The sequence below is a fragment of the Saccostrea echinata genome, unplaced genomic scaffold, assembly GCF_033153115.1.
Source record: "Saccostrea echinata isolate AGI-Se365-2 ecotype Australia unplaced genomic scaffold, CSIRO_AGI_Sech_v1 ptg000011l, whole genome shotgun sequence".
Lineage (NCBI taxonomy): Eukaryota > Metazoa > Mollusca > Bivalvia > Ostreida > Ostreidae > Saccostrea > Saccostrea echinata.
The window spans coordinates 2379289-2444787 of record NW_026889760.1 but is presented as its reverse complement, the minus strand read 5'-3'; the positions used below and the strand labels follow the sequence as shown (position 1 = coordinate 2444787).

The window sequence follows — 65499 nt, the reverse complement described above, 5'->3', positions numbered from 1 at the left end:
CTGATATATTGCTCAGACTTAATTTTCAATCTTTTTTTTAGCTCACCTGAGCCGAAGGCTCAAGTGAGCTTTTCTGATCACTTTTTGTCCGGCGTCCGTCTGTCTGTCTGTCCGTCTGTCTGTCTGTCTGTCTGTAAACTTTTAACATTTTCGACTTCTTCTCAAGAACCACTGGGCCAATTTCAACCAAACTTGCCACAAAGTATCCTTGGGTGAAGGGGATTCAATTTTGTTAAAATGAAGGGCCACGCCCTTTTTCAAGGGGAGATAATAAAGAATTAGTGAAAAATTAATAGCATCTTTTAAAAATCTTCTCAAGAACCACAGGGCCAGGAAAGATGAAACTCAAGGGGAAGCATCCTCAGGTAGTGTAGATTCAAGTTTGTTCAAATCATGACCCCCGGGGGTAGGGCGGGGCCACAATGGAGGATCAAAGTTTTACATAGAAATATATAGGAAAAACCTTTAAAAATCTTCTTCTCAAGAACAGCAAAGACATGTTGAGTCATATTTGTATGGAAGCATCCTCAGGTAGTGTAGATTCAAGTTTGTTCAAATCATGACCCCCGGGGGTAGGGCGGGGCCACAATGGAGGATCAAAGTTTTACATAGAAATGTATAGGAAAAACCTTTAAAAATCTTCTTCTCAAGAACAGCAAAGCCATGATCAGTCATATTTATATGGAAGCATCCTCAGGTAGTGTAGATTCAAGTTTGTTCAAATCATGACCCCCGGGGGTAGGGCGGGGCCACAATGGAGGATCAAAGTTTTACATAGAAATATATAGGAAAAACCTTTAAAAATCTTCTTCTCAAGAACAGCAAAGCCATAATGAGTCATATTAATATAGAAGCATCCTCAGGTAGTGTAGATTCAAGTTTGTTCAAATCATGACCCCCGGGGGTAGGGCGGGGCCACAATGGAGGATCAAAGTCTTACATAGAAATATATAGGAAAAACCTTTAAAAAGCTTCTTCTCAAGAACAGCAAAGCCATGATGAGTCATATTTTTTTGGAAGCATCCTCAGATAGTGTAGATTCAAGTTTGTTCAAATCATGACCCCCCGGGGGTAGGGCGGGGCCATGATTGACTATCAAAGTTTTACATAGAAACATTTAGGAAAAATTTTTAAAATCTTCTCAGGAACAGCAAAGCCCTGATTGATCATATTTATGTGGAAGCATCCTCAGGTAGTGTAGATTTTATTTTGTTCAAATCATGACCCCCGGGGGTAGGGTGGGGCCACAATGGAGGATCAAAGTCTTAAATAGAAATATATAGGATAATATCTTGGAAGTATCCTCAGGTAGTGTAGATTCAAATTTGTTCAAATGATGACCCCTGGGATAGGGAGGAGCCACAATGGGGGATAAAATTTTTACAAAGGAATATATGGGAAAGTTTTTTTGAACATCTCAAGTACAAGAAAGCCATTTGTTATATTGACATGAAAGTATCATCAGGTACTTTAAAATTCAAGCCCCCCCCCCCCCCCCCCTGCGGTGGTAATCTTTTCAATACTGAACTCGTGCTTTTGCCTAGCCAATGTGCTCAGGTGAGCGATGTGGCCCATGGGCCTCTTGTTTATTTTTATGTCTGTGATACTAAAGTAATTTCACTTTGCTGTAAACAGTATTTAAAATCTGTTAGTTATGACAAATCATAAAGTCCTAGATAACCGTCCAACATTAACCACAATGATATATATAATAGGAACTTCATGTGTATATATACTCTATTTATAATTGTTCATGCAAGAAACGAGTGATTTGTGTCACTGATTCTATTAATTTGTTAATATCAGCATTATTCTATTTATTAATTTCATTACACTGAATCAATTATCATATCCTTGTGAAAATGTGTTATGTACTACCCTTAATCATGAACCACTCCCTGCTGTATGATTGTGTTGTTTGTAACTATAAATATATTTCAAAATAAAATCTGCCGTCCATGCATTTCCATTTGTTCTTGAAAAAAGTAACAAATTTAAGTACATTTTAATTTTTTTTTTTAATTTCTATATGCTATATAATAATGAATTATATGAAACAGACATCGCAAGGAGATACACTTAATCAATTAAAGGTCTGTATTCTGTAAAGGTATATTTCTGCCCCATAAAAGTCAAACTTTTAAAATGTCTACAATTGTATGTGTATATATAATAGATTAAAAGTAGAATATTGTCGCTGTGACGTAACAAACTATTCGGATTTTCTGAAGAAAGATCAAATGGACAAATTTTCTGCCATCCGACAAAAAATTCAAAACAAACGAGCTTAATGGTCTGTACTCTGTAGAGACGATTATAAAGGGTAAGGAGGTGGATAAAGTATCCAGGTTATCTAGAATTCAGGAGTGAAAGGTAGTTAATTGACCAATGTTGGAAAGCGGAGACATTCTCCCCAACCGTGCGCAGAAAAAAGGGAGTGAAAGGTAGTTGATTGACCAGTGTTGTAAAGTAGAGAAATTCTCCCCAACCGTGCGCAGAAAAAACCTTGCGGCGTAGATTGCATTACGGGATCTGAAGCGTTATGGTCAAACTCTAGAATATAAAACCATAACCATGATAACGCTCCAGTTCCGCAGCTACGCTCATTTCTGACAAAGTAGAAACATTTCTAATTCGTTATGACGATTTTATTAACTTCGATAATTATCTCACTGTAATATTAATGAGATAGTTACTTCTTTATAACGAGATACTAACTCGTTATAACGAGATGCTAACTCGGTGTAAGTGGGTCCTTTTTCGGTACATGTAAAAAAAAATCCACGCATATTTTGATTCTATATGGATCGACACACAAACGGAAATATTGGATTACGATATCTTCTCGCTCTGACCCAGAGATATACAATGAAATCCTAGGAAGGGATCGAGTAAGTAAGAGCTGAACGAAAGAAGAGGGGAGAGGTGGGAGGAAGACACGGGAGAGGAGAGAATGATGGAGAACGAGGCAAAAAGATGAAGGGAGGAAAGAGAAGCGTACCCATGCACTGCCCCCCCCCCAACAATAGTGGTAAACACAGCGATCATGCTTTCAACAATAATACACAGGTACATGTACTTTTGGACAGGACCTTGCTTTTACGATGCAAAACCCCCCTTATTATTATTTTTTGTTATTTTTAATCTCTTATCACTTCATTTTCATGTTACTGTACGTCAAAAATCACATTAAAATTATGACCCAGATGCAAATCCTTAAAACATTTGTTACCCCTAAATATATACATGTAAATTAAAAAATATATAAATAAATGTATATACAATTTCCCAAAATTGAATTTAATTACACCAATCAAACAAGCATTCAATATAAACGTTATTTTGTATCGTAGTGGTTCTAAAGAGGGAGAGCTCTGATCGACCTCTCTAAATGTATAATATTTTAGCATGTCTTTCTTTTTTATGGAATCGCAGCCCTATAATGTTTGATATCTTTGCAAAAGTATGTTTGTGTCAAACTTGGTTGAAAATGATCCATGCAGTGCCGTGTGGGAGAAGTACGAGACGCCGTTTTGGTATTTACTGCCATTAAGTGATATCACCTATTCAAAAAGGTGATATAACCTATTCAGTTGGTGATATCACCTATTCGAATTAGTGATATCACCTTTTCAGCTTTTGAAATGGTGATATCACTTATTCGAATAAGTGATATCACCTATTCGAATAGATGGTATCACCTATGTGATATGAAAAGGTGATATCACCTATTCAAATAGGTGATATCACTTATTCATATCAGATAGGTGATATTATGCACTTATTCGATTAGGTCAATAAATAATTAAATATAGCAAAACGGACAAAGTAAAATTTACATATCTTCACAGGAATAGATAACATACGGTTTTGTAAAATGTCTCGGACTAAAACATAGGGGAAAAGGTCTACCCGAATTTGCTTACGGACTTGAGGGATTAAAATCTTTTTTATATATGCAAATCGGGTTTTTCTATAGGTTTTTTTGTTTACATATATATTGTAACTTACAAAAAGTGACCCTCCAATTCTTTGCGATATAGACCTAAATGATCTTACAGCGAAACTGCAGTTTATTTGATCAATGTAATTCGGAATAATAAAGGTTATGGATCAAATTAAGAATAAAAAGTCCATAAAAACGATATAATCTTTCTTGAAAAGTTTGTTCAAGAGTAATAAAATTAATTTCATCAAATCTGAATCAATGCTAAGAAAATAAAATTGCTCTTTGAAAGCCTTTTAAAATTTCATCTTTTACTTTGTATTGAAGGTAGATAGTCTTGAGGAAGGGAGCATTCGTTATTCAATGTTGTAAGAAATACAAATAAGTGTTATCACCTATTTGAATGGGCGATATTACCAATTCAAAATGAATAGGTGATATCACCTATTCGCATAGGTGACATCACCAATTCGAATAGGTAATATCACCTATTCAGTTCGGATATAGGTTATATCACCTATTCGAATAGGTGATGTCACTAAATGGTAATAAATACTAAAAACGGCGCCTCATAGAGAAGTCAAACTGCTAATGTGAAAAGTGTACAGTAAGTATAGACCGCGGAACTTTGAAAAATAAGAAGCCTCAGTGAAGCGTTTTCTTCAGGTAAACTTCTAAGTGTTCACTCTAATAAATGTATTTATTTAAAAACTACATGATGGAATGGTATGACATTTTCAAATTATTATAACCAATGAGTCTTCTCAACAACTGTCGAAAGAAAATCACTTATCGCCGATGAAAACCAATGTCCCGTGACGAAGCTTAAAAACAATAAATCTGTACTTTGCGACACGTGGTTTGTGTAATCAGCTTCTTTTTGTGATCATTATCAATTTTTAACAATTGGTTTAACTAAAAAACACAAAACGTGGGTAAAATGACCATTGAAGAAAGGAGGGAGAGCCGTTGGAATTTTGATATCTGGATCATCCTTATGACACGTTTCACTAACTTTTATTTTACTGTTTATTTGTCCTTGATATTACTTTTAAAAATTAACAACCAGTATAAAAATCCATTTAAACACATTTTTCTATAGGTTATGTCTCATTTTTATCGCCAACTTATCCCAATTTGAAAGCTTTGGACAAAATTTAACCAAACCGGAAGTGATCTGGATCTTCGTCTGAGGCCAAAGTTTCGCGTCACAATCAGGTTAAAAGATTGTTACATGGTCCTGAACCACTTTAGAAACATTTAAATCAGCAACTTCAATGGTAAGAAAATGGCAAAAAATTGGTGCTCAATGCAGTCCAATATCATCTCAAACAGTCTGAATCATCCTTAAAGAGGTACTCTTACGTGCGTAACGCCAAGGAGGGCCTAAGTGTTGACAAAAAGGCATCTGTGTGATGCACTGGCCTGACAAATACCAGGATCTGAATCCCACTGAACACATTTGGGACTTTCAAAAGGAATGTCCAAGCCACCCCCCCCCCTCCACACAATTTCAATGGTTTAGAGAGATCCATGCAGTAGGTGTGGCAGCAGATGGGTCAATATTCTATTCAGGGGTACACGGTATCCATGAGAAAAGGATGTCTTGCAATAAATTGAACGAGTGGTGGTCTTACTCCATAGAGATTATTTTATGTGAATTTTCATTTTGAGGGTACATCATGTCCTTGACACTTTTCTTTAAAGTCTGAGGAGATACTTACATGAAATTTACGCAACATCGAACTGAAATATGCATCATCAACCATGAATTAAAGAAATTATTTATTATATGCATCTGTTCTTTAAAACTTAAAAAATGTTATGTGAACACTTAGAAGTTTGGTTCAGTGTACATGTAAGTTCAGGGGTAGTGGTATAATAGAAAAAAAATTGTTGTACAAAAAAATCTATTTATTTTTTATACTCTATAACGAAAAACAGTTTTAAAAATATAAGAAAAAATCAATTTCTATAAAAAAAATAAAATATCACAGATGAAAATAATTTAAATAATACTATTAAGTAAGAAAACGTTTAGACGTTATAAAATTAACTATCTGCATATTCATCAGATATTTCTTCCAAGTCATCGCGGAGTTGCCGCCTTTGTTCCAGCAGGCCACGCAACTCTGTAGCAACATAGTTCAGTCGTCTGCCAAGTTCACGCACCTCTTCCAGCTGTTCCTGGCGCCGCCGTTCACGTGTTTCCTGGAATTCAGTGAGACCGCGTCGGCCTCGTTCGAGTTCGTTGGAGAATGCCGACATCAGGTTGTCAAGTCGCTCTCTACTCTCCCTCAGTCTGTCCCGGACGTTACTGAAGCCTGGGTTGCTAGGATTTGTTCGGACTCCTCTTGATGTTGTTCTAGGTTGTTGCGGAGGTTGAGGGCGATGCTCATTTGTTGTTGTTGTTGACCTTTGCTGTTGCGATCGCGTTTCGTTAGCTTGTGTGGCTCTTGCATTTTGCATACTACTATTGGTACCGTTGATAATACTAGGTAAAGTTGGCACCCGACGGACTGTTTGGCCGGCTGGTCGGGGTGTAGTGGGCGGATGAGGGGTCCTCGGTGTGTTGATGGCTGACACACTTTGTTGCGGGGAGGCACTCATGGCTGTGTTTCCGCCCTCTCTAGCGGTTTGAGTGCCAGACAATCTGCTCCTTGTAAGACGATTAGAAGTAGAGGGTGGACGCAATGACAACCTTGTTCCAGACTCGTGGCTGCCATTGTTTAACCTTGGTAAATCGTCTTCGGGCTCTGCTGTTTCACTATACATACTTCGATAGTGGTCATCGAACCTACTCCTGAACGGAAGGCCAGTACGTGTATAGGTAGTGTGAGTGTGTCTTGCTAACAATTTTAGAGGTCCTTTCCATTTGCAAGATTCTAAATGACATTTCACTTTTAGATTTCCAACTTTTTCCTCTAAGTCTCGGTCCCTGATGTAGTAACCTTCTGTCCGACAAACTGGACATTTTCTGTGATTCAGATGGGGTCCCGAAGTCGACCACACAAAGATACAGGAGTAACAGTATTTGTGACTGTTGCTGCATCGTCTCGGTTCCTTTAAAATTTGATAACTGAAAAGAAATTTACACAATGTATTCTGAAATTAAGAGTCTCAAACACAGTATGATTAATCATATTATAATATTAATTGCATGTAAAGGGTATATTTGGGGGAAAAATTAACATGGGAGGGGGGCGGGTGTCCTGATTCGCGCTCTTTGGTCATTTCCTCAATCTGATTAAAAAATACAGATCTCTAATATAGCGCTGTGCGCAGTACATTTCCTTTTATATATTAACTAACACATGCATGTAAAGTCGACATGAAATATGACTTTGAGACATTCCTTCCACTTAATGTTCATTCGCGGATCTAGATGGAGGGGTCCCCCCCCCCCCCTGAAATTTGCAGGGTTACTTAAAGTATATACTGAAGAAAATCAAAAATGACTGGACCTCCCCTGGAAAACGTGGAGCACCACCACCATCACGAAATAATTTTTTTTACGTTAGGGAAAGGGATTCCCCCCCCCTTTTTTTTTTTTTTTTTTTGCTTGTCAGGATATTTTCTGGGTTGGAAATTTTTTTGACTGGGTGAACCCCCCCCCCCTCCCCCTGGAAAAAAAATCTTCGATCCGCGCCTGATGTTGTCAACTCATAAGAGTAATAAGAGTGGAAGCATAAATCAAACACACAGTTTACACGAATTCAATACGAAAGATTTAAAAACTGAGTAGATACACGTACATATACCTTGTTGATTATTTATTTAGACCATTAAAATTTTATGTCTGTCTAAATTTAATATTGCGCCATTTTCAGAAAAGGTATACAGTAAAGATTGCTTGCACAATAATTAAATTTCATTTTACAACAGAAAGAAAGAAAAAGAGGGGGTTTTGATAACTTTGTTTCTCCAATTTATTTCTTGGAAAGAAATAAGAAGGGGGGATTTATAACTTTGTTCTCTGCCTGATTTCTAACTATTTAAGGATTAGTTTTTTATTTAAGGTTTCAGTCTATTTGGTACATTAAAAATTAAATGTTAAGTTTAGATAAGATTTAAACTTTTTAATGTAACATATATGTCTAAGTGATTTAATTCACTAGCTTGGACCGCTGCAAGTAAAATCGATTCAAATTCGATTCTCACGTATTCAAAATCATTTATCAATGTTCTGTGTTAGAATTGAAATAAACTTTTTTTTCTCATGCGTTCGTACAGGGCAAATAAAGGTTGAGAACTACGTGTAGTAAACCCATAGTAGATACATGTTAAGCAATATACAGACAGTACAAATCTATTGTTTTTTTGCAGACAGGATTGTCATTTTAAATGTTTATCTTGTTCCATTTTGAAAAGGATTTGAACAATGTTGACATACGGTGACTGCACTTTATATCCTTGTGTAGATGTAAGAGATTAATTAAACAAAGATTATACGTGAAGGAAAGTAGGAACCATTGTGTCTATTTATAACATAATTACAGGATATTTGATCATAACAAATAATCACCCCCCCCCTTTTTTTTCTTGGGGATAATCTACGGATAGTGCGTTGAAGAATTGAATACCCTGTTACTTAAGTCTATCAGAACAGTCGGGATACTCATAAAATAATGTATATATCTATATATACATATAGCTTCAAGTTATTAAGTCCCCCTCCATAACGTTAACATTTTAATAGATCTTGCTAATAAATCAATACTTATAAACGTTGATTTGTATGCACAGTCTCGCATCCAAAATCCAATAGCATGTCAAATTTTGTCGTTTACTTATCTTTAAGCACTCTATTTTTACCAATACATTAACCAATATTATTCTAACCATTACCATATTGAGCATTCGAATTCCTCCTTTTGTTCAGGGGTTAAGTTTATAAATATATCCTCACTATATCCCCCCGGCTTGACGTTTACTTTGGGGGTGGCTAGGTCTATCATTGCCTCCAGCAATGACAATAACGGACGAACATTGACCTCCGACATTTTGATTTACTTATTCCAAGACTCTTTGAGAAATCACCGTTTATTTATAAACACAATAAACTTCATGCAATTATTTCAGGTCGATTCACAATCGATTTTTAAACCGTTCCATTTGCATTGATTGCTTCATTTTTAATAATCCAAATAGGACCCTGTAGCACACACAATTAACGTGTGTCACATCCTTCTACGAGTATATATGTGAAGATTTGTTCTTCAGCGAATGTCAGCCAGATCGCCGACATTTTTACCCTGGATCCATGCCAGTGGTCCGTTAGCGTCATTCGTTACCAGAGTGCTGGTGACATAGATTGGGACATTTAAACTACGGAAACCTGGCAAAGAAAGAAATGATCACTTGTTAATTAACACACGTACAGGTGCTTGCGAACCCCCCTCCCCCGTCTTTCTTCCTCCGTTCCGTACTCCGCTCCGTACAGGTGCTTGGAGACGGGAACCCCAGGGTTCCGTACCCCAAGGGTTCTTTGACTTTTTAAAAATGAAATATTTTTCTATGACACATTCACAAAGTACATCCAAAATATAACCTAAAACTAACCTTTTATAAATATTCACCCTCTCTGATACTTAAAGAGAACCTTTTCTTTTATTATCAGAGAGGGTCTAATTCAATCGGAGTAGCTTGTAACAAATTAAAGAAATACGCAATTATACTTACTAGTATATAAATCTATTTATATTGCATATTGCCCTTTCATTAAAACTTTCTTAGTACATTAACATTTCCTTTTCATTGGTAAATCTGTATGTATTTAATTAAGTATATATATGGAAATGTACTAAAAAGTTGGTTTAAATATTGGCATTATTTCTATATTCATATCTCACATTTTTGACAGAATTTTTTCTGCTATACAACAATAGCGAAAGAGGGTTCCAACATATTACAACAAAAGTGGGGAGGGGCACCACGTATCGAAATTTCCACTACACAAAATTAAGGACAAAAGACCTGCAAATAAATGACTCTTCATACTTATGAGAAATCCAAATTCAATTTTAGTTACTTAACTTCACAAATTTAACAATCCTGAGCTGAAGGAGATCTTCAGATCCTTCACCCGTTGGATCCGCCTATGAACTTATATTTCTACTAAACATAGATGAAAGGATTGTGATACATATTATGTGGTTGTTATGTATAGTCTAACATTACAACTTGGTATATGCACATATCCGATAAATTATGAATTTTGAAAACTATATACGTCTTGAGAATTAAATATATAAGTAAAAAAAAGGCTTTTGTCGACATTGAAATAAACACCAAAAATTTAACGAAATTCCATCAAAATACATAATTATTTGTAGTAAAATATAGTTTAATAAAAGATTTACATATTTCTATCTTTTTCCATCCTGTCCTTTGTATTAATTTCAGTGGAAATCGTTTTTGTTGTAAAAATTATTATTATCCAAGTTTGTCACTGATGACATGCAAAAAATTGGATATTTTAAGACACTTTTACAAAAATATTAATGGTTTAAATTGCAATTTTTCAGCTAAATTCCTAGAAAAATCGACTATTCTAATGCATGCCCCCCCCCCCCTTAAAATAGATCTATTTAATTACAAATTTCACATCACCTTTGATGTTTCTATACATACGTGTATAGTCCTTTGAACCAAACGTCAACTAATGTCAACATGAAAACCTTTTATATACTTATAATGTTTCTGGACATTTTTTTAAAAACATTTTGCATGGTTTTACCGTAGACACGCTCAAGATTCTTTTTTAGGGTAACCGGAACTATTATTTCCACGTCTTGGAAGATTTTGACTTTTTAGTTTTGATCAGAGCGACACCTGCTGCCAGTGATGCGGATGCTGGAATGTGAGATGAGCACCTGTCTGTGGCTGTCATACAGGTAATGCAGGAGAAAGCATTGTTAAATTTATCTGATAGTGTTTCAAAAAATGTTTTAAATAAACTTCTGTCGCCATGATTTCGCCGATGTGTATTTTGCTCCTTTGGTGTGAGATCACAAATCCCAACCCCAAGGGAGAATCTATGTACATATGTGGGTTACCTCAAACTAAAAAAAACAACAACAACAACAACAACAAACAAAACAGAAGCAAAAACGCTAATATACATTTTCACATGGTGATGGTAACGCCATGGGAGGTGGAGGGTTGCATGCATGTGGCTATTTAGAACATACCAACAGTATCTTGGGACATAAGTTCGTAACACCAGTAGTTGGTTGAAGTGTTAGTTTCTCTACGTAATTGTGGATGCTGGAGATGAGATGTTAGATAGGGTTTGTAAATGGTGTTTTCATCTGATTGGTAATTTGGTTCTGACACACAGAGATAAAGTTAGGATGTAAACAATGTGGTCATCAGGGAGTTAGAAGTTATTTTTGAGGAGAGGAGAGAGATTAATTTATTTATCATATGCATTTCCAAGGCACGAAAAAGCCTTCCAAATTCTGGAAAAGCAATGAATATTTAGTATGACACACACAACTTAGAGGCTGATCTAGAAAATACATTATACTCGCTAGCATGAATCATTAATAGTGTATCCCAAAATTTAATCTTTGCTTTTCTATTGATTTTGCATGAAGAAAAATAATGCACAAGTTAGACTTGAAACTTACGTGCAAAAATATATGGTAATGAGTTTCATTCATTTAACCAAATAGTGTAATAGCTCTTTCAGAGTCGTGTTGTGTTGCATAACAGAGATGAAAAATATCTTTCCATCAATATACAAAAAATTTAATGATTTGATTGTTTCTTTTATTCAAAATATCAACATATTATAATAATTTCAGACATTAAAATAAAAAAGCAAAACATTGTTATTACAATGTATAGACATATTCAATAATGTATTACATGATTGATATAATTATATCACACAATCAATATATAGATTATACAATGTTTGACCTTAAAGGGTTTTTATCACGTCTCAAAATTTTTTGATATGACAAAGTTTACATGCTATTAAAATCATATATTTAAAAATCTTTACTAGAAAATTAATATTTTTGATGTTTCAGTGATTCAAAGTTTGAATTTCTCAATATGCATATTTTGATCGCCGATGTTACGCGCCATTGCTCTGACGTCATAGGTGTCAATACTTTTCAAGCGAAGTACTTATTGTGTATACAAAAGGGCTCATTTGTTGTGTCTATTAAACCTGTTAGAAAATAATTAAGAGTTAATTGGATAATTGACAGCTAGTAAGGTATAATTTATGGCTTTAGGATGCACAAATGTGCACAAGAAAGGTTTTAGGAAGAAATTTTTTGTCCACATTTCCTGGCATTGGTCGAGAGAAGTTCTGCATATCTCCATTCAGAACAATCGTTTATGCCCGATCGATCACGAATTTTTTTCTGTCCTATAAAATATTTTAAGGAAAGATACCTTTAAAAAAAAATAATAAATGACAAACACACATTTTTTTAAAAGTCGCACAGAATCTAGTAGGAACGTTGTGAACTTCGTAATGGCGTACGGCGCCATTGAACGAAGTGTCATTTCTAGTACATGATATTCACTGCTGGAACAGATAGAAGATATACAGAATTTATTTACATATAATTAATCAAAATAATAATGAATGAAAATTTAAAATTCCCATATTTATAAATGTTTGCGAAGTTAAACTTTAGTAATTCGTTCTATTTAGTAGAAGTCCCGAGTTGTCAACGACTTCGTCTTCGGTGTCCTCTCCAATTGTCGGCATATTTTCTGATTATTTCTCTCTGCTAGACGTTAAAAGATTGACCGTCCATAACCAAAGGAATATAGACGATGTCAAAATTTCAACCGGCCGTATTATGTATTCTATTTATTTAGCTAAAAAATCTGTTCAATTTTTTTTTATGATAAGCTTTACAAGTTCTATTGACCATTCACACCTATGACGTTTCAGTACCACGTGACCCCTATCTTTTACTTCGAGGACCCTATTTTACGGGCGTTTTATCGTCTAATTACGGCCGTTTTCAACATTATTTCAGAATTAAATGATAATTATATGTTTCAAGAATATAATAGTGTTTCATTTGTAAGAAATTTAGATACGTGATAAAAACCCTTTTAATTAATGCCTGTCCATTTGTCCATCAACCCAAGACTGACAAATATTCTTGAGGATAGATAGATTTAACATTTAGTCTGTCCATATAATGTGCCAGTGAAATGGAATTAACTTCTTTTTATAAAAACCAAGAACTTTCCCAATAATAGCCCAGGTAAAATTAAGAGAAATAAATAGGATGATTTCCCATTTTAGAAGAAATTGTTTGGAAGTGCCTACTATCTATATGACTGTGGTGCCATATTTTCAGTATTCAGCTGTTTTAGGAAAGAACTCCATGATTCTATGGCTAATGTCATCGCGCTTGTTGGGACATAATAAAATATGTTTAACAAATAAATTCACTTTCAGGATACACACATACTCGTCTGCATATTTTTAGCGGGAAAAAAATCCAAAGAAGGAGGGGTTGAAATTCCACATAAAATTTTTATTGAATCTCCCAGTCTCAGTGTAATCGAAATTTCTTTATACTTTCATCACCTATTGTCTCTTGCATTTTCCTACAGTAGCTTCAATTTAGTCAATTAAAAAAAGATTAAAAAAAAAATTACAATCAGACCTTCTTATCCTGAACTTGATTGGACTAAGAAAAAACTTTGAGATGCCCAAGGATACTACATGTAGATATCAAGGTTAAAATACATAAAAAAGAGAAGTTTGGATTTGCAACTCACTTCGGCATATTCATGGTATTTGAAATATCGATGTTTGAAATACTCTATTATAATTTAAAATAAAAAAGAAAATATAAGTGCAGGCAAAATAGAAAAAAAAGAAAAAAATTAAATTGTGCTTTAGAAGCCATATATTTTCAAATAGACCTCCGCGAAGTTAATCAGCATTTGCAAGCTATCCCCTCATGTATATTTAACCTAATTAAGTTACCAGCAGGACAGACAAATCTGCAGCAACAGGACCAGTAACTTTTCATGGTTACTGGCCGTGTGGACTGATGAGTTAAAATATTAAGCTGTAAATGCTGGATATACATACAAATTGTACATCACAATATATTTATGATACATCGTAATTATATTGTTAATTTAAAATATCAAGCTTTAATTGTAAGAGGAGAGTAGAAAATGTATGGTTGGACTGGGAATGGATCCAGGGATTCGTGCATCATTAGTCATGTGCTCTGTCAACTGAGCTATCCAGGCCAATATCCAAAGCCCAAACCATTCCTCCCTCCTGAAATTGTTTTAGCCCTCGAAGACGCAACCTAAGTTCCTGTTTGCCCGTGGCAGAACTTTCACCTGCAAGATCAGGGGTGGTAAAATTACACACTGGGTAACAGGAAAGGTCAGAAAATGTATGGCTGGACCGGGAATCAAACCAGGGATCCCTGCTTCATTAGTCAGGTGCTCTATTGACTGAGCTAACTAGTCCAATATTCACAACCAAAACCATTACAAATTCATATGACATACCGGGTATATCACATTTTGGTACATTTATAATGTATGTATACACCATACAACAAATTTTCTGAATTCAAACATTGCATAGCTATCTTAAACCCTCTATGGGCCTTATGTAATTCACATACTTGTTGCCTGTCAGGCACTGAGTATTTATCCCGGCCTTTGTATAATCCAACAGATGGTAGAAAGATCACAATGCTGTAACTGGAGCTAACTCTTACATAACTAGAGAGGCCTGTAGATACTTGTTGATCAGCATGCCTCATGTATCAGTGTATTGACCCAATAATTGATCTGGAGATCTTGTTGATGCCTTTAATACATTGGTTGCAGGGAAAGGCTCTGACATTTTCCAGTGGTTCATTGATTAATAGAGCTGTGTTGTAAACTGTGTGCGAGTTATTGATTCCATATATTGTTCAGGTCTGAAATAGTCTTTAGGAAAAGCAGCTTCCCCATTTTAATTCCATATACTTCTTGATGATTGAGTCATGGAGATTTTATAATTTTAGGATCAGATTTCAGTCTAATTGGTAAGTTAAAAATGATGATTTGTTTATTATATTGGAAAATTAAAAGAGGTTAGGCTTTTGTTTATAAATGCCACTACATTATTAATGAATGGAAAAGGTCAGTCTTGGCCAATTATTTGATCAATATGGCATGTCAGGTCTTGAGCTTATAAGGTCAGGATGAACTTTCATCATTCTACAAATTTAAAAAAAAAACTTTCTTCTTTAATTGAGATCAGTATAGTGAATGTTAAAAAATAAGTAATTTAAATGTCGATCATCTAAAGTTATATTATTTGCTTGGTTAAAATTATAAATCAATGTAATATAGATTTTCTGGATTATTGTAATGAGATAGGCATTTCACTTGTTATCAGTTAGAACAAAGATAACATCTGTTTTGAATCGTTTGTTGATATATGAGATGAAGATGTAAAACAGACAGTGGCAACAGATTGTTTAATGGAAATGATCATTTCCACACCTAGCAAACTAATGGTCTTCTCTCACTTTGAAAGTTTTAGAAGTCAGTGTACATAAACTCTTCTGAGTGTCAATGTGTGGGTAACTGCAGAGGTTTTATGACCTTTTCAACTCTGTACTGAATTTTCACAAGGCCCTTTGACTATAATTAAATTATCATGTTACTTAATGTTGGTATTAAAAATTCCTGAATTAGAATTGGCAAGGCTATAGTCTTAAGTCACTGATAATCAATAAATGATGATCTATAATCAATAAATGATGATCTGTAATCAATAAATGATGATCTATAATCAATAAATGATGATCTCTCCTTTAAATTGTTACAGTAGAATAAATGTGATTAACAAAGAGTGAATCCTAGCTCTAATATGTATTGTTAATACAGATTTATCAATTTGAAATTTTGGGGTTTGTTTATGTTGTAGGTAACAAAAAGTGATGGGTACCAGTTAATAAAGGAACTACTGAGGAGGGGAGTCCTTGGGGAGCAGGATGGTGCCCCGCCCACTCTTACTTTACCTCCAGATTCTTGTTCTAGCCAGTGGCCTAGCACAAGCCCTGGGAGTCCCTGACAACTATCAAAGTAATCACATAATGTCTGCTTGTCTGTCTGTTTGTCTGTCTGTGTAGCTGTTTGTATGTCTGTCTGTTTGTGTAGCTGTTTGTCTGTCTGTCTGTTTGTGTAGCTGTTTGTCTGTCTGTGTAGCTGTTTGTATGTCTGTCTGTTTGTGTAGCCATTTGTCTATATATGTTTGATGTTGTTGTTTGTGAATGTTAGAAAATGAAGATGGAATCATTTCATTTGCTGATTTGGGGGCAGTTGGCAAAGTTTAAATTCAAACATTAATTATCCTGAAATCAGTATGATTAAAAAATGGATTATTGGCCTTAATCCAAAATAATATGAATGGAGGCATATTTTGTCAAATTCATTTTGACAATGTGTTTAAGATTTTTGATTTTTAATTATGCTGACCAATAAAATAATTTGTGTGTTGAAAAATTATTTGAAAAAAAGAGAAGAAACTTTAAGAAGGAAAAAAAAAACTTACTTAGAAACAATTTCGCAAGCTTATAATGGTTCCAAATGGGAAAATATTATAACCCTGCAGGTATGAAATGATTTCATAACTGTTTGTTGTACCCACTTCTCATTATTTTTCATCTTTCTCCATGATTTCATCATGTTAATTAATTATTTTATCTTCTTTCTTAGATACATTCAGATCAAAAACTTCAACTTCAAAGTCATATGTGGCATTTTAAAGATAATTTTCCACTTCGGTATAAATTTTCAGGATTTATTTCATGAGCTTTTGTGTATTCTCCAATTATCAATAAGGCATTAGTTTAAAAGGAAAAAGTTTCTTTTGAAAAAAATTGATTTTCAGGGATTCAAAGTATATGTGATACACACCAGATTTCACAGACTAAATTGTTAAACTCTCCAGAGAGAGCTGTGATCGATGTTATTAGAGATGATGGTTTATTATGATGATGAAAACATGAAATTTCACTTCAAGATATTTCACTTTTCATAATTGAACTTGAAAAGGAAAAGCAAGTGCACAGCTCATACAAATACTTGACAGGTTATTAGGTTCACGGCACCGTGAAGAGGTTATTGCATTAATCAAAAAACATTTCTTCTTTAATTTTGGTACATTAACAGCATCTGTATTCTTCAAGAGGAAACAAATATTTTATTTGTCATTTTTCATTCTTCAAATTTGTGTTTATATGTATTGAAAAGACTGTTCCTTAGTCTCTTTATGCTTTAAAGTTTGTTTCCTTTAGTTTGAATTCTGATTGATTTTATGTTGTGGAAATCACTTTTTAATTTGCATGAAATGTTTTTATTTTGTAGTTTTCTTTGTAAACTTCAGTTTTCCAGAGGTTTCATTGGAGTAAGTAGTCAGCCTTTTTACATATTTTCACCATTTATTTAGTTTTCTGTAATATGGGTTACATCATGGCCTTTGTTGTACCCAGTTGCTGGATTTTTTTTCTTCATTAAAAGAGCCTCAGCTTGGTGAAGAAACTTCAGTCTTTTTTTTTCCGTTGCCTATGACTCATATATTTATTCAGACATAGATTAACGTTTTTAAAGACCAGTAACCGAGATCATTTTTATAGTCTTACCTAAAACTTTTTATATACATGTACTTTGTATGCATGTAGTTCATAATGTAAGCACCCTCAAAACATTATATAGTAAAACACACCCATTTCTAAGTGTCAAGAATGAAGAATTTTGGTTTGTCATAAATTTAAATCATTATATATCTGGAAAGTTTATACATGTACTTTGTAATACATGTCGAGTTAATATACAATTATTACTGTTTTTGAAGTCAATATGATGATTTAACCACCTGAGGAGAATATTTGAGAGTGGATAAATCATCCATTAACTTAAGAAAAAAATCAATAATTATTTTCAAATAAATGTCAGACACAAATCATTGAAGTTGGGGGGGGGGGGGGTAGAAAGGAAAAAAAAAAGACAACTAACTTGAAAAAAAGTCTTTGACCCCCCCCCCCCCCCCCCCCTACTATACTGGATCAAAAAAGATGAAGGGGGCCCATGCAACCTTTCAATGTTCTTTTCATACTTAATTAATGGTAAAAAATTACATTGATTTCAGAATAAAGTTGGGGGGAGGGAGGGCAGGTCAATACTATGTGCCTGAATGTTATGTTCACTTGAGTGGAAGTCAGGTGCAGATGAAATAATTTTTCATGTATTTTATAATATTCACGTATTCATATTGACATACTGACATATCCACCTCAACAAAGTGGTGAAAACAATTAACATATTCCTGGAGCTAGTGGAGTATAGAATTAAGCATTTCCAGCTTTATCCTGGAGAATTTGAAAGTTTTTGCCATCTGATGCATCAGTTTTCCCCAAAAGCAAGGAAATGAGATTGAGGATTGTCTATTTTGGTTCAGTAATTGAATATAATGAAGTCTCTTTAGTACAGAGTTTGAATTCTAATGGCAATCCACTTCCTGATTAGACCTTTGCAAATGGAATAAGAAACCAGTTCTTTTCCATTTTTGTAAAAGATGGTTATAGTCAAGATTTTCCTTTTTTTTTCCTTTTATTTTTACCAGAAAATTCATAATGCATTTAGTAATGAGTCAACACTTCACACAAACTGCAAAGAAAGGGGACATAACATTATGAAATAGGCAAACCCCCTGTTTTTGATTGATTCTGTGCAGATATGCTCATCTACAGATGTATATAATTATATATATATATACCAACATCAAATATATGTTATCATGCATGCAGTTTACTAGCATCAGTGATGAATCATTTCCCAGTGGGTTCAGAAATTGCTAACATCTTGTAATACCATGTCTATCCATTTTAACACATTTAAATTAAAACATATGTATCTTTTCTAATTTTTTCTCCTCCAATTCATTCATTAAACTGATTCTGTTATGCATTTATCTAATGGTTTCAGGATTCATGGACTCCTACGGAACTTGCCAGCACACATCATTCTTTGAAGTCGAGGACAATGAGTACTATATTCATGCCAAGGGTAGTGGGCAGGCCTACCAGGCACTGCGGTGCTCTCTACGATTTAGGACGTACCCAGATCAACAACTGTGTGTGAAATTTGATAGTTTTAGGATAGAGGATTGTGCTGTTCATTTTAAGGTGTTCCAAGAAAACCAGCCTATAGACTTTACAAGGCAGCCAAATGATAATTGTTTATATGTGAGTATCTTTGTATTGGATCATGAAAGGTGGATAGCTGGATAGCATCTAAATTAATGAGAGAGAGAATTAGGGGTGAAGATAGGAGTGGTGTTCATGTTTTTCTCAGGGCAGACCCTACTCCCCCCCCCCCCCCCCCCCCCACTTCATTATATAGTGTATTGATATGCCAAAAAAATGCATCCTATTTTAGATGGAAAAATTATATATAGGGTATACATGTCATTTTGTACTTAAAAAGTATGTACATCTTCAACTTTGGGTAGTCTGTAATTTAACAGTTGAATGATTTTCATCCAGACCAAAGTCCTAGACCAACTTAATGGAAATGATACATTGCACAATTGGCTATAATTATGGTTTAAAGAGTTTGTTTCTGTTCTTCATAAGTGACATTCTGAAAAAAAAAATTTATTTCTTTTCTGAAAGTGATCGGATGCCAGGGTTTCCTGAAAATAATTGTACATGTAAGCACGCATTTCGATTGCTCTAGATGGAAATTCTCAAAATGAAGATGAAAAAGAGTTTCAGATGCAAAGATGAACTATATCATGCTTCATCATGCTCATATGTCTCATTAGCTTTATTAAAAATCCATGGACTAGAAATCCAAGGGTGAAATTCGACTTCAGCATCCGAAAATCAGGCACTTCAAAAAGACTGAAAAATATTCCTTGAGCTCAAATCATGAGACTGATTATCTTAATGCTTCATAGAAGCCTCTGAGTAAATTTAAAATGACAGAAAATCATTTGCAAGTGTGATAGGGCAAAAACACAGGGCACCTGTACATAGTGTTGCACACTAAAAATTTGGCATCTTTGAGAGATTTTCATTCAAATTTTAAGCTTATATATTAGTGATGATCATAATTTAAACATTTTTGTTGTTGTTGTTTCAGCGTCATTATGGCTGTCGAGATTCTCCTCAGACTGTATGCAGTACAGACCGATTTCTGACCTTACAGCTTTATAAAGAGAGAATTGATGCTGTAGATTATGACTTCTCTCTAACAGTCATGCCAAAAACAATGCAAAGTAAGTCTGTATACACATGAAAAACCTATCTCTTTTATTAGTTTATCTACAGGTGTAATTTATTCTTATGTAACTGTACAGTATTAATTAAGTATACCTTTTAAGGATAAATGTGTTTACCCCAAAAACCTTTGATTTTCCTTTTATTTATTTCCAACTACACACTACATTGATTAGCATTGACACAGGTGCTATTTCAGATGAGATCATCATGTCCCTGGGGGTGATGGTGGGGGTGATAGTAGGAGTGGTGGTATTTATAGCAATACTAGCCATCTTTGTCCTGTTCTGTTGCTGCAAGAAGGACAGACATCATGGAAGGGTGTTCAAGAAGAAAAACAGCAAGCCACGGGCATCTGCTCAGGGGAGATTACTTGAGCCAGGTCCAGAGCCTTCAGGTACACATATATGTATGAGCTTAATTTTTATATACTCTAGGTTCCTAGATATAGGCAAGAAATATTTATCTCACATAAATTTGCAAAATAGAAGTAATAGTTTTTATTTTTACTTACTTATACCTACTGCATAGGCTGCTCACAAGATTTCTCCAGGCCCTTCTACTCTGTGCAATATTTTCCAGTTCTTTCCAAGTTTATCCAGTTCTTTTGGTGTTGGCTTCAAGATTTCTCTGCCAGGTGTCTCTTGGCCTACCCCTCTTACTTTCTCAGGAATTATTTATGTTTACATTTACACTAAAATAATGTAAAAACATCTGATCATGTCCACTTGCAAATTCATGTTCTTGCAATACCGGTATTTGATGTTTAGGAGACATTTCATGATACAGATTACTCCACTAAATACAGGTGACTTGAGATCTCTCGAAGTTCAAGGGACCGCAAGAAAAGTTCGAGAGATCGAAGGGTTCGAGAGATAGAAAGTGAATAAAATCCAGAATTTTCAGTTCCGATCATCATTATTCTACTATTATAATACCGGAAGTATATGTTGATAATATCATAGCACTTTTTCATTCGTATTTTACAGGTAATTCACTTGATTTCAACAGCAATGATCGTATTTTGAATAAATAAAACGATCTTTTTAAGTATCACTATTTATTTGTTCTCATTTCATGATTACATGAAACCTGAATAGCAATCGTCGGTCTGGCTACCCCACGGCCCTGGGCTTGATCGTATTAAATCGGTAATCAATTCTTGTGCAATGTTTGTCATACTGGGATTATTTAGACTCTAATAAAGCTTCATAATCTATGGAAAATTATTGACGTCTCTTAAATTATTTTCTAAAAATGATCGTCTCGCTGTCAAGTCAAAATATGTTGCGAAACAATTCGTTTATAATTTAGCAATTATAACCAATAAAGAATTAATCATATCAACACTCAGATCCTTACAGGTAAAGTGTCATCTATGTAAACACCCAATTAACACCTCCATGCCAGCCCCAGGCGTTCACTGTTATCCAGGTAGGTCCAAGCTGCATTAATTTTACGCTTGATTGGCGTGTACAGAGGTGCAATCAGAACTTCGAGAGATAGAGAGTAAAAAACAATGAAATGTGTGTAACGGTTCCCAGGTCTTGGTTCGAGAGATAGAGAACTTCGAGAGATCAGAAGTAAGTTTGCTTAGTTATATAGAGGAAAAAAACGGGACCGTAGGTTCACTTCGAGAGATCGAGAACTTCGAGAGATCAGAGTTCGAGCCATCGAGAGTCACCTGTATATAGAAATAGCTTTTTTCTAAATAAAACTAAATCCCCAGTTTCTGTTTCTTATTATCTTTGCAATAGAATATGGTTATTGATAAATTGAAATCACTTATATTGAATTATCACTTATTAGGTCACTTGAATCACTTGATTGACCTGTTGCTATCTGTTTTTGTCCGTCGTCGTTAGGGTGTGCGTCTTCTGTCGTGAGTTAACATTTGTAATGAATATTTTTAGCTTCTTCTCTGGAACCACTGAATCAGTTTGAACCAATTTTGGCATAGAACATCTATGAGTGAAGGGAAACAAAAATTGTGAATGCATGGTCCCTGCCCCCTTAGGGCATGAAGGGTGGCTAAAACCATCAAAATTAGTACAATGTACTATCTTTAAAAATATTCTTTGCTCCTGGACACCAAGCAGTTGAACTGTTTGCTATGATTGTAATAAGCACTGGGCCAGGGATTCTATTGATTACGTTATGAAAACTCATGAAGTCTTATTGAAGCCTTCGAATTTGAGACAGTGAGTTTAGCTATGTTTTCCCTAAACAAAAATAAATTAAGTCCTCGCATAGAATTATTTTTTAATGACCATGTCTTATTCCTTATTCTTTACTTAACACTTTTCATTCATATCTATTCAGCTACAGTCAAAAAATATGTATCCCAATTATGACTAGAGAGACAAAGTAGCTGTATTTAAAAGAGGTGTATTGTGGAAATTTACACTCCTGACCATATGCGATCTTACATGTACAATGTGAGGTCACACAAGCATAGCAGAATTGACTTTATTACAGATTTGTCACAATTGAAGTGTTTTTAAATTAAATAACTTTTTTCCCCTTTTCAGCCCCACCATTGGATCCAGACATGGAAATGCATCAACACATTGCAACAAATTACGGACACTATCCTAATGAACCCCCTCCTCCTTATGAACCCAAACCAGAGCCAGTTTAGCACACAGATTTGTATTGGACATGGTGGCCAGAAAGTACACAGAGAAGTTCAATTCAATGATATTCTTATCAAATCAGTAGTCATTTAGTATGAAAATAATAGGATATGTAGCAGTATATTATATTTTTGTATGGCTAGAAATGGGGCAGATAAAGGTTTTTTTCAGTGCAAATAGTTCTGAGAAATTGTTTATTGATATTTCTTAGAAGTAATATATTTATTTATGAGGCTTTGTTTAAATCTGAATCCTTGAATGAAAGACATCTGTGTTGCCATATTGTGAACACCTGAACTTCACTTGGAGATGAATTATTACTGTGAGTGAATAATATTTGATATTTTGAAGGAAAAATGTGATATTGCAATGGCTGTCCATAAGATGTGTGGAGGAGTATTTATTGGACAGTGTGTGCCATGGGGATTATTTTTTAATGGCTATTTATAATATGAAATTTATTTTATATAGTTATATTTCTGGGGGAAAAAATTGTATGTACAAGACTGATGATCTATGTATTTGATTTCATAATTGATGCTGCAATATTGTCAGAAAATTGATTTGATCTCTAAAGATTTGAATCTATATTGATATGACTGAGTCATTGATTTTAAAACTTGAAATAATGTCACTATGTGATAAAATGCATAATTTGAATACAGGCATTAGATATATATACTCCATAAATACAGATGAAATTTGAAAGGTGTATAATTTTTAAAACTAAATTTAAATTTCACCTTTGAACTCTTTAAATCAGCATTTTGGACAAACAGGCTATTTGTTACCTCATTAATTATTTAATTTTTTCTAAACTTTTTTTTAAAATTCTAAGTAAATACAATGTAGTCTTAATTATATATCCATTTAAACAAACAGAAGACTGAAATATTTAAAGGTACACATATTTGTATAGCTGCAAACAAAATTAACACAAGTACATGTAATTTTATTTTATACATAATTTTTTTTACAAAAAGTAAATGGGATTGGGCATCAGGCAAAGCCTATTGGTTTATTCCCACCTAGCCAACATTTTGGCTAAGTGGGAAGACACCCCTACAACAAGGTCAAGGTAAACAGACACTTTACAGGTATAATACTAATTGAACAAACATTGTAGACAAGAAAAAGGGGTGGAATACAATGAAGTTAATTAACACAAGTAATGCACAAGTTCATAAAATATAACCTATACACAATATGACTTTGTATGCATATGCACCTGTAAGATTTTCATTGGATTCAGTTTGAATGAAGAATTTGTGCAACTAGTATTTAGAAATTACTGAAGAAGAAAGAATTGTTGATTCCAAGATTTTTAAAAATAGTTTTTCTCTATCAGGTACATCATATTCTAGTCATTTCTAATGCAGTTATTTTGTATTATTGTGTTCTTGTTAACTCTTATTTTGAGTTTATAAATTGTTCCTGGATACCTCTATGGTCAACCAAAAGGGATAATTATTGACATAAGCATATATTTAAAACCGGTATTGTTAAAGTACATGTAGTAATGAAATGAAAATGATTATGATTTGAAATCCAGGAAAATACTGATACTAGTATTTTAGTATTATGGTTTTTTGTGCTTTCATTTTGTAATACTGTATATAATTTTTTATTGAAGGAAAAGCTAGAAAGCTTATCATTGTGTGTAGAAATTTAAATATGATGCAAGCTTTATTTACAAATTTAACTTATTTTTTTTTTAAGTATTATATTGTTGTTTTATTATAGGTTTAAAAGCATGTTATTAGTTAAAAAAATCTATTTATGTTTTTTCCTTAAAATAGTATTCAGTGTATATAGTTTAAAATTTTGTGATGTATTTCAACTATAAATCATACTGGTATGAGAGAAAGGTGTCAGAATTTCTATTATTATAAAGTTTAATAACATAACTTTATTTCTGTACAAGTTCATATCTTCCAAGCTTGCATCGTCATACATGTATTAATTTTACTCACTGCTTTTAATATCAGTCTCTGAGTATTTCAAAATTTAAGAAGTGTAAAAAATATTTATAATTGTCTATTCCAAGGAAAATAGCATTTTTTAAAAACTTTGTTTCAATATGTTCTGTTTTTTTTTTTTTAGTGTGTCTCATGCTTTTGACCTTTATTAAAGTTAGTACATCATTTAAGTTAGTACATCAAAAGTGTTTAAATCAAGACTTCTTTGGAAATTAATTTATATAACATTAGCATTATATTCTTTCTGAAATTTTGAAGTACATAATATTTTGACTTTTTTGCTGTTGGAAACTTAAGGTTCATTTCCCCTCTGTTTACTCAAATAAAATGTATCATTAACACTTACAATTTTCCAAAAGAAATCTAATTTATGAATTAAATGCACACATTTTCAGCATGCCTTGCAGGGCAAAATTTGGCCTCTTGACAATTTTTATCAGAATGATAGTGATTTACTTCTGTAAGAGTTATTCTCTTATCAGAGGGTTGATGAACCTTAAAATTCTGTCACAGAGAAAAATGATACACGTGTAAACATGCTTAAGCTGATATCTGAATTTCAAGGTTCACAAAAATTAGCATATCAATGTAGTGTTTCTTTTGGTATAAAATACATTAAATTTAACAGCATTATGTTTTCTCCTTTATTTATTATATTATATTTTATGAAATTTTTATGTAATATAATGGTGACATAAGAAGTCATGTTAAAATTTATCAAAGTCTGTGTCTATCTTCAACAAAATGTGTTGATAATGCATTTATAATAATCAATTAACTTTATATTAATCATTTATATTATGATATACATTTAACAAACAAGATTTATGAATGAATGTTCATATATTGATTTAAATTTGTTTATATGTGCTTTAAAGTGCTCTTAATGTTTATATAAACTGACAAACCATACATGTATATGTGTTGTTGTCACAAAAGAGAAATAATGGATTTTTTCAAGTTGTGAAACCAAAACATCGGTGCATTGTACATGAGGTACAATATTAATATCATATACAAGACATATATACATTTAATTAAACAAAGGTCAGAGGGATGTATGCAATACTACAGTATGACAGGAAGTGGAAAGAAACAGAACAAAAACTTCAAGGAGGACAGGCAGCTTCATAAATTTTCATAATGAACATTATACTTTTCTTTAGCAACAATAACCGTTGTACTTAAGAAGAGAACTTTGGGAGACAAAGAATGAATGAAGAAAAATCCTTATGTCATTTAGATTGTACCTCCTCTCTGCTATCATGAAGGGGGAGTTTACATGGTAATAGAGATGGGTGTTCAATATTGAGTCACAGATAATGATATGTACATGTATGTCTGTAAAAACAGAATTTCACATCATTCTATATAATATTCCTCTCTGCAGTAGCTCTACAGTAACCGGATGTTCATGCAATCATCATCAGTTAAATTTAAAATCAACCAAAAAAGATCATTTCCATTGCTGCATTGGGTCACCTACAGGAATTTTGTTTTTAGCTCACCTGAGCTGAAAGCTCAAGTGAGCTTTTTTGATCGCATTTTGTCCATCTTCTGTCTGTCCATCCATCTGTCTGTCTGTAAACTTTTCCTATTTTTGACTTCTTCTCCAGAACCAGAGGGCCATTTTCAGCCAAAGTTGCCACAAAGTATCCTTGGGTGAAGGAGATTCAAATTTGTTCCAATGAAGGACTACACCCTTTTTCAAGGGGGGATAATTAAGAATTAGTGAAAATTTAGTGGTATCTTTTAAAAATCTTCTTGTCATGAACTACTGGGCCCAAAAAGTTGAAACTCATATGAAACCTTCTTTACATAATGTAGATTCAAGTTTGTTCAAATCATGACCTCAAGGGCCACAATGGGGGGTGAAAGTTTTACATAGAAATATGTAGGAAAAAATCTTCTCAAGAACAGAAAAACCATGATTAGCCATATTAATATGGAAGCATCCTCAGATAGTGTAGATTCAAGTTTGTTCAAATCTTGAACCCCGAGGTAGGGTGGGGCTACAATGGGGAATCAAAGTTTTACATAGGAATATATAATAAAAAATTCTTTAGAAATCTTGTCCTCAAGAACAGCAAAGCCATGATTTGTCATATTAATAGGGAAGCATCCTCAGGTAGTGTAGATTAAAGTTTGTTCAAATCATGATCGACCCCATCCCCCCCCCCCCCCCTCGTAAGTTTTACATAGGAATATATGGGAAAAAATATTCAAAAATCTTCTCAAGAACGGCAAAGCCATGATTGGCATATTAATAGGGAAGCATCCTCTGGTAGTGTAGATTCAAATTTGTTGAAATTATGACCCCCGGGTTAAGGGTGGGGCCACAATGAGGGATCAAAATTTTATAGGAATATAAAGGAAAAAAATCTCGAGAGAGAACAGCAAAGCCATGTTTAGTCACATAGATATGGAAGTATCTTGAGGTAGTGTAGATTCAAGTTTGTTCAAATCATGACACTGAGGGGTAGGGTTGGGCTACATCTATAAAAATCATGACACCGGGGGGGGGGGGGGGTAGGTGGGTCACAATAGGGATAAAAGTTTTACATAGGAATATATAATCTGCTTATGAATAACAACAGGGCCATATTGATTCAGGTGAGCATTGGTGCCCATGGACCTCTTGTTTTGAATAGGGAATTGTTTGGGGGCTTCACAATGCCTATGATTACAAGGATCTGATATGTGAATCTTTACGTCTTTATCAAGACATGTCTTTATCAAGACATGTCTTTATCAAGACATCATTAGTTTGTTGATTTGTCATGCAACATGTGATTTAAAGAATATATGTTCAAAAATTATTTTGTTCCTCTTTATCAAGATGAGACCGTCGTATTTTTCACCATCCACAAGAGTTCCTCACACTTACCTGTAAATTCGACACCAAGAATTATCCTACAATTCTGTTTGAAGTAAAAAAGAGATGCATATATTGACACCTTTTTAATAAATTCTATTCAGGATGGCCTTTTTTTAATTAATGGATAATGCTAACGGTAAATACGAGTAATATACTTCCATCTAGAAATCGCACTACACTCGATGAACTGTTTAGATATATAACAGTGTACATGATGTATAGAAATTTCAACAATGCAATCAGCTAGAAATCGTACTAAATTCAACATGATATAGTTATGCTTTTATGCTAAAATGTGCATAGTCTGAATTAAAATGCTTGCGCATTTAGCGTCGTACGTTTCGTATATTTTATTACGTTAAGCTCAAAAATAAAATTCTAAGAATATTTGTAGAAAAATACCCAGAAATTCGGGCGAAACTGCGAAGAATATTCACCTGATAGTACCTTTAAAAAAAGGAAATGTAAAGTTTATAGATATTCTATGAAACCTCTTATATATAGTACAGATATAAAAATGGTTTAGTTTCACTTTTGGATTCTGGATTAATTATAGAAATTGTACATCTGATCTAATGAAGAGGCTGTATTTTCTGTGCACTTTTCGTGTTTTTCTTTGGTATGCATATGCATCAGAGCATTTACGTGAGTATATGGTTTAAATTTTATAATAAAATTTGAATTTAAAAATTGATATGATTTTTAATAGTCTTCAGTAGTTGCAGATGCAGACAAGGTGGAGGCAACGACTGCTCCTCGCCCTTCTTCTGACAATTAATGTTGATAAGTATCTCTAGTTTCTGAGGAAAGGCAACTCTCTCTCTCTCTCTCTCTCTGTGTGTGTGTGTGTGTGTTTCTAGTATTTTTCAGCTTTGAGCTGGATATCCCTCAGGAATCGGCATTTCTAATGGTTCGACTTACCATCCATTTGACTTTCTACTTAAATACAGGCACGTGGTATCATTTCTGAAAGGGGGAGGGGCCCAAAAAATTCTCAACTGAAAAAAAAATGAAAAAAAAAGAGGAAAATTGCAAAGTCGAAAATCCTAATTCATGGGGGGGGGGGGAGGGGGGGGGTGAAGTTCTAATTTTTCCCACAAACAAATTTTATTTATATAATACCACTTTTTTATAGTCTTACCTAAAACTTTTTATATTCTATTTATACTACATGTACTTGTAGTTCATAATGTTAACACCCTCAAAACATTATATAATAAAACACACCCATTGCAAAGTGTCAAGAATGAAGAAATTTGATTTAATTGTGATAAATTTAAATCATTATATCTGGTAAGTTTATACATGTTCTTTGTAATACATGTACAGTTACAATATAATTATTGCTAGCTGTTTTTGAGGTCAATATGATGATTTAGCCATCTGCGATCAGAATATTCGAGGGTGGATAAATCATCCTTTTAACTTTGAAAAAATGAGTAATTGTTTTCAAATAAATGTCAGACACAAATCATTGAAGTTGTGGGGTGGGGGTGTGTGTGCGGGGGGGGGGGGTATGAAGGAAAAAAAATGACAATCAACTAACTTGACACCACCACTCCCACCCCCAAAAAGGAGATTCTTCAAACTCCAAAATCCTATCTAGAGGTGTGGGGGTCCATGAACATAGGAGGGCTTTACTATACTGGATAAAAAAAGAAGAGGGGGGGGGGGCAGTCTTTCAATGTTCTTTTTCATACTAAATTAAATGATAAAAAATTACATTCAGAATAAAGTGGGGGGAGGGAGGACAGGCCAATACTATGTGCCAGAAATGTTCACTTGAGTGAAAGTCAGGTGCGGTGAAATATAATTATTCATGTATTCATAATATGATTTTTCCTGAACAAAGTGGTGAAGACAATTAATTGTGAGGTGTTTACCATATTCCTGGAGCTAGTGGAGTACAGAATTAAGCATTTCCATCCGTATCCTGGAGAATTTGAAAGATTTTGCTATCTGATGCATCAGTTTTCCCCAAAAGCAAGGAAATGAGATTGAGGATTGTCTATTTTGGTTCAGTAATTGAATATAATGAAGTCTCTTTAGTACAGAGTTTGAATTCTAATGGCAATCCACTTCCTGATTAGACCTTTGCAAATGGAATAAGAAACCAGTTCTATTTCCATTTTTGTAAAAGATGGTTTCCAAGATTTTTCCATTTTTTTTTTGGTACCATAAAAATCATAATGCATATAGTAAATGAATCAACACTTCACACAAACTGCAAATAAAGGGGACATAACATTATGAAGTAGACAAACCCCCTGTTTTTTTTTTTTATTCATTCTGTGCAGATATGCTCATCTACAGATGTATATAATTATATATATATATATATACCAACATCAAATATATGTTATCATGCATGTAGTTTACTAGTATCAGTGATGAATCATTTCCCAGTGGGTTCAGAAATTGCCACATCTTGTATTACCATGTCTATCCATTATAATATGTTTAAATTAAAACATATGTATCAAATTTTTTCTCCTCCAATTAATTCACACGTTTTAAACTGATTCTGATATGCATTTTTCTAATGTTTTCAGGATTCATGGACTCCTACGGAACTTGCCAGCTCACATCATTCTTTGAAATAGAGGACAATGAGTATTATGTTCATGCCAAGGGCAGTGGGCAGGCCTACCAGGCACTGCGGTGCTCTCTACGATTTAGGACGTACTCAGATCAACAACTGTGTATGAAGTTTGATAGTTTTAGGATAGAGGACTGTGCTGTTCATTTTAAGGTGTTCCAAGAAAATCAGCCAATATACTTTACAAGGCAGCCAGATGAAAATTTTCTGTATGTGAGTATCTTTGTAGTGGACCATGAAAGGTGGATAGCTGGATAGCATTTAAATTAATGAGAGAGAGTTCGTGGAAAATAGGAGTGGTGTTCATGTTTTTATCAGAGCAGACCCTACCCCCCCCCCCCCCCCCAATTTCATTATACAGTGTATTGATATGCAAAAGAAATAAAGAAATGCATCCTATTTTAGAGGAAAAAATTAAAATATAGCTTAGGGTATAAACGTAATTTTTTTACTTAAAAAGTATGGACATATTCAACTTTAGGTGGTCTATATTTTAACAGTTGAATGATTTTCATCCAGACCAAAGTCTGAGCCCAACTTAATGGAAATGATAAATTGCACAATTGGCTATAATTATGTTTTAAAAAGTTTGTTTCTGTTCATAATAAATGATCTTCCGAAAAAAAAGTTTTCGTTTCTTTTCTGAAAGTGATGCCAAGGCTTCCTTAAAATAAATGTACATGTAAGCACGCATTTCGTTTGCTCTAGATGGAAATTCTCAAAATGAAAATGAAAAAGAGCTACAGATGCAAAGATGCACTGTATCATGCTTCGTCATGCTCATATGTCTCATTAGCTTGATTGACAGCCATGGACCAGAAGTCCAAGGGTTAATATGCTGCACCAGGTTCAAGGAAATTCAACTTCAGCATCTGAAAAACAGGCACTTCAAAAAGTCTGAAGAAAATTTCTTGAGCTCAAATCAATAGACTGATTATAATCTTAATGCATCGTAGAATCCTCCAAGCAAATTAAAATGGCAAGAAATCATTTGCAAGTGTGATAGGACAAAAACACAGGACACCTGTACATAGCATTGCACACTCAAAATTTCAGCATCTTTGAGAGATTTTCTTTCAAATTTTAAGCTTTTTATTATATTAATGATGATAATTTAAACATTTTTTTTGTTGTTGTTTCAGCGTCATTATGACTGTCGAGATTCTCCTCAGACTGTATGCAGCACAGACCGATTTCTGACCTTACAGCTTTTTAAAGAGAGAATTGATGCTGTAGATTATGACTTCTCTGTTATAATCATGCCAAAAACAATGCAAAGTAAGTCTGTACACATGAAAAACATATCTCTTTTATTAGTTTATCTACAGGTGTAATTTATTCTTATGTAACTGTACAGTATTAATTAAGTATACCTTTTAAGGATAAATGTGTTTACCCCAAAAACCTTTGATTTTCCTTTTATTTATTTCCAACTACACACTACAATGATTAGCATTGACACAGGTGCTATTTCAGATGAGATCATCATGTCCCTGGGGGTGATGGTGGGGGTGATAGTAGGAGTGGTGGTATTTATAGCAATACTAGCCATCTTTGTCCTGTACTGTTGCTGCAAGAAGGACAGACATCATGGAAGGGTGTTCAAGAAGAAAAACAGCAAGCCACGGGCATCTGCTCAGGGGAGATTACTGGAGCCAGGTCCAGAGCCTTCAGGTACACATATGTATGAGCTTAATTTTTATATACTCTAGGTTCCTAAATATAGGCAAGAAATATTTATCTCACATAAATTTGCAAAATAGAAGTAATAGTTTTTATTTTTACTTACTTATACCTACTGCATAGGCTGCTCACAAGATTTCTCCAGGCCCTTCTGCTCTGTGCAGTATTTTCCAGCTCTTTCCAAGTTTATCCAGTTCTTTTGGTGTTGGCTTCAAGATCTCTCTGCCAGGTGTCTCTTGGCCTACCCCTCTTACTTTCTCAGGGATAATTTATGTTTACATTTACACTAAAATAATGTAAAAACATCTGATCAAGTCCACTTGCAAATTCATGTTCTTGCAATATTTGATGTTTAGGAGACATTTCATGATACAGACTACTCCACTAAATATATAGAAATAGCTTTTTTCTAAATAAAACTAAATCCCCAGTTTCTGTTTCTTATTATCTTTGCAATAGAATATGGTTACTGATAAATTGAAATCACTTATATTGAATTATCACTTATTAGGTCACTTGAATCACTTGATTGACCTGTTGCTATCTGTTTCTGTCCGTCGTCGTGAGGGTGTGCGTCGTCCATCGTTAACATTTGTAATGAATATTTTTAGCTTTTTCTCTGGAACCACTGAATCAGTTTGAACCAATTTTGGCATAGAGCATCTCTGAGTGAAGGGAAACAAAAACTGTGAATGCATGGTCCCTGCCCCCCTAGGGCCTGAAGGGTGACTAAAACCATCAAAATTAGTACAATGTACTATCTGTAAAAATATTCTTTGCTCCTGGACACCAAGCAGTTGAACTGTTTGCTATGATTGTAATAAGCACTGGGCCAGGGGTTCTTGTGTTAGTGCAGGGCTCTATTGATTACGTTATGAAAACTCATGAAGTCTTATAATTGAAGCCTTCGAATTTGAGACAGTGAGTTTAGTTATGTTTTCCCTAAGCAAAAATAAATTCAGTCCTTGCACAGAATTATTTTTTAATGGCCATGTCTTATTCCTTATTCTTTACTTAACACTTTACATTCATATCTATTCTGCTACAGTCAAAAAAGATGTATCCCAATTATGACTAGAGAGACAAAGTAGCTGTATCTAAAAGAGGTGTATTGTGGAAATTTACACTCCATATGCAATTTTAACATGTACAGTGTGAGGTCACACAAGCATAGCAGTATTGACCTTATTACAGATTTGTCACAAAGTGTTTTTAAATTAAATAACTTTTTTTCTCCTTTTAAGCCCCACCATTGGATCCAGACATGGAAATGCATCAAAACATTGTAACAAATTACGGACACTATCCTAATGAACCCCCTCCTCCTTATGAACCCAAACCAGAGCCAGTTTAGCACACAGATTTGTATTGGACATGGTGGCCAGAAAGTACACAGAGAAGTTCAATTCAATGATATTCTTATCAAATCAGTAGTCATTTAGTATGAAAATAATAGGATATGTAGCAGTATATTATATTTTTGTATGGCTAGAAACGGGGCAGATAAAGGTTTTTTTCAGTGCAAATAATTTACGGTAATTCTCAGAAATTGTTTATTGATATTTCTTAGAAGTAATATATTCATTTATGAGGCTTTGTTTTTATCTGAATCCTTGAATGAAAGACATCTGTGTTGCCATATTGTGAACACCTGAACTTCACTTGGAGATGAATTATTACTGTGAGTGAATAATATTTGATATTTTGAAGGAAAAATGTGATATTGCAATGGCTGTCCATAATATGTGTGGAGGAGTATTTATTGGACTGTGTGCCATGGGGATTATTTTTTAATGGCTATTTATAATATGAAATATATTTTATATAGTTATATTTGGGGGGGGGGGGGGAATTGTATCTACAAGCATGACAAGACTGATGATCTATGTATTTGATTTCATAATTGATGCTGCAATATTGTCAGAAAATTGATTTGATCTCTAAAGATTTGAATCTATATTGATATGACTGAGTCATTGATTTTAAAACTTGAAATAATGTCACTATGTGATAAACATGCATAATTTGAATACAGGCATTAGATATATATACTCCATAAATACAGATGAAATTTGAAAGGTGTATAATTTTTAAAACTAAATTTAAATTTCACCTTTGAACTCTTTAAATCAGCATTTTGGACACACAGACTATTTGTTACCTCATTAATTATTTAATTTTTTCTAAACTTTTTTAAAAATCCTAAGTAAATACATGTAGACTTAATTATATATCCATTTAAACAAACAGAAGACTGAAATATTTAAAGGTACACATACTTGTATAGCTGCAAACAAAATTAACACAAGTACATGTAATTTTATTTTATACATAATTTTATTTACAAAAAGTAAATGGGATTGGGCATCAGGCAAAGCCTATTGGTTTATTCCCACTTAGCCAACATTTTGAAAAATCCTATTCCCAGATAGCCAACATTTTGATTTTTACACCTGAGTGATCAGCAGGCTATAGTCTGTTTTCATATATTAGTCTGTAATTGTTTTGCATCACCTGAAAATTACTTTAAAAATAGTATGCGGGTGGAGAACAAAAGAATGAAATTACAGGTAGGCTATAGTCTTTTTTAAGGGTTTATTCCCATTTAGCCAACATTTTGGCTAAGTGGGAAGACATCCCTACAACAAGGTCAAGATAAACGAACACTTTGCAGGTATAATACTAATTAAACAAACATTGTAGACAAGAAAAAGGGGTGGAATACAATGAAGTTAATTAACACAAGTAATGCACAAGTTCATAAAATATAACCTATACAAAATATGACTTTGTATGCACATGCACCTGTAAGATTTTCATTGGATTCAGTTTGAATGAAGAATTTGTGCTACTAGTATTTTGAAATTTTTGAAGAAGAAAGAATCATTGATTCCAAGATTTTTACATCATATTCTAGTAATTTCTAATGTGGTTATTTTGTATTATTGTGTTCTTGTTAACTCTTATTTTGAGATCATAAATTGTTCCTGGAAACCTCTATGGTCAACCACAAGGGATAATTATTGACATAAGCATATATTTAAAACCGGTATTGTTAAAGGACATGTAGTAATGAAAATGATTATGATTTGAAATCCAGGAAAATACTGATACTAGTATTTTAGTATTGTGTTTTTTGTGCTTTCATTTTGTATTACCGTATTATATTTTTTTATTGAAGGAAAAGCTAGAAAGCTTATCATTGTGTGAGAAATTTAAATATGATGCAAGATTTATTTTCAAATTTAATTTATTTTTTTAAGTATTATATTGTTGTTTTATTATAGGTTTAAAAGCATGTTATTAGTTAAAAATCTATTTATGTTTTTTTCCTTAAAATAGTATTCATTGTATATAGTTAAAAATTTTGTGATGTATTTCGACTATAAATCATACTGGTATGTGAGAAAGGTGTCAGAAGAACTACGCACGCTAACTCCCGATTCCCGCCTACATTTTACACCCATTTAATTCAATACTAATGGTAATTTGTCCAAAAAAATCTTTGTTGAATGCAAAGAAGAGTTCAATGGTAATTGATTAATAATTTTAATACCAGTGTTAAATAGAAAATTACTCTTAATTCCAGCTCGTTTTGTAAGGGGGGTAGACATTGTTTTCCATTGAAATCAGGCTTGAAAGCATCAGCATATTTTAAAATATTCTTGGATTTGGATAAATGTTCTTTGAATCTTTCCTTATGATTTATGCATATAAAATTAAACATATGTAATTGATAAAATACAACGTTTAAGTTGTAAACGCCTTCGAAATTGGTGAAAAAATGAGCATTTTTGTCGTTTTTTGTCTGTAAACGTATGTTCCCCCCTGTGAAACACAAAAAGCTTTGGTATGAATTTGTGAAATAACAATCCATATTACCTGTAAAAAGGAATTTTGTTTCAAGTCATGTTTAATGAAAATTCATATAAATATCTATATTAATATGAAAAATCATTCAAATATATTAACTTTTGAAAATTGACTTGAAGGTAGGTAGGAGAACAATACTATCGTTCACAGTTCTTTCTATTATTATAAAGTTTAATAACATAACTTTATTTCTGTACAAGTTCATGATATCTTCCAAGCTTGCATTGTCATACATGTATTAATTTTACTCACTGCTTTTAATATCAGTCTCTGAGTATTTCAACATTTAAGAAGTGTGAAAAAAAAATATAATTGTCTATTCCAAGAAAAATAGCATTTTTTTAAAATACTTTGTTTCAATGTGTTCTGGTTTGTTCTTTTTAGTGCGTCTCATGCTTTTGACCTTCAAGTTAGTACATCAAAAGTGTTTAAATCAAGACTTCCTTGGAAATTAATTTATATAACATGAGCATTATATTCTTTCTGAAATTTTTAAGCATATTATATTTTGACTTTTTTGCTGTTGAAACTTAAGGTTCATTTTCCCTCTGTTTACTCAAATAAAATTTATCATTAACACTTACAATTTTCCAAAAGAAATCTAATTTATAAATTAAATGCACACATTTTCAGCATGCCTTGCAGGGCAAAATTTGGCCTTTTGACAATTTTTATCAGAAAAATAGTGATTTATATCTGTGAGAGTTATCTCTCTTATCAGAGGGTTGATGAACCTTAAAATTCTGTCACAGAGAAAAATGATACACGTGTAAACATGCTTAAGCTGATATCTGAATTTCAAGGTTCACAAAAATTAGCATATCAATGTAGTGTTTCTTTTGGTATAAAATACATTGAAATTACTAGCATTATGTTTTCTCCTTTATTTATATTATATTCTATGAAATTTTTATGTAATATAATTGTGACATAAGAAGTCATGTTAAAATTTATCAAAGTCTGTGTCTATCTTCAACCAAATGTGTTGATAACGCATTTAATCAATTAACTTTATATTAATCATTTATATTATGATATACATTAAACAAACAAGATTTATGAATGAATGTTCATATATTGATTTGAATTTGTTTGTTTGTTTTTTTTTTTTTAATAATTTATTGTATTTTCAATGGTTTTGTTTATATGAATTTGTTTATATGTGCTTTAAAGTGCTCTTAATGTTTATATAAACTGACAAACCATACATGTATATGTGTTGTTGTCACAAAAGAGAAATAATGGTTCTTCTCAAGTTGAGAAAACCAAAATATTGGTACATTGTACATGAGGTACAATATTAATATCATATACATGTCAGATCCTTGACATATATACATTTTATTAAACAAAGGTCAGAGGTACGTATGCAATACTACAGCATGACAGGAAGTGGAAAGAAACAAACAAAAAATCAAAAAGGACATGCAGCATCATAAATTTTCATAATAAACATTAGGCCAAAGTTTTTATTTTTTTTTTGGTTTACGATTTTCTGTCTCAAAAAAATGCATTGGGTGGTCGAAAAATAAAAATAATTTAGGATTCAACAATTTCATTTTAAAATAACAGCAATGTTTATTTTAATAAAAATAATACACGTCAATAGTACTTTTAAGTTTTTTTGTCTAGATCACATAACTCTTTTTATTTAATTTTAATTCATTTCTAACTTTAGACTGAATGTCATTTTCATTTACATATAGTTCTGATTTTTGTCTGTCAATCAGTGCATGGTTCATGATGTTCAACATTTTGTGCTCTTCAGTGATATGTGATGTGTTATAAGCCTTGGTATCCCCACAAACTAAAATATAAGGATCCAAATTCAAGTTAAATTTAGATTGAAGAAAAATACAATTTAAGTGTTTAACAATATTAAAAGTAATTGACTTTGAAATAAAGGTTATAATAATTTGATCATGCAGCTATCAAATTTAATGTTCAACCTGCGGCAAAAAAGCCTAATAATTTCTCAATGAAGTCCTTCTTTAAATGTTTGTTATGTACTTGCACAGTAGGCAATGCTCATTATTTATTAGTAATTCAAAGAGCTTGAATCTCAATTGAGTATGAAATTTGCAAAGATTTGTATGTTGAATTTACTTCTATAAACTAACAAATGTTTTATACACATTTGAATTTATCCAGTGAAATACCAGTCAACGTTACTTCAACTAAGATGTATCTCTCAACACTAAATTGGCCTAACTATTATCCATGGATTTATCAGCCTATTTTGGGAAACACCATTTTTGGGGAATTGGGAAAAAATTATCGGCTATTTGATGAAATTGCAATTTTTTTTTAAAATGTTGCTTAAATCATGTACTCAGGGGTAATTCATTTAACATTTCAGCACGAACTCTAATTTGGGCAACCAAATGACAATTAAATATGGACCATCTTATTCGTACAAAATCAATTTTGAATAATAGACTAATAAAAGTAAAATGGACTTCAATTAGTATAAAGCATTTATACAACTTAGGGTAGTACATGTACATGTGTGTATGAGGTTTCAATTTAGATCATTATAGTATCTGTTTCTGGAGATTATAAACCTCCTGCAAAAAATTATACTAAGTACACATTTTCTAAAAGTCCTCTTTTAATATGTATTAATGCATTGAAAATAATTATATTTTTCTAATATGCCTTAAGTCTTTACCATTAACTCGCAGATCAAATGAGTAGGTGGAAATAACTTAATAAATCTATATAATTACACAATATCATCATTTTTAGAAAAACAGAGGAAATTCGGATTTAAAGTTGGCGATGTTTTTACAGTGTTTTTAAACATCTGTTATGACTGTAGCTTTGCTAAATGAGTTAAATATATTAAAATTACAGACAATCTGACAATTTTACTTAGTGTTTTTCCAAGATAATTAAAAATAAAAGCATTGTTCACCAATTGAGAAAAAATACTGCCAAATTGGGAAAAAACTGAACTCATTTTCAATTGAGAATGGGCCGAACTTCGGCCCCTGAGAAGGCACTGATAATATTATCTATAGGTGTATCCGTGTCTGCTAGGTCGATCAGGGTTGGACATACACTCTCCAATATTACTGTTCAGCATATCGTCCACCATCTGCTCCCTCCTGCTGGGCAGAGGACCTGGCTAGAGAGATTAACTGTGCCTCCTGCTGTGACGATGCAGAAATTATCATAACAGGTGATTTCAATGTAGACTTATTCAAAGAACCCCCACAAAGTTGGACATATGCTTTAGAAGAGTATGGGTTTTCACAATTAATCAAAGCACCAACCAGAGTAACTAATACCTCAAGTACCCTTATAGATCACTTTTATACTAATAAACCAGAAAACATATATGTGAAAATAATGTTCCTTTTATTGCTATCTCTGATCACTACCCTATATGTGCTACTAGAAAAACTAACTGCATGTTAAACAAGAGGCCCAAGGTCCTTAACGGTCACCTGAGTATAATACAACAATTTAGAAGTTAAATACACTGAGGGATGAAGCTTTGTTGCCCTAAAGCAAGAGAAGTAGGAAGATCAGGATCAACAAAATAATTAGTCTAGTATTCAGTATCAACTCATTACTTAAGTTCTAATCTGTCCCCCACTTAATATTATCACCATGTAGACTATTAACAAACTATTAGTGCTTCTGTACTATTTTTAAACCCATATTAAGACCTCTAGCATTGACCTCTCTTATGGTCTTTGAAGAACTTTTAATAAGATAAGTTATTTTTGTCTCGTTTTTATTTATCTATTACTTACAGGTCTACCTGATTATTAAAATTAAGAAAGTACTTTTTGAATTATACAATAAACATTCTTGCATAATTATCTTATTCTATTAACCTTTCAAAAACATTATTTACAGTGATTAATTATCAAAGATGAATGGAAAAGGGGAATAACTTCTCTCAGTAGAATACAAATTAATAGAGCCCTGCCCAGGATCAGAATGCTTAGACGAATTGTCCAGATGTTCAAAAATCTGGTAGAAATACGCTTACTTATATCATTTAAACTTTTACTCAGTTTGCTTTCGATATGCCCAGAAGCAGAGAAGAATTTCACAGGTACAATGCATTTTCACTACAGATTCAACAAAGCCTTACCCTAACACCAGAACCCAAGACCAAAGGTCAAGAAATTTACAAATTTGGAAAAGTTACCCTCATCATCATAACTATGGACTTCAAAGAATTAACACTTTTCCACTATATTATCAAAAGCCCCCCCCCCCCCCCTTCCTCGTTATGCCAGAACGCCTGACCCTAGGACCACAAGATTTAAAAATTCTGTTCGAAGCTCCCATCTTCATCATAGCTAAGCAATTTATTTATCAGCTCAACACTAAGGAGCATACAGGATTAGTTAATAATTAATTAATAGAATTAATGCATTTTCACTATATAATCAATAGAGCCCCCCTCCCCCCTCCTCAAGAACCCCAAAAACTGAGGCCATGTATTTAAAAATTTTGGAAGAGGCATCCTTGCCTATCATAAACATGCACTTAGTTTGTTTAAATAATCTCCAGTAGCAAAGAAGAAGATTTTCATAGAATCAATGCATTTTCACTATATAGTCGATAGAGCCCCGCCCTAACACCGGAACCCCTGACCCTGGGGCCATGAAATTCACAATTTTTAAAAAGGCATCCTTATGCATCATAACCATGCACTTAGTTTGTTTAAATAATCTCCAGTAGCAGAGAAGAAGATTTTCAAAGAATCAATGCATTTTCACTATATAATCAATAGAGCCCCACCCTAACACCAGAACCCCTGACCCTGGGGCCATGAAATTCACAATTTTTGAAAAGGCATCCTTATGCATCATAACCATGCACTTAGTTTGTTTAAATAATACCCAGGAGCAGAGAAGAAGATTTTCAAAGAATTAATGCATTTTCACACCAGAACCCCTGACCAAGGGGCCATGGCTTTCACAATTCTGGAAGGGGCCCACCTCCTCATCATAACTATGTACTTAGTTTATCACCTTAATGCCCAGGAGCAGAGGAGAAGATTTTCAAAGAATTAATGCATTTTCACTAGATAGTCGATAGAGCCCCGCCCTAACACCAGAACCCCTGACCCTGGGGCCATGAAATTCACAATGTGGGAAGAGGCTCTCTTGCTGATCATAACTATGTACTTAGTTACTTAATTTAATACCCAGGAGCAGAGAAGATTTTCAAAAAATTAATGCATTTTCACTAGATAGTTGATAGAGCCCCGCCCTAACACCAGAACCCCTGACCCTGGGGCCATGAAATTCACAATTTTTAAAAAGGCACTCTTGCTCATCATAACTATGTACTTAGTTACTTTACTTAATACCCAGGGGCAGAGAAGAAGATTTTCAAAGAATTAATGCTTTTTCACTGTATAATCTATAGAGCCCCGCCCTAACACCAGAACCCCTGGCCCTGGGGCCATGACATTCACAATTTTGAAAGAGGCACTCTTGCTCATCATAACCATGTACTTAGTTACTTTATTTAATACCTAGGAGCAGAGAAGAAGATTTTCAAAGAATTAATGCATTTTCATTATATAATCAATAGAGCCCCACCCTAACACCAGAACCCCTGACCCTGGGGCCATGAATTTCACAATTTTGGAAGTGGCACTCTTGCTCATCATAACTATGTACTTAGTTACTTTATTTAATACCCAGGAGCAGAGAAGAAGATTTTCAAAGAAATAATGCACTTTCACTATATGATCTATATAGCCCTACCCTGGGGCCAGAACCCCTGACCCTGGGGCCATGAATTTCACAATTTTGGAAGAGGCACTCTTGCTCATCATAACTATGTACTTAGTTACTTTATTTAATACCTAGGAGCAGAGAAGAAGATTTTCAAAGAATTAATGCATTTTCACTATATAATCAATAGATCCCCGCCCTAACACCAGAACCCCTGACCCTGGGGCCATGAATTTCACAATTCTGGAAGAGGCACTCTTGCTCATCATAACTATGTACTTAGTTACTTTATTTAATACCCAGGAGCAGAGAAGAAGATTTTCAAAGAAATAATGCACTTTCACTATATGATCTATATAGCCCCACCCTGGGGCCAGAACCCCTGACCCTGGGGCCATGAATTACACAATTTTGGTAGAGGGCTTAATGCTTATTACAATGATGCCAACAGTTTGACTGCTTGATGTCCAGGAGTAAAGAAGAAGATTTTTAAAGATTGCATTATTTTTGGTGGTTTTAGCCCCACCCCTCAGGCCCCAGGGGGGCAGGGACCATGAAATTCACAATTTCTGTTCCCCTTTACCCATAGATGCTATATGCCAAAAGTGGTTGAAATTGGTTAAGCGGTTTCAGAGAAGAAGCTAAAAATGTTCAAATGTTAACGCACGACGCACGCCGACGGACGAGAACGGATAGCAATAGGTCACCTGAGTGACTCAGGTGACCTAAAAAAGGAAATCACACAGAGATTCAATATCGAGACTTTAAAAAGTTTAATGAAAAAAACTTCCTACAAGACTTGAAAGATGTAAATTTTAATCACCTCCTCTAAATGCATGATCCAAATGAAATACTTACAGAATTTTATGAATTATTCAACAGTGTTCTTGACAAACATGCACAAATTAAAACGAAACGAATAAAGAGCGAAATCCGACCTAAATGGCTAACACAAGAAATCAATGATGCTAGACACTTGCGCGACTTTTATCACAAAGAAAGGGATATGGAAAACTATAGACTGTATCGGAACAAAGTCGGTCTTCTGATAGACAAAGCAAAATCTTCATTCTACAAAACGGCAATTGAGAAAAGTTCAAATCCAAAAGAAATATGGAATTATCTAAATCAATTATCCTCAAAATCAAACAACTTAACTCCTTCTTATGTGTTTTCTAACGGTGCTATTGTTGATGACTTACAGGACATAGTGAATGCTTTCAATATCCATTTTACGGAGGTATCCAAACTGTAAACTATAGTTAACGATTCGTTAACTGTAGTTTGCATTTGTAAAACTATATTTAACGGTTGTATACTGTAGTTTACGAATGCTAATCTATGTTTATCTGTCTGTAAATAAACGTTAACAATAGATTTTGCTGATAAATATAGATTCTCATATGTAAACTATAATTTGCATTCGTAAACCATAGTTAAGAGTTGTTAATCAAAGTTTTACAAATCGTAAAACTATATTTATCAGATAAATTATGTTTTACATTCGTTAACTATAGTTTTCGGTCGTAAGCTATAGTTAACTGTCATTTATACTCACAAACTATATTTAACAGACGTAAACTATACTTATCGATCGTAAACTATAGTTTTGAGAGCTAAACTATGATTCACATTTGCCAATCATAGTTTATCTATGGCACGCCAAATTCACAAAAATGAGCTAATCATAGTTTCACAGTTGATAAACTAGGTTTATCGACTGTAAACTATAGTTTACAGACCGTAAACTATAGTTAACGATAATAATCTATATTTCACATATGTAAACTATAGTTTACACGATAATCTATGTTTCACAAGCGTAAACTATAATTAACACGGAAAACAATCATTTGCTACTGCAAAATATAGTTTATCTGATAAATATAGTTTCACGATTTGTAAACTATGATTTACAACTCTAAACTATACTTAACAAATGTAAATTATAGTTTAGGCTTTGTAAAGTATACTTTACAGACATACAAAGCGCCAAATTCACAAAAATGCGATAAACAGAGTTTTACACTTGAGAAACACAGTTTAGGAACAGAATCTCTTATTTTGTATCGGAGATGCACATTTTTCTGTGAAACTAGATTTCACGACTCTAAACCATAGTTTACGATCAAAACCATAGTTAACAATAGTTTTTTTTTGTAAATTATAGATCGGCTAATCCTAGTTACAGCATTATAAGATTTTGCTATGTTACGACAATTGTTGTTAAATATATATGCATGTATATTTCTTGTTGGCGTTATAAGTAAATGTTCTATTATTTTAAAGCAAATCTAGTTGGAAATAAAAAGAAAAATGACTGGAAAATTATTGATTAAAATTTTATTTTTTTGATTTAAAAGAGAAAAATAGAGACCGAAATGCGTGATCTGTCATTAATAAAATACATGTATATCTTATATTCATCTGTAAATAAAGACATAACACAGTACATGTAACATTGCAGGCGCGGAATTTATTTTTCAACAACCGAATTTTCTTCATACATAAATAAAAGTAGCCTTTCACGGAACAAACACAACAAATATTTGGGACTTCTCTCTCATTCTCTCTCTCTTAAATTCAAAGCCCCCACAACCCTATCTATATCCGCCACTGCATTTCCTCTCTTTCAGTTTCTTTGTTTTGGTGATGAGATGTGGCGGGAAAATGCTTGGCACATTGTAAAACGCGCTTCACCCTCCTCTGCTTGAGCAAAAATCTCGTAATATTCTGTCTTTTAAAAAATTAAAATTTTATCATATTTCTAAAAATTTCCCCATAGGAAATGTATATATACACGACATTTTAAAACAAATACAATTAATCCTGTTTAAATAGAGAAAGTAATATTGATAATATATAACTCGGTCTTTGCTTTAGATAATGCCCAACACGTGTCCTTAATATTCTCCGCACTGATAAAACCTATACCACATTATTGCTTCTCGCGATTGGTGCCGCGAAATTTCGAATTGAAAACTATCGTTAACAGTTAACAGGTGTTTAGATTCATAAACTATATTTAACAACTCTTAACTATAGTTTACGAGTGTGAATTATATTTTATTACGATAAACTATGATTGGCAAATGTGAATCATAGTTTAGCTCTCAAAACTATAGTTTACGATCGATAAGTATAGTTTACGTCTGTTAAATATAGTTTGTGAGTATAAATGACAGTTAACTATAGTTTACAACCGAAATCTATGGTTAACGAATGTAAAACATAGTTTATCTGATAAATATAGTTTCACGATTTGTGAAACTATGATTAACAACTCTTAACTATAGTTCACGATTCTAAATTATAGTTTACAGATGTGAATCTATGTTTATCAACAAAATCTATTGTTAACGTTTAATTACAGACAGATAATCTTAGATTAGCATTCGTAAACTATAGTTAACAACCGTTAAATATAGTTTTACAGATGAAAACTATAGTTAACGAATCGTTAACTATAGTTCACGGTTTGTAAACTATAGTTTACAGTCGATAAACCTAGTTTATCAACTGTGAAACTAAGTTTCGCTAATTTTTGTGAAATTGGCGTGCCATATTTATCGTCATAAACTATAATTCACACTCGTAAACTATAGTTAAGAGTTGTTAAATATAGTTTATGAATATAAACACCTGTTAACGATAGTTTTTAATTCAAAATTTCGCGGCACCAATCGCGAAAAGGAATAATGGGATCAGAGCAGAGAATATTAAGGACACGTGTTGGGCATTATCTAAAGCAAAGACCGAGTTATATATAATCAATATTACTTTCTCTATTTAAACAGGATCGATTGTATTTGTTTTAAAATGTCGTGTATATATGCATTTCCTTATGATAAAATTTTAATTTCTTAAAAGACAGAATATTACGAGATTTTTGCTCAAGCAGAGGAGGGTGAAGCGCGTTTTACAATGTGCCAAGCATTTTCCCGCCACATCTTATCCAAAACAAAGAAACTGAAAGAGAGGAAATGCAGTGGCGGATCTAGATGGGATTGTGGGGGTTTCAACGTCCTCCTTTGAATTTGTGTGTGAGAGAGAGAGAGAGAGAGAGAGAGAGAGAGAGAGAAGTCCCAAATATTTGTTGTGTTTTACTAAAATAAATGTTCCGTAAAAGGCCACTTTTATTTATGCATGAAGAAAATTCGGTTGTTGAAAAGTAACAAGATCGAAAAGCCCCCCCCCCCCCCTATTTTTCAGGTTTTTTTCTTGAATTGTTTTTTAAAAATATGCATATATTCTCCTATGTTTCGGATTGAGTGAAATACGTCAAAAACGGAGAGCTCCTTATTTAACAGCCTGCCATTTCACTTGTAAGCATTATCCATGCGAACGCAGTTTTGAAATCCAGATATTTGACTATATAAGACACAATCCAAAGCCAAGCAAATTCGTCTTAACCATGAATAAATTCCGCGCCTGCAGTGTTACATATGCACTGTGTTATGTCTATATTTACAAATTAATATAAGATATACATGCATTTTATTAACAACAGATCACGCATTTCAATTTGTTGCCTCATAAAAGGAACAATTGCATGGCCGATTTGCGGCCGATTTTTGACGCTTGCGCTTGCTTATATATTTAACATTTTATATATTTAACAACAATTGTCGTTACATAGCAAAATCTTATAATGCAGTAACTATAGGCTTAGCCGATATATAATTTACAAAAAAACTATTGTTAACTATAGTTTTGATCGTAAACTATGGTTTAGAGTCGTGAAATCTAGTTTTACGGAAAATTGTGCATCTCCGATACAAAATAAGAGATTCTGTTCCTAAACTGTGTTTCTCAAATGTAAAACTATTGTTTATCGCATTTTTGTGAATTTGGCGCTTTGTATGTCTGTAAAGTATACTTTACAAAGCCTAAACTATAATTTACATTTGTTAAGTATAGTTTAGAGTTGTAAATCATAGTTTACAAATCGTGAAACTATATTTATCAGATAAACTATATTTTGCAGTAGTAAATGATTGTTTTCCGTGTTAATTATAGTTTACGCTTGAGAAACATAGATTATCATGTAAACTATAGTTTACAGATGTGAAATATAGATTATCATCGTTAACTGTAGTTTACGGTCCGTAAACTATAGTTTACAGTCGATAAACCTAGTTTATCAACTGTGAAACTACGAATAGCTCATTTTTGTGAATTTGGCGTGCCATATTCTACCTTCAAATAATTACTGTTTGACTGTTTGGGGAAATGCACCCCAAAACAGTATTGAAAGAATATTTAAATTACAAAAAAGGGCCGCTAGGATTATTCTCGATGCAAGTCCTGATTCTTCCTCTAAACCATTGTTTGAGAAACTTGGCTGGCTGACAGTTTATGAGCTATTTGATCTATACAAATACATTTTATTATTCAAAATATTCAATGGTATGACTCCTGAATATTTTTGTGAGTTATTTGAATTTCACTCTTCAACTTCTTATAATCTGCGATCTGAATCAAACTACCATCTTAGATTACCAAAATTCCGTACAAACATATTTAAGACCTCTTTTCAGTACTCAGGTGTACATCTATGGAATAAACTACCACAACAAATCAGGCTTTCTCAGTCTCTACAAGCTTTTAAATGTAAGGTAGAAAATTACATTGTTAGCCGTCGAATAAATATCTGAGCAAATATTTCAATAATTTTTTTCTTTCTTTTCAATTTACTACATGTATTTATATTTAAATACTTGTGTTTATGATTGTTTCTTGTTTATATGTAATTATTATCGGACAAAGACAAACTCTGTGTTCATACTTCTGAGACTGTAATCATATGGACTGCAACATGTTAATTTGTATATTTGTATATATATATATAATTATATGTATCTGTACTTAATATCTAGAAGGCCCTGGGGAAGAATAGTGCATGCGCTAACCAGGTTACCTTCTTTAAATAAAGTATTATTATTATTATTATTATTATTACGGTATGAATTTAGCCAACTGAGACATTGCAATTGGAGAAAGGGATCATTTATCCAAGATTTTATTCACTTTTCCATGCAGAAAAAGTTCTTTAAGTGTGTGTCATTGCTTTCAGTGAGGAATTACCTTGTTACATGACAGAACCGCCATTTTTGGTTTGCACATGTGTTTATTTGCGGTCACCTAAATATTTGTAAAGGTCTCATATATTTATAAGCGCTTATTTGACTAAGATGCATTCTAAAATTTAAAACCCACCAGTTCAGCTGAGAAAAATCCGGAAATATATGTCGGAAAAAGACATTATTTTTATTTTCATGATTTGTGAAAATTAGGGTCGGCGGAATCGTAAACCAAACGAAAAAAAAACTTTGGCCTTGTAGTTTTTTAGCAACAATAACCATTGTACTCAAGAGAAGAAGAGAATTTTGGGAGACAAAGAATGAATTAAGAAAAATTCTTTGTCATTTAGATTATACCTCCTCTCTGCTATCATGAAGGGGGAGTTTACATGGTAATAGAGATGGATGCTCAATATTGAGTCACTGATAATGATATATATATACCCGGTAGTGTATGTCTATAAAAACAGGATTTAACATCATTCTACATAATATTCCTCCTTCTGTCTGCTCTAGCTCTACAGTAACCGTATGTTCATGCAATCATCATCAGTGACATTGTCCCACATTTAAAATCATCCAAAAAAGATCATTTCCATTACTGCATTGGGTCTCTTCACAGGCATTTTGTTTTTAGCTCACCTGAGCCGAAGGATCAAGTGAGCTTTTCTGATCACTTTTTGTCCGGCGTCCGTCCGTCTGTCTGTAAACTTTTAACATTTTCGACTTTTTCTCAAGAACCACTGGGCCAATTTCAACCAAACTTGCCACAAAGTATCCTTGGGTGAAGGGGATTCAAGTTTGTTCAAATGAAGGACCATGTCCTCTTTCAAGGGGAGATAATAAAGAATTAGTGAAAATTTAGAATCAAGTTTGTTCAAATCATGACCCCCGAGGGTAGGGTGGGGCCACAAAGGGGGATCAAAGTTTTACATAGGAATATATAATAAAAAAAATCTTAAAGAAGAGGGAATGTGTTGGGGGCTCCACAATGCATATGATTACAAGGATCTGATATGTGAATCTTTACATTCAACAAATATCAAGGCATCATTAGTTGGTTTTTTTTTTAAATTATTTTATTTTTGTACAAATAGTACTTGTAACAAAACAAAGAACGATTTCCTGGTCCATGAATAACCATGGCTGTTTATCACTGACCAAAAACAATATTTATGGAAGAATGTGCTACTGTCATTGTTACAAATTTCACGACATCTATTTATTGCGAGGTGTGTCAGGGTTGCTTTATCAACTGTTCATTGTTATAAACAAGATTTAAATTTACAGAATATGTGTTTTGTCATGCGACATGTAATTTAAAGAATGTTCAAAAAACAATTATTTTGTACCTCTTTAAAAAAAATGAGACGTATTTTTCACCCTCCCCAAAAGAGTCCCTCCAACTTACCTGTAAATTCGACACCAAGAATTATCCTATTATTCTTTTTGTGGTTAAAAAAAGAGAGAGATACATGTATTTACATCTTTTTATTAAATTCTTTTCAGGATGGATCTTTTTTTAGTCAATGGGTAATGGTAAATACGAATAATATACCCCGGTACTTCCATCCAAAAATCGAACTTTTTGGATATACTCGTAGAACAGTGTACATAGCCTAATGGATGGAAATTTCAACAATGCAATCAACTAGATATCAAACCGTACTAAATTCAACATGATATAGTTATGCTCTTATGCTAAAATGTGCATAGTCTGCATTAAACAGTGTTAAAATGCTTGCACACGTTTACGTGTATTTTATTACGATAAGCTCAAAAATAAAATTCCAAGAATATGTGAAAATAGGAAAGCACCTAGAAAAGTTCATGAATTAAGATAAAACTGCGCAGAATATTCACCTGAGAGTACCTTTAAAAAAAAGGAAATGTAAAATTTATAGATATTCTATCAAACCTCTTATAGTACAGATATAAAAATGGTTTAGTTTCACTTTTCGATTCAGGATTAATCATAAAAATTGCACACCTCACCTAATGGAGTGGCTGTATTTTCTGTGCACTTTTGGTGTTTCTCTTTGGTATGCATATGCAACAGAGCATTTACGTGAGTATATGGTTTAAATTTTATAACAAATTTGATTTTAAAAATTGACGTGATTTTTAATAGTCTTCAGTAGTTGCAGATGCAGACAATGTGGAGGCAGCGACTGCTCCTCGTCCTTCTGACAATTAATGTTGATAAGTATCTCTATTTTCTTAGGAAAGGTAACTCTCTCTCTCTCTCTCTCTCTCTCTCTCTCTCTGTGTTACTAATATTTTTCAGCTTTGAGCTGGATACCCCTCTACGAAAACCTATTAGGATCAATCTATGGAGAAACAGGCGTTATATAACGCCTTTTGAGAAGGCGTAATAACGCGAAAAAGGCGTTATACCGTCGTTTTACCAGTTACGAATATTTGCCAGTATCGAATATTTTTTAATCTAATTATTCTTGACAAACATAGTGACAGGTTTAAAAATTTCTTACTTAGTAAATACAATAAAAGGATGAATATTCTATCCCCGTGTTGTGTCTATGTAACATCTGCATCTATTTACAATTTGAAACAATGACCCACATTTGAGCACTCGCAAGTGCAAGTCAGAGAAAACGAAAGTGCGTGAACAAACGCGTCTAAATCAAACTTTTCAGTGTGTTGTTGATACAGATTGAGTATGTTGTCAATATCTAGGATATAATTGTAACAAGTTTAAATATTAAATTGAACAATAATTGACTTTTAAATGAAATTATGAGATCCAAACAAACCACGTGTTGTTTTCCTAGTTTCGAATCATGAATTTTCGAAGTTTGAAAAATGTCGTTTTCGGGGATGCAAGAACATGAAAAGCTCACAAAAGTGAAAATACTACCAGAATAAATTACAAGCAAAGATACTCCATGAAAATTATGTCTCTGAGATGGTTGATTTAATTTTATTAAAGCATATCACGAAAAGTTTATCATAAAATGCAATTTTTTTTCATTCTGTTTAGATTTAGAAAAAAAAATCATTTAAAACAACAAGTTATGTTAATATACTTTATGTAGAATTTTCTTGAAGGCATATTTCAACAATAATTTAGACCCACCGATTTTATTTATTGGGTCAGCAATAGTAGAGGGTGTTCGATTCGATACTGAAAAATCAATTCGAAACTATAGGAAAATGGGGGGGGGGGAGGGGTGTTGTAATTGACCTCTCTGCGTCTGTACCATTCATATTTTGGGAATTTTGGTACCACTTATTTGAAAAGCATAGAAATACAATTTAAATAACAACCAAGAACATATGGAACTTCGACCGTGTAGGTTGACAAGACATAACAACAAACCGATTCGTTACCGGAAAAAAGACTGTAGCGCCTTTTTAAAAAGGCGTAATAACGCAAAAAAAAGGCGTAATAACGCGAAAAAAGGCATTATTACGCCTTTTCAAAAAGCGTTATTACGCCTTTCAAAAAAGTGTTATTACGCCTTTTATTTTCAATACATGACTAACATGCATAGCCCACCCCGGGGGCTGAAATCTAACCCTCGGGACATGAATTTCACAAGTATAGGGCTAATTTCTCAAAAAATAATTTAAACATATTGTAATTAGATTTCCTGGTAAAAAGATTTTTAAATGTGTAATATATTTTCAATGTTTAACCAACTTAGTCCTTCTTTGATGCCAGACACCTCTACCAAGGGTCATGGATTTCACAAATTTGGTTGAAGCTTATTGCTCATTATAGCCATGCAAATAGTCTGCTTTCAATTTTCCAAGAGGAGAGAAAAATAATTTATTTGTTGAATTCGTTATAACGAATTCAAAAATTTGTTATAACTTACATGGATGATAAATGATATATATCTTTTAGTGTACATGGATGATTATGCCGTTTGTCAGAATCCGGTGTTTTTCGAAGTTCAACATGACGGATATATTATCCATGCTAAAGGTAGCATGCATATGAAACAGTTCGAATATGCAACAAAGAGATGCTCGCTGCGCTTCAAAACCAAGGGTGAAAATTGTATTTGTGCAGAGTTTAACGACTTCCATGTTGAAGACTGTTCTGTGCAATTAAAATTTCTCCAAGAAAAGCAGCCCATAGATCTGAGGAGAGAACCCAGTGACGTTTACCTTTTCGTAAGTATAAACACTGAACACTTTTTTTGATATCTGTAAATAAATCTCTTATCAAAAGTTTCACTTAGAACTGGCCTCCAATAATGAAAAGACGAATGGACAAATTACATTCTCGGTTGGTACTTTTTAAAAGAAATTGTTTGTTTGCTTTGTTTATTTTTTGACTTGTTTTGTTTTTGTGTGTAGAAAAAATACATTTGTGGGGATTCCTTAGGAACAGTGTGCAGTACAGGGCCTAATCTGACCATACAACTTTTTAAAGAAAATATCAATGCACAAGGATACAGTTTTCAAGTCAAAGTATTATCAAAACATAGTAAGCAATTCACCTCTAGAGAAGATGGGACAAGGCGAGCAAAATGCCTATTGTGCGACAAATATGAAATCAAAGTAAAAAATGAAATGTCATTTATGACACTTTTTTCTTTCATTTAACATTAACGTAATCTTTATGTAAAATCTCCACAAATTGCAACAATCTCACAAAGATTGCAATAATTCGATCGTCTATGAAATAGCATACCTACACCAAAGAGAGAAAAATAATTCTTCATACTAAAACACAATTTTTCCATATATGAGTAGGTTTTCACTTTTTTTGAAAGATTGTATTCAAAGTACATGTATACGTAAAAATATATATACCTCGGTTAACACAAACATGGAGAAAAGACCAACTATATCTTAAAAATGTACTTTTATGACACAACATTCGTATTTCTTCGAGAAATATTTGTAGTCCATTTAGTGAAGGGTCATATCACATATCACACAATGATTTAAATGTCGATGTTTGCTAGGAGTGATATAACGTAGTGCATGGTTAGTGTGTTAATATCCAAAATAAAAATTGATGCTCAAGATTTTATTGCCTGGGTTCGAACCCCAAGTATACCTATATCACATTTGTTTTAATCATAAAATGGTTTTTGCCGAAAAAAAATTTTCGCAGAAAAGTTTTGTTTGTCATAATTTTATATATTTCAATAATAATGAATTTAGTCTAAATATTGAATATGATTGGTATACATATGAAGCTTTAGGCATTTTGCACGTCTTTTTCGTCCGTCTCCTTTCTATACAGTTCAAGAAGAAAAAAGGCATAAGTGTACGTGTTTCTTTTCTGTCTCCACCTTAAACATACAAAGTAAAAAAGTGATTATATCTGGTCGAACAAGATGATCTTGTACTGTTTTGAATATACAGGTTAGCTGTTAATAAAAACAAGATGTGTCTGTGAAACATTCATGTCCCCTTATGGCAGCTCATGACCAAGGTTTTAAGTTTGTTTTTTTTTTTCAAGTATAGTTCAAACTCCAAGGTCAAGTCGTCAAAAATGTTGTAACAAAAAAAAAAAAAAAGAGGACTTCTCATAAGGAATACAATGTGAAATATTAAAAGCACTAGTACCAATCATTCAAAAGTTATGGCTAATATTAATGTTTGGTGAAAGATTTTTTTTTCGAAAGTAGATCAAACTCCAAGGTCAAGGGATCTAATATGTTGGTATCCAAAGATTGTTCTTATCACAAGGAATACACACATTTGAAGTATGAAAGCCTTAGCACCAACCGTTTAAAAGTTATTGGCAAGGTTGAAGTTTTTTTATCGGACAGACAGACAGGCAGAAAGACCAAAAATATATAAATAGTGCACGTTTTTGAGGGTAACAGTTGAAATTGACACCCCAAGGAAAACCATTGTCAACCGACGCGTCAGCGGAGGTTGACAATGGTTTTCCGAGGGGTGTCAATTTCAACTGTTACCCTCAAAAACGTGCACTATTTATTTTATTATACTGAATGTCTTATTGATTTCGGATGTCATAAAAAAAAATTCGGAGATCGTCGTTAAGTTCACGCTTAGAAAGCTTTCAAACTCCCCGCTTCTATTTTCTCAATAAGAAAGCTTCGGAAAAGATTTACCAACCTCTTTATTGTTTGTTTGCTACTCAAAAAGTCCTTTATCATCTAAAGTTTGCACTCGCTAGGATGTTTCGTCTGTCGTTTGTTGTTTCAAGTAAGCTACATCGGACGCAAGCTTTAATTGACGTCGTTTATTTGGCTTCTTTCAAACGCACAACCGACGTTTTGAGAATTCTATGGTGAACCGTACGCGCATGATTTGAACGCATGTGATATTTTCGTAATGTTACCCGTTGTCAAGTATGTTTCTAACGCTGAGGGTAACATTACGGATTGTTAAATGCTTCTAAACCAATCAGATTTTAGTATTTAACATGAAAGTATAATAACATAAAATACAACATGATTGGCTGTTGTAATTCTTATACCCGCACTTTGTAGAGAAAGTTCGGGTACATTGTTGTCAGTCGGTCACACTTTCTTCTTCCTGTAACTCCTCTTACAATTTAAGCAGTTAACTAATTCATCTTTTGGAATATAAGTGGTGTCCTTTAGATGTGTAATAAAGTTTCAGAGTTTTCATTTTCATCGGGGGGGGGGGGGGGGAATGGGAGCTGAAAAACGATTTTTTTTTCCTACAAGAAACCTGGTTCCCAAAACTCCTCCAACATTTTACGCAGTAGCCATATAATTTTGCAAGATAATTGGTAGTGTCCTGCAGATGTGCAATAATGTTTCGGAATTTTAATTTTTTTTATCCTGGGGACCAAATGGGGATAAAACGTTTTACAGAAATCTGGTTCTAAGAACTCCTCAACTCTTTACCCAACAACCATTTCAAATTTTGGAATATGATAAAAGTGTCTCATAAATGCAGGTGTTATTTACACTTGGGGTCAAATGGAGGTCAAAAAACAGCGTTTTTAATTTTACAAAAACCTGGTTCCCAGAACTCCTCATACATTTTACATGTACTGATGTAGTAGTCATTTCATCGTTTGCAAGATGATTGGGACTGTCCTGTAGATGTGCAATACTAGTAAGGTTTTGGAGTTTTCATTTTCACCCTGGGGGTCAAATGGGTTCGAAAAACGACGTTTTTATTTTTTCAAAAACCCGGTTCCTAGAACCCCTCAAGCATTTTACACAGTAGCCAAATCATCTTTTGTAAGATGATATGGGGTGTTCTCTAGATGTGCAATAAAGTTTCAGAGTTTTCATTTCACCCTTTTAAAATCAGAATTTTCTACAGCACTGTCTTTAACCCTTTAACCCCCAGAGACGCATTTGGACGCATTTTCAGCATCACAGATATTTAACTGTTGGTTTTTCTAAATAGTCGGGTTACAACAAAACAATTGATATTTTCTGAAACTAGAGAAGAAACTAAACATTTTCTATTCAAAATTTTTCTGTGCGATGTTGAGAAATTATCATAAACTTGAATTAAATATAGCATATCATTGCTGGAAGTTGATAAAACTACGCATAAATGACTGATTTTGTGCTATTTTCTGTTGGCTTTATCTACATTACAAACACAATAAAATAAAAAACGAATGCCATAACCTGAAAGCTGGGAATTTTCCCTACGTTTTTTACTCCGGACATTATAAGGTACGTGTACCCGTTACAGAGATATTTGTTGTTGAATATTGGAACTTTTACAGTAAAACACACAAAATGCACTATGACGTCATTTGACGTTTTACATGCACAATGAAATCGTTCATGAGCTCAGTGTAAAACAAACTATATCTTTTGATACATGGAACAGACATTTATTTTTTTAAATGAATTATTTGTGAAGAAGAGGTAATGTACAACACGTTTTGAGTCATAAACATGTAATAAAAGGAATTTTCCATAGCTTTGGGAGATATATACATGAAGTAATAGTCCTTGACCCAACGCCCTGATTGCTTGCACCCATTTTATCAGAAATCCCTGTCGAATTTTGTGTCAGTCCTACATGTAGTAGGAATAATCAATCAAATACTAGTAATTTAATATTATGCTTACCATTTTCCTTATCTTCAGATTTATCATTAAAAATGATTTTAAAAAATCTTTTTTTCTAGTACTTGGTGTACTTTGAAAGGAAAAGTGCATTACATTTTATTAAAGCGACAGGATAGATAACGCAGTTAGCCTTTTTCATGATAAAAAGATGAGAAAAAAACTGTCACAATGAAAAAATATATCAAAAGTACTACGTAGTACGTCGTTAAGTAGCCAAACAAACAGCAGATTTTAATCAGATTGCTATATTTATAGAAATAACTTCTGAATAAACACACAGGAAACTCAGGTTTCTTTGTTCGTGTTATTTAATTCATTTTTTCAGTCTTCACAGAGTTAAGAACAAGTCTATATCAAACTGGATAAAAATGGAAAACTTGGAATAAACTAACAAATTCTCCCTCATTGCCTAATCCTTTACAGATTAGCCGGGATTACAAGTATGTGTATTTAGGAAGCCGAAAAGTTGAATCTACTGCTACAACAAAAAATAAAACGGGGAAAGTATGTAAAATATTAGCCAGAACATAGCGCGAAAATAGCAAAATGCGCTATTTAATATAAAAACCGCAATTTTACTATTTTTAAAAGCTGTGGAGAAATCTAAATGAATGTACAATCAGAAGTATTCGGAAACTACGCCTAAGCTCTATGATTTTGGTAAAACTTGTGTTTTTCACTATAGGAATCAACGGAAAATATTTTTAAAAATCCCCCTTTCCTTTTTACAGCAATTTTGAATTATTATTTAACAAATTCATACCAAAGCACTTGTTGTTTCACGGGGGGGGGGGGGGGGGGGGTTTACACATTAAATTACATGAGTTAAACATATGGAAAAAATGAAGGATCATTTATCCATGTCCATGTGTATTTTAAAATCTGAGTACTATTTTAGAATCTGGTGATGTTTTAAAGCCTGATTTCAGTGGATACTAGTATACATCGTCTAGCCCCCTTATAAAAAGAGTTGTAATTAAGAGCAATTAACAATTTGACACTGCTATTAATACGCAGGTGTGTTAAGGAAGCACTAAGATAATCTGACTTGACTGAATCAGTGATTACAATATGACGTCATAGTAGGCGAGATGACGTGAAGTTTAGAACACAAGTTTTCTTAATATTGTTATTTAGAGACATAATTTAACTCCTGAAAATGAATAGAAACGTGCAAATATTAACAAAAATCAAATGTGTTTATTTTATTATGCTGTATCTGTCACTTGAATTAAAATCTCCGACCGATGACGTCATAACTGTTCAACAAGTAACTTGAGAATCGATGATGTTGTGTAACGAGAATTTGGCTAAGACGGCATGTAAAAAGATACGTAAAAGGGGGTTTAGAAGCAAATACCGTGAATATTATGTGTTATTCATGTAAAGTTAAAGTTTGTTAAACAGGTACGTTGATTTATTTTCATCGATTATATCTTCTATTGAAGAAAGTCAGCTATTTACGTATCCCGGTTGGCCTTTCCTCTGTCATTCGTGACAACAATAATGCAAAAGAACAACACTAAGCTGGATATTTAAAAACATAAGATTTGTACATATCGAAAGCTTGTGTTCTAAAATACTTGGAAAGTGCTGCTAGAATCGTGAGGTAAACATTGTTTGAAGAAATATTTCGGGTTATATGTATATAATGCAAAATATCGGGTAAGGTTTCGTGCAAATATGTGGAATAATTATTTTCCCGACCGGACAGTGGGATTCTAGCAGCACTTTTTAGGTATAAGAGATGTTTTTCAACTATATTATTTACTCAAAGAAATTATTAAACCCCGGGGTATTGTTGTTCTGTGAACTTTTTTATTAAGGAATATTTTGCTATTAATAGCAGTCACGTGATGACGTCGGGGTGATGCACTACTTGGCCTCAGACAATCCGTGTCTTTATATAATAGTTAATAATAGTTTACGTTTTATCGGCGACTTTGACAAATTATCAATCTTAATTTTCTTTAAAAAGTCTAAATTTCTCGAGAAATGATTTGTATGCTTCCTTAACACACCCGCGTAATGTTCATACGGTAATTTTTGAATTTACCGGGTGGTAGTAAATACAACAAGAGGCCCATGGGCTACATCGCTCACCTGGGCTCATTGGCTAGGAAGAAGCAGAAATCAGTTCAGTATTGAAGGGGGAGGGGGCAAACTTTAATTTAAGCTACCTCAGGATGCTTCCATATCAATATTACTAATCATGGGTTTGCTGTTCTTAATCAGAAGAATATTAGAGATTTATTTTCCTGTGTTTTTTCTACCGTCACGGTAGCTCATTCTGTAGAGCTCTCGCTCCGTGATCGGAAGGTAAGGGGTTCGAGCCCCGGCCGCGACTGACCTAAGTCGATAAAAAATAAGTTACAACTGTTCCTTCGCCAAGTGCTTGGCACTTTGAAGTGAACGTTGCGGGTCCTTAAGATGACACCTTAATAACCGAGGCCCATGTCATGGCATGGGCACGATAAAGATCCCTCACTTCTCAATGGCCCTGAGTGCCGGGTAAAGGACTATATTTGAAGCCCTTCACCGGTATATGGTGAAGTCTCTATGAGTGAAAAATTCTTGAACGGGACATAAAACAACATACAATCAATCAATCTTATGTTTTCCTATGTAAAACTCTGATCTCTCGTTGTGGCCCCACACTACCCACCCTAAATTTGAATCTACACTACCTGAGGATGCTTCTAATCATGGCTTTGCTGTTCTTGAGCAGAAGTTTTTTTCAAGATGATTCCCATATTTTTATCTTATGCAAAACTTAATTGACCCTCTGCTGTGCCCCCATGATTTGAACAAACTTGATTCTACAATACCTAAGGTTGCTTCTGTATAAATGACTAATAATGGCTTAGTTGTACTTGAGAAGATTTTAAAGATATTTCCTATGTATAAGCATTTCATAGTAGAAGATGATTTATCAAGAGGAAGTTTCAAAAATGTACTTAACTAAGCAGTAATTAATTAACAAAGATTGCATTGAAGTATATGGGGACAAGCTATTTTTTTTTAAACCAAATATACAAATGCATGTAATAAGAATATTAATAAATACTGTGGTGGAAAGATGCATTAAAATATTAGAAATAGTATGACTATTGAAAACGATGTTTTTACCAGATAAGTTTTTTAATTAATTAAAAACAGAGGTAGATAACCCTTCAGGGTCATAAATTAGGACACATCCCACCCTTGCATGCTAATAGTAATAAATGGGAATTATGTTTAAATATACTGAGTATTAAACACATACACATCTGTTGTGTATTCAATTTCATTGAATCTGTTGCTATTAGGGATGGAATACCTTATCTTCTTTATTGCTGATTCAACATCCGACTTCTGCTGCTAGCTTCTGAATGCCTGATTTCTCAATGCTTTGCCTTATATACCCTTTGGTTTGGCTAGTCCATTCCAAGGGTTGCCAGGTCATTCCATTATTTGAGTTCTTCAATGCGTTTTATTCGAATGCCCCTTAACCATCACACCTATATATTCCTATGTAAAACTTTGACCCACTGTTGTGGCCTCGTCCTATCCCTGGGGGTTATGATTTGAACAGACTTGAATCTACACTACTTGAGGATACTTCTATCTTAATATGACTAATAATGACTTAGCTTTTCTTAAGAAGAAGATTTTTGAAGATATTTCCTATATATTCCTATGGTGAACTTTGACCCCTGTTGAGGCTCTGCCCTACCCCCAGGGGTCATGATTGGAACAAACTTGAATCTACACTACCTGGGATACTTCTGTTATAATATGACTAATCATATGGCTTTGCTGTTCTACAGAAGAAGATTTTTAAAGACATTCCTATATATTCCTTCGACCCCCTCTTGCAGCCCTGCCCTACCCCCGGGGGTCATGATATGAACAAACTTGAATCTACAGTATGTAATGAAGCTTTTACATAAGTTTCATCTTTTCTTGCCCAGTGGGTCTTGAAAAGAAGATTTTAAAGATGCCACCAAATTTTCACGAATTCTTAATTGTCTCCCCTTGAAAATGGACGCGGCCCTTCTTGTGAGCAACTTGAAATCCCCTTCACCAAAGGATGCTTTGTGGCAAGTTTGGATGAAATTGTCCCAGTGGTTCTTGATAAGAAGTTGAAAATGTGAAAAGTTTACAGACGACAGACGGACGCCGTACACTCTTTGATCAGAAAAGCTCACTTGAGCCTTCGGCTCAGGTGACCTAAATATTACAATATGACAAGTTGTCATATTGTAATTTTTGTATTTACTTTCACCCGGTAAATTAAAAAATTACAATATGACAATGATATAATTCAATGACTAGTGAACTCTTGTTTGCAATTAAAAAAAAATAATGGCAAATTTGTCATTTTATTGAATAAAGGGGTGTACAATGTAGGCTGGAATCGAGAGTTAGTGTGCGTAGTTCTTTGCCATGCTCTCCCCATGGCCGTCTTTTAAAACGTAATGATGAACTTGTGATATTGTATATTCGAATACATAACAGGGTGTTGTGAAATCTCAGATTCAGGTCGCTGGAACCAGGCAAGTAATTTTATTTAATGATAAAATTCTACTGAAAATAAATAGGGGCCCATTTGATGTCAAAAACGACTGGGCATTGTTTCTTCTAAAACAGATGGGTTTTCCAAAAAGAAAAAAACCCGGGTATTTAAGGCGAGATATTTTCTGGCATGATTACTAGGACATCAAATCAACATTTAACAAACGAATTAGAGACGATGTTCAGCAATATCCCTCCTCCTCTCCCTTCGACCAACGTTTTATAGATGTCAATTTTTGTAACGTTGATATTTGTAATTTTAATGTGTACGATGGCGTTGAATATAGTAAACCCGTGTTTTGTTAGGAAGTCCCATTCTCAAAATTGCTATTTTTGTAACCATGGCAACACTGTTCATTGAAATAAAAATACTAAAATAAAGAATTGTGTATCTTAGTATACTCTACACGTGTACCAAATTTTATTAAAGTCAGGTAAAAACTGTAGGAGGGAAAGCGATTTGAAAATTGCTTAGAATTACGACAATCAGACAGCTGTAAAGCCAAAGTCTTACGGATGACGGACATTGTGTAATTGTATAAACTCTTTCTATAAAATAAAATTGACCAGTATAACTAAAAACTAATTGACTGTATGCTTTGTTTTAATAGTGTCACTAAATTCTTTGTTAAGGAAACATTATATGTAAATTTGTTTGTATTTCTGGGATGAAAAAGGGGGAGAAGCACATATTTTGGCAATTATGGGTCTCATTCGTTGCCATGGCAACCACGACGTCAATTTACTCTGCATAATTGAATACTTTAAGATTTTATCTTTCAGAAAATGTATAGGTTGCTTTATGTAAAAGTGACTAGAAAATGTTAAAATTTCAATTTGAAATTTTTAGGCAGTTTTGCAGAAAAAATGCAAAATCTCTGGTAGTTAAAGGGTTAAGACCGATATTGAATTTATTAATTGAAATACTAACATAAGAGGTCCATGGTTATATGCTTACCTGTGCATTTTACGTTCAATTTGATACATGTATACATATTTTATGTTACTAATAGAATAACTTTTATAGCTTCTTCACTACCCAGGTACAAAGGAGCTAGCAAATACTTACCTGCCTGCGGGTATTACTATCTTTTGTATTTGCTGCCACCTGTATGAAGGGGGGGGGGGGCTGAAATTCCTTGATAACCCAACTCCTCATTTAAAGGCAATCGGACGACGAAATATTTTCATTGAAGGGGTACGACTGTAAATCAGCACTGGTTTTCTATTGTATAGTAGATACTGACAAATATTTTTTTAGGGGAAGCCCCCCCCCCCCCCCCGTTTCCGGACCTGATGGGCTATGTTGATCAGCCTCTGTACTCAATATCAAATAGTTTTGTATGCTATTTGTCAAATAATATTAAATGTTTTTTTTAATTGTATTTCAGCCGATTTCGCAGTAAAGGTGGGTGTGATTAGTGGTGTAGCAGTTTTTATTGTAATACTTGTCACCATTATACTTTACCACTACTGCTACAAGAAACGCAGATGCAAGTGCAACAAGTGTCAAAGGGTATCTACTGAGAGCGAAGAAATATCTGAACAAAGATCTGAAGAGATGCGGGTACTAGAATAAACAAACACTTAGCTTGACATAACTTGCATTTATTCACATATATCATTTGTTTTGACTCTCACGAATTTTTTTTTCTTTTTTTGGAAATAAAATGTATTTTCTAGTGTGTGGTTGAAACGACAATTGAAGTTATTCAGGATAATGTAAAGAGTTTGTTTTATTTTTATTTTTGACATGAAATTTCTCCCTTACACCCTTGAGCATCATTGATATTTAAAACATTTCAAATGTCACCATATTAAGTCAAAGTCATGACTCAAGACACACAGTGACATCAAATTCAAGTTTCAGTTAATTTCAGTCAATGATTTTAAACTCGTGACATGGGCATTTTCAATATCTCCATTGCTCTGAGACCTTGAATTTTAGATATGACTTTGGGTCAAAACTACAGAACATTTTTTTTCCTGGATCTGAATTTTTTCGATCCATCAATAAGGGTATTTGAGTAAATAATTCGTGAAAAAAAAAACCGAGAAATTAATTTTATTTAACGGGTGTTTCGCGAAATTACGCGATTTATAAGTAGTAATCTGACGTACTTGGATTATATGAACATGCGCAACTGGGATACTATACAATAGGGCACATTTCTTAAGTTAGAAATGAGAGCCAACATTCAAATGAGAGTCCACGACAATATATTTTAGCGCAAGAAAGTATTGTAAAACTTTTGATTCTAGTTTTTTTTAAATTACTTATGAAAAGTGTATCTTTTATTCGATAAAACCCACAAACAACATAAATGGAGATACAGTGTATCAAAAGTCTCTTCCTTGACAGTCAGAGGTTGAATATAAAGTTCTGAAGTGGTCCTTGGTCGATTCCTCGTCTTGGTATCTTGGTAAGTTTTATTTTGTAAATTTGACCGCTAATATTAGATCTTCCTCTCAGTCTATATATAGTCTATATATGTATCTTAAACAAGATTCTTGGAAAAGTTGTAAACGGTGAAAGGAGATGAGTGAACAAGGCGTGCAGAATGCCTATAGCATCATATCAGATATGTAAAAATCATACTCAATTTATGAATTTTGTATTTAGAGTTAAGTTATCTTTATTGAAATTTATTAAATTATGATAAACAAAACTTTTCTGAGGAAAATTTTCTCGGCAAAAAATTATTCTGTTACTAAAAAATAATGTGGTATATTCGTGAGGTTCGAATGGTCGAACCCTAGCAATAAAAATCCTAAGCATCATTTTCCTTTGAGACTAACGCGCTTTTTTTTTTTTTTTTTTTTTTATATTTTAGACTAACGCGCTAACCACTAAGCTACACAGCTCCTTATGAATAGTGGCATTTAAATCATGTTTGTTATATGACCGTTGACTAAATGGACTTAAGTATTTCTCGGAAGTGCGAATGTTGTGTCACAAAAGTGTATTTTATAGGTATAGTGGGTCTTTGCTCCATGTTTCTGTTAATCAAAAAGTATATATTTTTACGCAAACTTTGAGGAATAAACTTTCAAAAGAATGGAGCGCATACCCACTCATATCGAAAAATTATGCTAAAATATGAGAAAATGGTCCCTTTTGTCCTCTTTATTGTGTGTATATATGCTATTTCATAGGCAAATAATTTCAATCTTTGTGAGATCTTTGCAAATGTTGGAGATTTTACATAAAGTATACTTAAATGTTTGATGAAATATCAAATAAATTTTGTTAACGTTATAATTGAGATTTTAATAATTTTTCACCTTCATGTTTGTCGCACTATACATTAAACATTTATTTCAAATCTATTACCCCTTAAAAATTTAATTTCAAATTTTCGCGCCCGAATATAAATTTAAAAACTTTGAACATATTCTTTTAAGGGATGATAGTGAAAATCGATAACTGAAGGCAATTTTAAATACAATTTAATTTGAACTTTCTCAAAAATCTTGTACAACAAGCAGGCTCTGGATGGAGAATGGCAAAATAGGTATATTTTATTATTTCCATCCAAAGATTAACATTTCATAAAAAGTAAAAGAGTAATGTTCAATGTATTTCATACAATATTCCTGTCGAAAAACACGTTTTATAATTATACAAGGTTTATATCTTATCTGCTACCCAATGGGGAAATTAATACTGAACTAGTGTACAACTTACTTCTTATGCAAATGAATTTATACGTCACATCCGTCTACATGGCGCTTGGGGAACATATCAATGTAAGATTGTAATGTTTACTTCTTTTGTGAATTTTCATATTTTAAAAATGGTTTTGTTGTATGGCAGTTTGATTCCATGAACTTCATAGACGTCATTGATGATGCCCTTTGCATGAAAAAAATTATATTTCCGAAAAATTACGAGTTGGAAAACTTGTACTATTATTTGTGACGTCACGTTTACTTTACAGTCTTGCTTCAGTGTGTGACAGAGTCAGAGAGGGGTCTTTTCAGAAATGTTAGTTTACCTTTCAGTTAAATTTTCTAAAGAAGATTTTAATAAATGTAATGTTCTATATATAAGAAACGTTGAACGAGTGTGTGTTTTCATTGCAGTCGTTGCATGTACACTGGATGTAGGACACACAATGGAGGGATAATGATTGAAATAGATACATATACACGCCCCCAGTAGATCCACTCCTACTGGATAAATCGGAACTAATAAACACACACACAAACAAATCAAAAACGAACAAGAAAAAAAAAATTAAAAAATAAATAACGTTATTCCAGGGACCTATAGTATTTAGGTCCCTGGTTATTCTATCATTTTAAAAATAAATATATCAGTTATCATTCATGCTATTTTCTTCATTGTTCTGTCACTTAAATTTTTGCAAGCTTCAAGAGTCTGTTTATAACTGCTTTACTCTATCAAATACTCACCTCTTCCTGCATAAACTGCCATATAACTTGTCTGTGACTTCAGAATCGTCTGATTTTAGAGTTTTGTTTTTTTTACAGGAGTTTAATATGTTAACACAAATTTAAATTATGCATCATTCCATATGTGTAGCCTTGCAAAATTGTTCTCTATAAGCTGAAACTTAAGGAATGAAATACTTGGTTTTGATAAGACCACAGAAGGCTCACCTTAAATTGCTTTTTTAATTACACAGATAAACTATTTTATTTATCAGTTCATATCAATCGGGAAGGATCAGTGAATGTGTAATTATCGTTGATACACTCCAAATCTTGCTGATGTATACCTAAGTTCCTATCCTTTACAATTTTATGATGGGTTTAAGTAGCATACTAATGAGATCATAATTTTTTTTCTTCAGAGATCGAAGATCAAGACATCACTTTTATGAAGATGTTATAGGGGGCAGTGTGAAGAAATGAATTAACCATGGCATACAACATCCCAGAAAATATGAACATAGGAATATACACTGGGCAGCCATTGCCCCAGAACATAATGATAGCCCAGCACAACCCACAGGGCTCATCTCATACTCAGTCTCTTGGCTTACCCACACGCTCGAGTGAGCTGCACTCGGTATCAACTACCCACTTCACTCACACAAAAACACCAGGGTATATAATGGTTCCCACGAATAGTATCCCTCGAACTACACTGAAAACCAGCACCACCAGTTCTGAAACCAAGCTTATGAAACCTCAGATTCTTGAAAAAATGAGAGCACTCAGAGACAGAGGGAAATACTGTGATCTGGCCAT

General features: G+C 33.4%; 5 protein-coding genes across 9 annotated transcripts in view; 4 read left to right on the top strand and 1 right to left on the bottom strand.

The window, feature by feature from the left end:
* Positions 1–5944: 5944 nt before the first annotated feature.
* On the bottom strand, positions 5945–9238 carry LOC133184921 (uncharacterized). The gene is made up of 2 exons (XM_061319989.1): positions 8795–9238; positions 5945–7025 (listed from the first exon to the last, which is right to left on the bottom strand). The coding sequence occupies exons 1-2, from the start codon at positions 8947–8949 to the stop codon at positions 5999–6001; spliced, it is 1182 nt and encodes a 393-aa protein (XP_061175973.1). The 5' UTR covers positions 8950–9238; the 3' UTR covers positions 5945–5998.
* Positions 9239–10781: 1543 nt separating this feature from the next.
* On the top strand, positions 10782–24017 carry LOC133184792 (uncharacterized). Of its 4 annotated transcripts, none has more exons than XM_061319853.1 (6): positions 10782–10842; positions 15891–16048; positions 18950–19209; positions 20111–20246; positions 20435–20644; positions 22779–24017. In XM_061319853.1, exons 2-6 carry the CDS (start codon positions 15958–15960, stop codon positions 22886–22888), a joined length of 807 nt encoding a protein of 268 aa, XP_061175837.1. In that variant the 5' UTR covers positions 10782–10842; positions 15891–15957; the 3' UTR covers positions 22889–24017. The 4 variants fall into 4 exon arrangements, with proteins under 4 accessions (XP_061175837.1, XP_061175836.1, XP_061175838.1 ...); XM_061319852.1 differs by lacking the exon at positions 10782–10842 and adding an exon at positions 14820–15000; XM_061319854.1 differs by lacking the exon at positions 10782–10842 and adding an exon at positions 14832–15000 and having other exon boundaries at positions 20447–20644.
* A 6276-nt stretch (positions 24018–30293) lies between these two features.
* On the top strand, positions 30294–33801 carry LOC133184919 (uncharacterized). Of its 2 annotated transcripts, none has more exons than XM_061319988.1 (4): positions 30294–30552; positions 31482–31617; positions 31816–32013; positions 33267–33801. In XM_061319988.1, the coding sequence occupies exons 1-4, from the start codon at positions 30298–30300 to the stop codon at positions 33374–33376; spliced, it is 699 nt and encodes a 232-aa protein (XP_061175972.1). In that variant the 5' UTR covers positions 30294–30297; the 3' UTR covers positions 33377–33801. The 2 variants fall into 2 exon arrangements, with proteins under 2 accessions (XP_061175972.1, XP_061175971.1); XM_061319987.1 differs by having other exon boundaries at positions 31804–32013.
* Positions 33802–51617: 17816 nt separating this feature from the next.
* Positions 51618–61914, top strand: LOC133184918 (uncharacterized). Its single transcript, XM_061319986.1, has 3 exons — positions 51618–51835; positions 52022–52151; positions 61671–61914. The coding sequence occupies exons 1-3, from the start codon at positions 51650–51652 to the stop codon at positions 61856–61858; spliced, it is 504 nt and encodes a 167-aa protein (XP_061175970.1). The 5' UTR covers positions 51618–51649; the 3' UTR covers positions 61859–61914.
* A 3191-nt stretch (positions 61915–65105) lies between these two features.
* The window catches only part of LOC133184791 (uncharacterized), a 3952-nt gene continuing 3558 nt past the window's right edge, over positions 65106–65499 (top strand). Inside the window, exon 1 of the mRNA XM_061319851.1 lies at positions 65106–65499. This exon is cut by the window's right edge and continues 2075 nt beyond it. Within this exon, the coding sequence (XP_061175835.1) occupies positions 65168–65499 (332 nt within the window). The 5' untranslated portion in view covers positions 65106–65167.

Coding starts and splice junctions, on each gene's coding strand:
- LOC133184921 (XM_061319989.1), bottom strand. CDS start 8,949: ATGTCGGAGGTCAATGTTCGTCCGTTATTGTCATTGCTGGAGGCAATG. Junction 7,026..8,794: donor GAATTCGAATGCTCAATATG/GTAATGGTTAGA, acceptor ATTTCTTTTCAG/TTATCAAATTTTAAAGGAAC.
- LOC133184792 (XM_061319853.1), top strand. CDS start 15,958: ATGGTGCCCCGCCCACTCTTACTTTACCTCCAGATTCTTGTTCTAGCC. Junction 16,049..18,949: donor AGTCCCTGACAACTATCAAA/GTAATCACATAA, acceptor TAATGGTTTCAG/GATTCATGGACTCCTACGGA. Junction 20,247..20,434: donor CATGCCAAAAACAATGCAAA/GTAAGTCTGTAT, acceptor GCATTGACACAG/GTGCTATTTCAGATGAGATC.
- LOC133184919 (XM_061319987.1), top strand. CDS start 30,298: ATGGACTCCTACGGAACTTGCCAGCTCACATCATTCTTTGAAATAGAG. Junction 30,553..31,481: donor CAGATGAAAATTTTCTGTAT/GTGAGTATCTTT, acceptor TTGTTGTTTCAG/CGTCATTATGACTGTCGAGA. Junction 31,618..31,803: donor CATGCCAAAAACAATGCAAA/GTAAGTCTGTAC, acceptor GCATTGACACAG/GTGCTATTTCAGATGAGATC.
- LOC133184918 (XM_061319986.1), top strand. CDS start 51,650: ATGCATATGAAACAGTTCGAATATGCAACAAAGAGATGCTCGCTGCGC. Junction 51,836..52,021: donor CCAGTGACGTTTACCTTTTC/GTAAGTATAAAC, acceptor TTTTGTGTGTAG/AAAAAATACATTTGTGGGGA. Junction 52,152..61,670: donor CAAAGTATTATCAAAACATA/GTAAGCAATTCA, acceptor ATTGTATTTCAG/CCGATTTCGCAGTAAAGGTG.